This window comes from Theropithecus gelada, chromosome 8 (assembly GCF_003255815.1).
Source record: "Theropithecus gelada isolate Dixy chromosome 8, Tgel_1.0, whole genome shotgun sequence".
Taxonomy (NCBI): Eukaryota; Metazoa; Chordata; class Mammalia; order Primates; family Cercopithecidae; genus Theropithecus; species Theropithecus gelada.
In genome coordinates, this window is record NC_037676.1 from 97,594,784 (window position 1) to 97,666,872 (window position 72,089).

General features: G+C 39.9%; 1 protein-coding gene and 1 non-coding gene across 3 annotated transcripts; both read right to left on the reverse strand.

Moving 5' to 3' along the window:
- Positions 1-845: 845 nt before the first annotated feature.
- On the reverse strand, positions 846-24,347 carry C8H8orf37 (chromosome 8 C8orf37 homolog). Of its 2 annotated transcripts, XM_025394486.1 has the most exons (6): positions 24,155-24,347; positions 19,224-19,311; positions 15,998-16,062; positions 15,371-15,436; positions 8,408-8,503; positions 846-3,694 (listed from the first exon to the last, which is right to left on the reverse strand). In XM_025394486.1, exons 1-6 carry the CDS (start codon positions 24,307-24,309, stop codon positions 3,541-3,543), a joined length of 624 nt encoding a protein of 207 aa, XP_025250271.1. In that variant the 5' UTR covers positions 24,310-24,347; the 3' UTR covers positions 846-3,540. The 2 variants fall into 2 exon arrangements, with proteins under 2 accessions (XP_025250271.1, XP_025250272.1); XM_025394487.1 differs by lacking the exon at positions 8,408-8,503 and having other exon boundaries at positions 2,909-3,694; positions 24,155-24,325.
- A 430-nt stretch (positions 24,348-24,777) lies between these two features.
- TRNAS-AGA lies at positions 24,778-24,859 on the reverse strand. The gene has a single exon. It is a non-coding gene; the product is annotated as a tRNA-Ser (tRNA).
- Between the last annotated feature and the right edge of the window lie 47,230 nt (positions 24,860-72,089).

The window sequence follows — 72,089 nt, forward strand, 5'->3', positions numbered from 1 at the left end:
GTACTTGTATATATACATAACTAATGAAATATTTTTTCTTTTTTAGTTTTTCTAGTGTAATCTTAAAATAGGGGACAAAATGATGTCACAAACCCAATGAAATACAATAAGATGCAAAATCTCTAAAGAGATTGCCTATTTTAAATTTTTTCTTTGCTGCAGGAACTATTTTATACAAGAGATATTGCTGATTACTGGGAGCAGTAGGTTGGCTGATAAGAGATTTTGTTAAAACAACAGTTGAGAAATATCAGCATTTGAAGTTTATGGCTAAGCTTCATCATAATGCTTTTGGATACAAAGACCTTTTTCTTTCATATTCTTAAATATCAGTAAGAAAAAGAGAGAAAGCAATTCAGACTCAGAGTCTGATGACACATACTCTGGCCCAAGAAAAAGTACTAAGTTTACTGACATCAACAAACAGGTTCTAGGTATATACTGCCAAGTCAACATGGTCTGTTCTTCCTAAACTTGGACCTGTTCCTGTGAATACCCATGTTATTTTACACATGCATGTACACACACATTCTCTTTATGCATGCATGTATACACACACACATACATCAGAGTTATGGCATACTTCTCCTCCCCAATGTAAACAAATTATCTGTTTAACTGGATGCTTGGAAACTTTTCTGTTGACACTAAAACAATTTTTTTTGACTGGGCATAGTGGTTCACACCTGTAATCCCAGCACTCTGGGAGGCTGAGGTGGGAGGATCACTTTAGCTCAGGAGTTCAAGGCTGCAGTGAGCTATGATTGCACCACTGCACTCTAGTCTGGGCAACAGAGAGACTCTGTCTCAAAAAAAAAATCATCAAAATGATTTCAAATTAACACCCATCCAAATGAATATTTTACTATAAAATAAAAGAAGTAAATAATACAGAGTAATTATTTATTACTCATTTCTAGGCAGGATGAGGGTCTGAGAGTAAAATACAGTTCAAATACAGAAGTTACCTGGCTTAACAATAGTTACTTGCTAAAGACAGAAAATTATTATAAATATTAAAAAACAAATAGGCAAAACATCTTGAAAGTTTTATAGGCTTTGCATTTTAAAATTATAGATGATTGGAAACTATACTTTTCTTCAACTAAAATAGTTTCATTTTCAGCTTAAATTACAACAGTTAATAATTTATCTGATTGTATATAAACATAATATTCTTTCTACATTTTAGTTTTAAATAGTACAATATTAAAAAGCTTATAAATTGCCAATAAAAATGGGAACTCACACATACATTTCTGACATTGGGCAATTATTATAATTATTATGTTATGGAATGCCAAACATAGGCAATGTATGTACGTTTTAGGATAGTTATAATGAAATAATAAAAGAAAAAAAAAACAGGACAACTTTGTCCCTTCAACGTAGAGGCAATATAGGTTACTTTGGGAGGCTGAGGTGGGCGGATCACGAGGTCAGGAGATGGAGACCATCCTGGCCAACATGGTGAAACCCTGTCTCTACTAAAAATACAAAAATTAGCTGGGCTTGGTGGCGTGCGCCTGTAATCCCAGCTACTCGGGAGGCTGAGGCAGGAGAATCACTCGAACCTGGGAGGCAGAGGTTGCAGTGAGCCGAGATCGCACCACTGCACTCCAAACTGGCAACAGAGTGAAACTCTGTCTCAAAAAAAATTTCTTTTTTCAAATTAGTGATTTAGTAAATTTGCTTACTGGAATAAAAAAGGATTGCACCATTATGAATAGTGTGTCAAATTCTATGAGGTTTTGAATGCGTGCATCTTGTTGCTCTGCTATTTTTTTCCAGCAGTTGACTTCAATCAACATCCCCCTAGGTTTCTGACTCAATTACATGTAGATAAAACTTTTGGGATATAATACATTTTTATTAAAAGATAAAATCTGTCATAATATCCTTTTTTTTTTTTTTTTTTTTTGAGACAGAGTCTCACTCTGTTGTCCAGGCTGGAGCGCAGTGGTGCAACCTTGGCTCACCACAACCTCCACCTTCCAGGTTCAAGAAATTTTCCTGCCTCAGCCTCCCGAGTAGTTGGGATTACAGGCATGCACCACTACGCCCAGCTAATTTTTGTATTTTTAGTAGAGATGGTGTTTTATCATGTTAGCCAGGCTGGTCTTGAACTCCTGACCTCAGCTGATCTGCCCTCCTCAGCCTCCCAAAGTGCTGGGATTACAGGCGTTAGCCACCATGCTTAGTCTGTCATGGTATCCTTAATACAGAAGTATTAGGATTGGCCATTATAAGATCTATTCTGTTGCAATGCTAGACTTACTACAGTAAATTTTACAAGTATGTAAATATGTCATGGCTAGGAAAAGGATTCTAATGATCAGATCTTCCTCCCTTCAGTAGGGTGGCTGGAATAAATTTAGCATAAGACTAAGAAGATTATAACTTTGTTTCAATTACTCCCTTTCAGTGTGCTCTGTATCACACATTTAAACTATATAGTACATATGTAGCAGAGGGTTTGTGGCAGATTAGAAAGCTCCCAAAATCTCTCAATGGGGTTGGGAACTAGAAATTTTGAGGGATCTGATTTCCTGAATGTGCTGCTATTGTAGGGCTCCTCAGATCTCAGTGATGTCAGGAAGAAGCCCAATAGGTTACCTGCTGGTTCAGTTATGCTTTGTCTTTTCACTTACTCACCTAATAAACGATATGTTAACCTGATCCTACCAGAAAAGTCCACAGGCTGCCTGAAAAATTATATTACTTGTTGTTTACTTCACTTGATGGAGTTTTAGGCATTAAAGGATAGAAAGTACTTGGTAAATCCAACAATAACCTGTATGTATTATGATTTTTATGATTTTGGATGCATCAAACTCTTTTTATATATTATTGGTTATTCAAAAGAGAAAATAACTTTTAATAGTTAAATGAACAAAAGAGGGAAAAGTAAGCTAAAACTAGTAACATATATTTAATATTGTGCATAACATTGCTTTGAGTTCATGAGGTAAGATCAGCCATGAGGCAGTGTTTTTGCAAAATACCTGTAACTACTCCTGAGTACCCTTCCGTTAGCCACTGATTACCTGGTTTCTGCCATGTCTAAATTATGATCTTTGGTAACAAGAGATCTGACTGGAGTGTTGTAGACACTCCTAAATGACCTCTTTGCCCTGGCTGACTTTATCCACTTTAACTGCTACAAGTGGGGGAATGTTTTGCTAAACGTATTAGCAATCAACATTGCAGCTGCTAATGAAAAACTAGATATTTGTATGGAACTCCATAATCAAACCTCTATTAAACAGAAGACAGATTAATAAAGAATGTAGATGCCTGTCACATTAGTAAAGAATGTAGAAAGTGAAACATCCATATATCAGGAATAATTCCAGAGTGTTATAATACATTATCTTCCTTAGTCCATTTGGTCTTCAAAAATGTATGTAGTTGTATCAATAAAATTCACTGCCTTTTCCCACAGGGAATGGTATTGTTAGGGACTATTGTCTAAATATGATGATGATTCATGGAGACCGCTCTCATGGATGCATCTGTCCGAATGTGCAGTCTGCATTCTTAATGTTTACCACAAACCCAGCGAAGCTGATGATCTGTCTGAAGGTCAGTCACTTCTTCAATAGTTCTCCAGCTACACTGGCAGGCATATGCCCGTGTTCCTTTCTTCTTTACCAACTTAGCTTTTAATTTGTGGAATTCTGGCATGTTGTTCCTATCAGTAAAACAGGAAAGTTTTAGCATAGTGCCTTTGTTCACTGCTTAATGATTAAAAAAAAAATTTTTTTTTTAAAAAGGTCATTGCTTTCTTTCTTTTTTTTTTTTTAGGACTCTCACTGTTACTCAGGCTGGAGTGCAGTGACACGATCATGGCTCACTGCAGCCTTGACCTCCCAGGCTTCTACCTCAGTCTTCCAAGTAGCCGGGACCACAGTCATGTGCCACTATGCCCGGCTTAAAAATTTTTTTTTTGTAGAGACGAGGTCTCAGTATGTTGTCCATGTTGATCTCAAACTCCTGGGCTCAAGTGATCCACCCACCTCAGCCTCCCAAAGCGCTGAGATTGCAGGCGTGAATCATGGTGCCCAGCCTATTTTCTTATTTTCCCAGTATCTGAACACTAAACAACCAAGATCCCCTCACACTAACATTAGATGATATGCTTCGGTGTTCTCTTTCTGATGGTATTTCTTTGATAATCTGTACTTTTTATGGCAATTCTCTAGGCCAGTTTATTGACTGTTGTGGAATACAGTAACCTAAAGGGCTGAAGAATTACGAACATCCTATCAGAGATTAAATAATATGAAAATAGGATGGAAAGGATGGTGGTTCATCTCCTACCGCAGATACTCACCTATGCTGTATTTTAAAAGCCTGCAATATGGCAAGTTGAGAGAACATCAGAGGCATAAAGATCATAGGTTTCTGATGAATTAACTATAGAAAATTTTCATTAGTTTCAATGATCTATTTACTCATACTATCAGCAACAAAAAGTCTATCCTGAAATAAATATTAATAATGTTGAAATAATTAAATCAACAAGTAGGGCCATCGTAAAAATGATAACCACTGGATTTGATACTACTATAAAAAAAGACTACAGAAGTTTAATTAATAAAAAAATCAATTATGATTTCATGATAATCCATGTAATGAGTTCATATAAACATTCCATGGCAAAGAAAAATGGAAAAAAATTTTAAAAATTATGAAAAAATACAAAGTGAAAGGATGAAATACAGTATGAATACTGGAAAAAGAGATACAGTACCTAACCACTACTTGCGGATATCACTACAACAGAAGGCAGGCTACAAAGTGCCCTCTGCTGGTCAATGGGCACCACATTCAGTATTACACTGTACAAAATTCAGGCACAATTTAGAAGGTTAGAACCTCACAAAACCTGAGAGATTTTCCAAGCCAACTGTCTGACTTCAGGAAACAGACTGACCAGCTAAACGACTTAGCTAAGGGAAGAAATGAATAATCTAAATTTTAACAGAAAGAATAAAACCCTGCCAAAACTAGGTTGTTGAGGAAAAATGTCCTTTATTTGATCTGCAAAATATTTTGAAAACTTAACATTTGATACTTGACTGAATCCTTAGAGATTTTAGGATTAGAAATCATGAATAGGCAGGGATCTAATTATGACATTTAAAATGCTTTTTAAAATGCACATATCTTAAAAGCTTAGGGAAAAATCATTCCATTCCTTAAAGAAAACACATGATTTAATAGAAAAATAAAAGCATTTTCTTCAGCTGTTGTGGCAAGGTGGTAAGTATAGCTTACACTTCTTTTAGAATGTTCTAAAACTTGTCCGGCTGTGGGGGGTCATGCCTGTAATCCCTGCACTTTGGGGGGCCAAGGTGGGTGGACCACTTGAGCTCAGGAGTTTGAGACCAGCATGGGCAACATGGTGAGACCTCATCTCTACAAAATTAGCTGGATGTGGTAGCGCACACCTGTATTCCTAGCTACTCAAGAGGCTGAGGCCGGAGGATCCTTTGAATCCAGGAAGTGGAGGCTGCAGTGAGCTGAAATTGCAGCACGCACTCTAGCCTGGGCAACCCGGCTTGCGAGACTGGCTCAAAAAAAAAAAAAAGGCCAGGTGCAGTGGCTCGCACCTGTAATCCCAGCACTTTGGGAGGCTGAGGCGGGCGGATCACAAGGTCAGGAGATCGAGACCATCCTGGCTAACACAGTGAAACCCCGTCTCTACTAAAAATACAAAAAATTAGCCGGGCGTAGTGGCGGGCACCTGTAGTCCCAGCTACTCGGGAGGCTGAGGCAGGAGAATGGCGTGAACCCGGGAGGTGGAGCTTGCAGTGAGCTGTGAGCTGAGTTTGCGCCACTGCACTCCAGCCTGGGCAACAGAGCAAGACTCCATCTCAAAAAAAAAAAAAAAGCTCTAAAATTTCTCAAAGTTAGGATACATTTACTTCTCTCATCTGTAAAATAGGACGATAAAACAACTGAACAGCATTCCACTGTGTAATATGTAAATTGTCTTTGGTCATTGTCCACTTCTGGTTTCCTCAGTGATTATTCCACATCCTCCTCCACTCTCTTATTTTCACCAGATCACATCTTCATTCTCAAAACCAGGTCGCTAGATATGAAAGCCTTCAATTTCCTGGTAAGCTCTCCCTGAACACATGAGTACCTTGCTGGCTTCCTCTCAGTCATAGAGGTCTTCCTTTTCCTATCCAAGGCTCACCTCCCATCAGTGCTCTTGGCCTTATTGTCTCTATTAACTTGCTGCTCACATGCTTGTCCCCGCCCATGTCTCCCTTCCCCTGGGTTCCTCTCATCTTATGAGCCCAGTATCTAAGAGTGTCATAGACTAGGTGCTGAATAATGTCTACTGGTAAACACCAATATACTGTACAAAATAAATATCATATCAATGATTTATATCTTGATGGTGGAGACAGCCTTATTCTTTAGCTGTTCCATTCTCTTATCTCCAAGAGATATTCCTAAGTGTCTTGAAAACTGAGACAGTATTTTCTACTGATTTAAATAATGACTACTTGTTTATTTTTAATAGTATAATAAATCCTCTAGCTGTCACTGTTTTTTCTAAAAATACATATATTTTAAAACCAGGCTGCCACAGATCTAGGGTAAACCAACTGGTATTCTTGATGACTCTGAGATGCTGCAAGTTCCTCAAGTACCAACTAAGTTATCCATAGTTTACTTTATGCCTGTGTTCACCACTGTCTTGATGTTACATGCATTTTATTATCCTATGATGGTTTTATAAAAATTCATGCTTCATCTTGGAGACATATGGAGATTATTAGCCACTTATTAGATTAACTAGTAGATAGTAAATAGCAGAGGGTTTAGAAAAGTCAGAAAAGGAAAAGTCAACCTGTAATTAAAAGCCAACTTTTCCACTTATAGGGTAAAAAGTGGGCTAAGCCTAAAAGTATGGGTTCCTGACCTCAGATTTTGGGAATACATTAGGCTTTATTTGGATTGGAAACTGTAAAATTTTTAAAGTTATAATTTTTCCATGTATTTTTATATTTGAATTGTGTGTATATGTATGAGGAGGATTCAAAGTTTTCATAAGATTTTCAAAGTGGTTCTTGATGTGAGAAAGTTTAACAACTATTAAATTAGGGTATACTCATAGATTTACCCAAGAATGGCTGCCAAAAGAGGTGTAGGGGAAAGTCTCTTACCCTTTTCTTTATGCTATTGAAAAGTGCTGCAATAATACACTGTATTAATTTTTAGCTTTAAATTTTTAATTGAAAATGTCAATGTAAAGTTCAAATATATTTTTATAACTTGTAACACCTTAAAGATATTAGGTATTCTGTAAGTGTATAAGAATGTGCAAATTATATAAATATGAGCAAGACATTATCTCAGCCACAAGGAGAAAGGTAGTCATACACCAACCTAAAAGCTTCAGTTTTATATTACAGTATATAATAGGTTCAAAGCACCGTGAATACACAGGAAGGGAAGAGTTTTCTTCCAGTTGAGAGAGTGGTGAAAGAATCATGGAAGACATGTGATGAACTTTACTCTGAAGGACAGGTAGGGTTTAGGTAGATAAAATGGTGGGAAGGCATCCTAGGAGGTAAAGAGGTTGTACCAAGTCAGAGGCAATGGGAGCCTTGAGTACTCTCATGTAAATAAAATCTTTCAAAGGTGAAATATACATTGTGGGAAGACAAAGCTGGATGATGGATGGATGGGAGCTGGATTATGGAGGGTCGTGAACGCCATGCTAAGGAATTTGGACATTATTCTGTAGGTGGAAGGGTGTTGAGCAGTAGGACAGTATACTCTGAGCTATGCTTTAATTCTGAACAAGGGAAGGATGGTCTGAAAGAAGAGACTGTAGGCAGAAAAACCAGTGAGGAGGTTACTTCTGTATTCTTGTCCAGAAGTAACATGTCCTTATCTAGGCTGACAGCAGGCAGATGGAGAGAAGGAGATGGATGACAGAAACACAGTCATGCATTGCTTATGCTTTGTTAGGCAATTCCATCATTGTGGGAATATCACAGATTGAGCTTATACAAACCTAGACGGTACAGCCTACCACACACCTAGGCTACATGGTATAGGCTACAAACCTCTACAGCATGTTACTGTTTATACCAGCATCACTGCAAACATGTGCAATGCATTGCAGTACAATATTACAATGGCGATGATGTCACTAGGTGATAGGAATTTTTCAACTCCATTATAATCTTATGGAACCACCATGTATATATGTACGCAGTCCATTGCTGACTGAAGCATCATAATGTAGCACATGACTATATTGAAGAGGTGAAGCCCACATGATCTGGCCGAATCCACCTGGACAGAATATATCAAAATAAGAAATATAAAGTACTTGGTACTTTTTTCAGAGTGAAGTTCTTTAGTAACATACCTGAAAAACAGATAATCACATGATTTGTCCCACATATAGTCATCATAGCTGACTACCAAGAAATCACAGGCTATACAACGCAGATGGTCACATGCTCTGTTCAGAAAAAAAAAATTGTATATGAAAGATTATTGGTATCTTTAAATGTGAAGACACGGTGATTTATTTATGGGATATACCACATATTACAGACTACTGAATAAACAACAGAAAAGTACAGATTAATCTGATTATAAATCTTTATACTAAAGCATTATTTGCAGTCTAAACCTTAAGGTTAAATTTTTGCACAAACCTATTTTACTACGATCTTGTACATTGAACATACACATATATTATATAGATACAAAAGAAAATAGATTTGTAGATCTTTTAATTCCATGGTTTTCAAATTAGGTCTGAGGGAGATCTTCACATAAGCTAACTTCTTTAAATGCTTCCCTTCCTACTGAAATTTTCAGGAATATGTCTACCAAAGAATATGTCACATGACATTGAAATGAATCTGTTTCTCAGATAAGCTGATTAAGCGCTGGGAAAAGATTGTATTTGTTTGCTGCCTCACAACTTGGCATAATGCATTCATTCACTCACTTAAAAAATATTTATTGAGAGTCTGGTATGTGCTAGTGAGATTCTGTATTCATAGAGCTTCGATTGTAGTGAGAGAAGAAATAAACAATGCTCATGATAACTAGGTTATATACTAACCTGGAGGGATATCTGAACCAAGGTGCACACTAACACGTATAGCATGATCCTATTTTTGTAAAAACGACCCCCCCAATAAATTCCTATATAGGTGGCTAGAAGTTTATAAGAACATGGAGCAAAATGTAGAAAGTTACATACTACACAGTAACACTGGTTGCATCAGGAGTGGTTGAATAAAGGGAAGGAAGGGAGATTATTATCTTTTTCTTTATACATGTTTCAATTTTGTTTTTATTCTTCCAGTAAGCACATAATACTTCTGTAATGAAAAAATAAAACAAACTCATCATTAGATTTTTTTCATTTATTTCCCTTCAAAGTTCAGATACGCTAATTTCAAAACTGCAAATACCTTTGGCCTGAAAGTTTCTTTGAGAATAAATGCTTTGTATTTCTAAAAATACTATTAACTATAATAATAATGAAACATTTAAAACCTATACAAGTTTCATAGGCAAGTCCATATTTTCTTTCAAACTGTTAGCAATTTATTGAAGTTGCATTTCTACATTTGGAAATTCAACAACTACATTTGTACACATTTGAACTCAGACTTTGAATGTACAAGTCAGGAAATGCAAAATGATAGTTCCCAAAGTTACTATGACCTGCTTTCTTATGCATACATAGTTTATTACATGATTGCACAGAGTGTTAACTTTAATGCCTTAATACACATGTGCAATTTGGCTGAATTATTGCTGTTGTGGGAACTATAATTTAGAATTTCCTGACATTTTGTATGTGTAAAATCTCAACCATAATGTTAAATACAGCTTTTTAATTTAATTTAAAATTTAGTAGTTTATTCAAATCTATTCACACCACCACATTTTCCTACAAACACTGTCCTTTGAGAAACATAAAACTAACTTGCAGCTAAGAAATCATTCCACTGCTACGATTTACTCTATTAGATCATAATTAGTACCAGTCTATGGAATAATCCAGTCTTGCAAGTAGTTTAAAAAATAATTGAGAGTAAAATTCGATTGGTTTGAAAATGCCTTCATTTTATCTGTAGTACTTATTACTGCCACCATGCTTCCTACTACTATTCTCTCCCCTTTCCATCAACAAATGAAAGACAAATCTTTTTCTAAAATCTAAAGTCATTCAGCATTACCTCAAACCAGAGCTGTAACTAGAAATCAAACAAACACCACAAATAGGCAGGATAGATTCAATTTCCTTTATGCCCTGGCCATGTAAATCAGTACTTCTTTTCAGGGCTGAAATGTATTTCTCTTTCATAACTATGTAAATAAAAGCATATCTAATATAAAGTCATGACTCCAGTGAAAGACAAACTGTCAGGTCTTTCCCTCTAAAATGTAGAGGAAATCACACATGTCACCAAGAGCTTTGTTCTTTTGTCCAGCTAATAAGTAGAATTCACTATTTTAAAGATGTTTATGACAAGAATGCCCCAAATCTAACCCAATATAATCTTCTGCCCAGACACTGTGGTTCTCTGTTAAATCCTATCAGATCTATACAATGGGACTAGAGAAACTTGATATTTGGACAGTTTGAAGATAACAGCAGTTCCAACAGCAACATCAGCTAAGATTCTTCCCATACATTACATGGCTTTCTGCTACGTGGTATAATAGAAACCATAATGGATTAGGTATCAAGTAACCAACTTGAATCATTGCTTTGTAATAATTGATATGACCTTGAGCAAGGCACATTATTTGGGAGTCATTCTTAACAACTTTCTCTCTTACCTTTCTTAGTCAATCACTGAATTCTGTCAATTCTATATTCTAAATACTTCAAATTTGAGCTTTTCCCTAAGTCATTGCTACCACGCAGGTCACAACTCCCATCTTCTCTTTCCTGTCTTGCCCCTCCAACTCTCAAGCCATTTTCTGCACAGCAGCTGACATGACTTTTTTAAGAAACACAAATCTGGCCCATTGCACACAGGACATACTTTTCCCAAACTCCTCTAAAGGATTACAGGACCCTAAGTCAAATGTCCCTCCACTCTCTCTCCAGTCCCCTCTGCGGCCATTCTTTCCCTACCCATTATGCTCCAGCACGGCCAGATGCTCTCTGTTCCTCCCACCAGAGGAACACCCCCAGCTCCTCCCCTTCTCAGGGATCTTCTAAACATGTGTGCGCTCTGGTTCCAATAGTCACCTCTCTTTGCCTAACTCCTACTTATTTTTCATATTGTGGTTTATCTTCTCAGAGAATTATTCCTTAATCCTTCATATTAGTTAGAGTGCCCATTATTTATGCTTATAGTATGCCACACTTTCCCTTTATGTCACATATCAAATGGAAATTAAATACTTATTTGTGGGATATCTATTTAAAGCCTATCTCCTTATCTAGACTGAAAGCTTATGGAGGACAGGAAGTGTCCATTTATTTGTTCACCATAATTTGTTCATTTAATCCTTAGGACCTACCAGGTGATTAATATATGTTTGATGAATTTAACACAAGTACCTCCATCTCTTCATTTATAAAATGGAGGTAAAAATTCTTGATCGGCATCTTGGGTTTTTCTCCTGTGGAGTAGGTAAGTCAATATGCATATATAAAAAGTGCTCTGGACAGTATAAAGTACTTCACACATAAAATGTTGCATATGCAGACGAACATGTGTTTATCTTTCTATGGGTGCAAATTGTGTGTCATGAAAGGGGCAACTAATAAAAAGTCTGTGAATACAAATATTTACCTGCACATATATATGCAACTGGTATCTCTTCTTACAGCTGTGCAGGAGGCAGAAATGGGGTATAATTGATTTTGGCATCCCACTTGGACTAACAGTATGTGATAGGAGCCTTGAGCTATGAAAACAGGCTGTTCTTTGGTTTACTGAAATTCCATCTAGCATAGATTTTGTCTGTGCTAGAACTAAATCAAAGTACACACAAAATATTTCATACATAAGAAAATCTTAACGAAATGTTTACTTTTTAGAAGTAAACCAGAATGTATTTTTTAAAAGATCATTCATGAAAACAGAAGGCACCTATAAGTATATGTATTTCCTGAGATTAAATGGAAAACTAGTAGTAGAATAAATATTCTAGTCCCTGAGATATAACAAGAAAGCAGGACTAATGGATGAGAAAGACACTTTAATTAGAACCCAGTGTGCCTGCAGTACCTAGCTGTCTTTTCCACCATAAGCATAGTTTTCATGTATTATTTCATTTAATCCTCAGAGTATCTTCATGAAATATGTTTAGTTTTTAAGAGTGAGGAAATAGGTTTTAGAAGATAACATCCCTTCTTAAGGCTTCAGAGCTTGTAAGTGGCAGAGTGAGGCTTTGAACTCAGGCATTCTGTCATCAGAGCCCTTCCGTTTCATGCCACAGGAGTAATCATGTGCTGCTTTGTTCCTCACTGGCCAATGTTTTGCCTTTCATTGATAACCTAACACAGAGTTTACGACATGGGCATTCAATGGATTTAAAAAATGGAAAAAATTCAAATGGAAAAATCAATCTACAGTATGTGAATTAAACAGATAAGGCAGCAGGAGACATGCATTAGAAGGGAGTGTTGTTTCGGACAGGGAATAAATGTAAATATACTGAGACGCAGAAAAACACAAGTGGAAAGTACAGAATGACAAGCGTCCCAGTGGAAGTGGAATATCTGACCCAGGCTTTAATTGGAGCTGAAGGAACTAAAGAGAGAAGAGGAACAACAAGGATAACAATTTGGTAAAGCAAATAGTACGTTTAGAGTTAATGTGAGACAAATGGCAACTCTTACTTCCCTTCTGAATAGAGGAGAGGCACTCAAAATAATATTTTAGGGATATTATCTTGAATGCTATATGTGGGTGATACTAGAAAAGATGGAAGTGGATGCTAACTGGGAAACTGCTGCTGTGGTTCATGGGTGACTTGATAGATCCCTGGAATAGAGGCGGCATGGCTTGAAAATGACGGAGACAAGTCCCAACTGAGTTGAGACAGGTAATTGAGGATTGATAGCAACAACACTAAATTCACCTCTACAGGCAGTTTGTAGCTCTAATTTTTTTGTACAGAGAGTCCTCGATACATGATGATTCAATTACTATTAATTATTCTTTATAGCTCTAATAGCAGGTAACATTCCAGTGGATTTATATTAGCCTTTGGCTGCCTGGTGTTCCCATATAAGGCTTCTCCAGACTCCTAATTTCACCTTTGTCCTATAGCCCTACCTTCTGGACATTGTCCTTGGATGTAGGCTGGCACCACCACAACCCTCCAACAATGTTTTTTTAACTCCCACTTCTATTATTCAATACAGTTAATTTGCCACAGTGATGTTTTGGTCAATGATGGACCATATATACAACAGTGGTCCTACAGAATTATAACAGAGCTGAAAAATTCCTATTCCTAGTTACATCATAGCTGTCCTATATAGCACAATGCTTACTCATGTGTTTGCCGTGATACTGATGTAAACAAACCTACTGAGCTGCCAGTTGTATAAAAGTAGTGCATACAATTATGTATAGTACATAACACTTGATAATGATAATAAACTATGTTACTAGTTCATGATTTTACTATACTATACTTTGTATCATTATTTGAGAATGTACTCTTTCTACTTATTAAAAAAACTTAACTGTAAAACAGCCTCGGGCAGGTCCTTCAGGAGGTATTTCAGAAGAAGGCACTGTTTTTATGAGATGACAGCCCCATGCATGTTGTAGCCCCCTCAATGAAGACCTTCCAGCGGGGCAAGATGTGGAGGTGCAGGACAGTGACATGGATGATCCAGACCCTGCATAGGCCTAGGCTAATGTGTGTGTTGTGTCTTCATTTTTAACAAAAAAGTTGAAAAAGTAAAAAACAATGAAACAATTGAAAAAAGCTTATGAATAAGGATACAAAGAAAGAAAATATTTTAGTATAGCTGTACAGTGTTTGTGTTTTAAATTACTATTAAAAAAGAATCAAAAGTTAAAAGTTTATAAAAGTTTCAGTAAGCTTAGGTTAGTATTATTAAAGACTTTTTAAAGTAAACTTAGTGTAGCCTAAGTTACAGTGTTTATAAAGTCTACACCAGCGTAATGTCCTAGGCTTTCACAGTCACTCACCACTCACTCACTCACTCACCCAGAGCAACTTCCAGTCCTGTAAGCTCGGTTCATGCTAAGTGCCCTATACAGCTGTACCATTTGAAAAATCTTTTAGAATGTATTTCTGCTGTACCTTTTTAATATTTAGATACACAAATATGTACCATTGTGTTACCACTGCCTACAGTATTCAGTGTAGTTACATGCTACACAGGTTTGTAGCCTAGTAGTGTGTAGTAGGCTAGAACACCACCTAGCCTAGGTGTGTAGTAGGCTATATCATCTAGGTTTGTGTAAGTACACTCTATGATGTTTGTACATGAGGAAGTCACCTAATGACATATTTCTCAGAATGTATCCTTGCTGGTGACGCTTGACTATATAACAGTTATCCCTCCAGAAATGTGGTCAACATGCAATCATATAACTTAGGCCGTTCTTTCTTAAAAAATTAACAGAAAGTAAGTGTTTTAGAAATAACTAGATAAAAATATTTTAATAAAGTAAGCTAGGTAAGTAGGCCTCTGCCAAAAATAGAACCAAAAGCAGCAGGAGAGTAGCGTTTGCTTAATGCCAAACTGTTTGCCCATATTATGAAAGTGCCAATGGAATGTGCTAGGACTATGGGGCTAACATGGGGTTGGGGTAGGTGGCATCATGACTATAAGACTGCCCAGAAAGAGGTACTGAGTGAGAAAACAGAGGTAGGAAGGGCAGGGAAGAGACAAAGAATGTAGGGTTTCTGCTTTTGAAATATGTAAACGTGAAATCAAGCAACTATGCTTGAGAATGTTTTGGGTAATGCAGACCTGTAGCTTTGCATGCTAACTGGCCAAGGCCGTGTGGGTAAGGCATCATGTATCTGCATGGCCACTTTGCTTCCACTGCCTGGAAAGAAGTTCACTCTCCTGTGTCCTGTGGAAACAAAGCTGGGACTGGAGTGATCCAGGCATTTCAAGTGGGGCTTAGAAAAGAGCATAAAATGAATAACACGTACGTAATATCACCGCTTTCAATAGCTATCTCCCAAGAATAAAAAACAAAGAATTCTTAGATTAGCTAATAAAAATACCTCTCCTTATAAAACAGATTGATGCGAAGATGTTAAGAACTACATTTTAACAACGGGGCATCCATTTGGAAAAAACCTAGTAAGAAAGTATAATACATTTCTGACAACCTACCTCCATGAAATATTTGTTCCAATCCCACATGGAATAGAGCTTCCACCAAGGTACACCGGACTGCAACTAGATGTGTTCAACAGATGCAAAAATATGAAGTTATAACAAAAAATAGGAGAAGTTAATTGGCCATGTTAAAAAATTTTTGGTTTTATTGACTTTATGTTCTTGTAATCAAATTGTCTATTTTCCCTAGCAAGCCAACCATTTCAAAGAAGAGCTATTTATTGTAGGATCACTGCTTTATTGGATATAACCTGTACATTCAGGAACACTCAAGGAGTTAAAATGAGTAAAAGAAAAATGTGTTTGCCAAATAATGTAAGGGACAAAGTAAATACTGAAGAATATAACAGAACATTAATTTTGAGAAACTGTTCACACATTTTTTTAAATGGCAGAAAATTATTTACAATAGCAATAATCCCCCATTTAATTTCCTTTACATGAAGGGGGTCATAGACCATAAGAACACTGAAGATATTGCTATTGGTCTTTCTCCTGAAGGCCAACCAATGCTTTGTTGTTCAATGTCACTGCTGTTTAAATGGTAACAAAATCTACTAGATTATGCTCATAGTGTTTGCTCAATAGTGTGTATAAGTCACCAAAGCAATCTCAACTTACCTTTTACCAAGGCCTTGAATGGAAGCTCTGACAGATGTGTTACCTGAAGATTTAGATTTTAATTTCTGTTAAAAAAGCAAAACAATAAAAGGCCACGAGTAACTTAGAAAACTGTAACATGAAAACTAATATTCCTTATAACAAGAATATTTTCTAAATGACTGAAATACACATTTTGATGGCATCATTTTTAAGTTTCTGAAATAAAAACAATGATCAAAACCTTTTAAAGGCAAAAGGGAAGCAGAACTCCCTAAGGAATGTGCAAATTACTCTACTAACTTTTAGGCTAGGAAATTGATATATTGCCATTATTAGCATGCTAAGATTTAGAGTCACTTTATAACTCTTCAGTTAATATTACAGTTCAATGATTTAATATGAAGGACCTGCTATTTAAAACTTCATTCTAGAAAAATTCAATTGAGGAGGAAAAAAACCTCAGACTCATTTTTAAAGGCTGTGAATGTGCGTCATATGAACTAAAATTAAACTAACCAAGCTCCTGTGTAACTTCAGGAATATTAATTTTGATCAAATGGAATGGTATCAACCAATAAATGTTCTACAATAAAAATGTAGAGCTACCTAGTCACAACCATACAGTAGTTCCTATATGGTTACATAATATCATCATCATTAGCAAGCATTTATTAAGTGTTAACTGGTATATGGTACCAAACAACATAAACTAACCACACACTAGGACCACCGCCAAGGAGAGGAAGTGAGATGGAGAAAAGGCAATTTAAACTATGCAGAGTCGTGCCTTCATGCCTTCATTTTACATAGTGGATGAGGAAATTTAATAGAGGCGAAAATATTGTTTTACTATGTCGCTCAACTCTTATTTGATGTTAAGCAGAAATGGAAAAAATTTTGGTACAGGTCTGAAAAATAACAATATGCACGAATCTTTCTGTTTGGGGAGCATGTTTGATGTGCCATCCAGACTCATGCTTATGACTCTAAGCTGGCACACTCTGAGGTTCGTTGTTGGTTCCTGGGCTTTCTTGTGTGGGTCTGGGAACAGTTCAGAAATGCGACAGAATGGGAGAGCTGGGGGTGCGGTGGGGCAGTAGTATTTTTAGGGCATAATATAGCCTCTAATGACAACACTGGCATAGACCATCTGTTTATCAATGTTTCTTTTCTTAAATGTTTTTTTCCCAATGAATGTTTTACTTAGACCTGCTGTCTCCTTTGAAGGCTGGAAAACTGGACATAATACATAACTAAGAAAGGAAAAGATCATGCTTAAAAATTTATTTCTTCATGACTGTAAGAGCTACTTTTATTTCAAATTAGTATATCTTAAAGCCAAGCCAGAGAAGTACTTATCTTCTTCTGAAACACCTTAACTGAAAAGATAGCGCCTCATAAACAGATATGCACCCTATAGTACTTAATAAATAATGAATTGTTCAGACGATTAATGAAGAGCAACAAAATGATGTACTTTTTTTCTACCATTAATTAGTACTACAAATTGACATTACTATTCAGTGCTTACACACTTACTTGGTACTTAGGAAGTATTCTGTTTGCAGGGTACAGGTGACCCTTGAACAACATGGGTTTCAACTGCACAAGTCCACTTATATGTGGAATTTTCCCAACCAAACAAGGATCAAAAATACAGTATCTGTGGCATGCAAAGCCCCATATACAGAGGGCTAACTTTTCATATAGGTGGGTTCTGTAAGGCTGACTGTGGAACTTGAGTATGTATGGATTTTGGTATATATGGGGGGTTCCTGGAATATACCAAGGAATGACTATATTTAATATTGCTATTGTGTTTACATATTATTCAACTTGGCATCAGTGTATTAATTTACTTCAGGTGAATTGAAAAGTTTAATTTTGAAAAATTCAGATCTTAAAATCTATACTAGTCATTTGATTTTTAGTCTGGGTGACAAAAATATAAGTGGTCTCTATCCATATCCTTACCACAACCATTACCTAGATGTTTTCAGTCCACTGTTTTGCTTTTATCTTCCCTATCCTTTAAAAAACAAAACCCTGGTACTATAGTTATTTCTTAATTTTTTTTGTGATCTTTGTAAATTAGACTTCTATTTTTGTATCTTTCTTTTAAATCTAACAGATATGCTTGACACACACCATACTGATAAAAATTAAAATACATAAATTCTGATATACTGCCCAGTATGAAAAACGTTAAGTGATAAAGTCACTTTGGAAAACAATTTGGCAATGGATAGAGTTGAAGATAAGCACACCTTATGACCTAGGAATTCCTCTTCTAGCTTTATACATCCTAGAGAAACTTCTGTATATGGGTAAAAGAAGCCATGTAAAGATATCTAATGAAGGAGTAATCACTGGTTTTCCCTGTGTACATGTTAAAATTTGTATGCCTTTTCTCCAATTAAAAAAAAAATATCTGATGAAGCATTATTTGTAATAGCAAACAACTGAGCACAATGTAAATGTCCATCATCAGGGAAGTGGATAAACTGTGGCAGTTATATAATGGACTGCTGTACACAGTTACAATTGTTTATGGTTATATACATATGTAATAAAAGTATAAATGTATGGATGGAAAGGATAAATGGTTATCTTTGGGAAGGAAGGCAATAGAGTAGGATTTAGAGAGGTCTTAAATTATATCTTTAATTTGCACTTCTTTTTTTAAAAAAAGGTCCAGTGAAGCAAATATGGCAAAACATTAATATATGTTTAATATGGGTGGCTGTCATGGTATGTTCAGTGTATAGGTTGCTGTTATATTATTTTGTAAACTTTTTGTGCAGCTAAAATAGACACATAAACATTTAAAAAATTGAAATATTAACAATTTAGTCATTGCTTCATGGGATAAGAGCAATGGCATTGCATGTGAGGTGCTAAGCACATTCCTATAATGAAAGCTGTTTGTTTTTGGCCTTTTAGAAAAGTGTTCTTAGAAACTACAAATAAATACAAGTGACCAGCTTGATGTGTGAGTTGACTTCTATGCTAACAGCTTTTCTAATATGTTATTCTTACTGAGAAATGCACAGGGAAACACATACTGAGAGTTTCTAATATTTTACTGCTTCTACAGCTCTTTAAGTGTAATAATTTCTTTAAGTAATTGTATTTCTCGGAATTCAAAAGATAATGGGTAGCTACTTGCGTCTTCTTTAAGACTATTCTAAACATGTCTTGAAATAATGACAGAATTACTACATATTTATAACACTTGACTTACAGAGTGCTTTTTGTCCAAGTTGGGCTCTTCAAATATTTCATTAATAAGACTGTCAAGATCATCTTCTTTTTCAAATGTTTCTGTTGATCTGAAAAGAAAATATATGCAGAGAAAACTTGCCTGAGGTTTATGAGCAGATAAAGTTAGTATCGGAAGAGTTTTGCTTAAAGTCCATTATTAGAGTTGATGGTAGAAAGATAAAAGTGATTTTAATTTTTTTCACTGTGGATATAGTCTAAGTTCGTTGAGACAAAGATATATTTTATCAGGTACAAATTCACATATGTTCTATACTATTACATACTTGATATTACATACTTGAGACATTTAAAACTATATACATTATATTTGAGAGGAAGCTGGGTATGTACTTATCTAAATTACATAAAGCATATATTTTATGCAAAATATGTACAATGATAAGCAGAACCTGATATTATAAACAAAGATAATTTTAAGAGTCTTCCTGACTTTTCCCCAAAGGTTGCATTGTAAGTCAACCATATCTCTTTATGAGAGGAGCCAAAGGTCATGTAATCAAATGACCACCCTCCCCCCACCCCCCAAAAAAGGTGCTATTTGTTAGAATATCTCAACTACTCAACTACCTCTACCTTCTGCAGGCAAAGTCATCACTGGATTATTAATACAAACCACTACTGCACAGAACTTCTATTTAATAGCTGATGCTAAATAGCTAATAGCTAAATAGTATTTACTGAATACTTACTATAACCCAGGCATTGTCCTTAGTCTTTATATGAGTGTATCTTTATTTAACCCCATTTTATAGATGAAGAAAAGGCACTGAGAGATTCAGATATCTGTTCAAGGTCATATAAACAGTGGGAGAAAAGGCTTGGAATTGAATCTAGGGCAGTCCCTGCACTTCATACTATGCAACATTAACTTTCTTTAGCGTTTATATGAAGTAGATGCTGTACACCAACTTTATAACTTCATTAAATTATTTGTTTTAGAAGACAAGTTTTTTAGTCAAACTCTCTAATTTCAGAAATGTATTTATTCTGACAATTTTTAACATAGGTCTTCTTCGTTACATCTTGGAGTAAAAAAATTTAACCTGAAATAAGAAAAGCAAGAGACTGCTGCCTACTACCTCATGGTTGATTCTGTCTCCAGGCTTAGCCTCTTCAGTTGTACTGTAACTTTTACCCTTAATGTCTTTCACTGTATACTGGTTTCTTCCTTTGACTTAGAAGTATGCTCAAGGCTTTCTTCTTCAAAGAGACACTTCGAAAAACCCCTCTCTTAAAGCTGCCACCCTTTCTTACTCACTACTGAAGAATAGTCTATATCCATGATTTCTACTTCCTTACAAGTAGACTAGATTTAGAATCAGCTGAGTGTTAATCCTAGACAGGGGTTTCTCAACCTTGGAACGACAGACATTTTGGGTCAGATAATTCTCTGGGGTGTGTATGTGGGGGCAGGAGACTGTTGTATATTGCAGGACGTTTTACAGCATCTACCCACTAGATGCTATTAAATAATAGCACACCCTTCCCCAGGTGTGACAATAAAAAAAAGTCTCCAGACATTGCCAAATGCCCCTTGGGTGGCAAAATCATCACCAGTCTAGAGGTACTGACCTAGTTTAAATTATTTAATCTCTCTGAAACTCAAATATTTTATCTATAAAAATGATATATAGATGACTAAAATTTCTTTCAGGTATAATATTCTACTTCTGGCCTCTAATCCCTCAACTACATTGAAACTCTTCTCTCAAAGGTTTCCACTGCCCAAATCACTACAATATAATGGTGGTTCTCAGTTCCAATCCTCTTTAATCTTTCAGAAGCATCTGACACTGTTGGGTACCAATTCCTTATATTTCTTTTTTGATAAGAGGTTGCTAAGATGGCCTCTTAAAATTCTCTCCTTTGGCTTTCAGGACATACTCACTGGGGTATCCTCCCTCATGCAATTTCACAATTTCAAGAATCAGATGCATCCAAACTCCACCAACCTAATCAGTACTGTTACAGATCCAAATTACCAGCTTACATAAGATTCTGGTCTGTTCTTAGATCACGCAATTTCACAATGCCTACACTTGCCTATGCTTTGCTATAGTAATAACAATAAAGTCAACATTTCATTGAGAACTCATAATTTTAAAGGACTGTATAAGACATTTTTTGGTCTTCTGATGTGATAATAATCTCAATCAAATGTTAATAAGCTTTTACTGGTTCCCTCTCTGACTCTGTTTCTGACATTCTAATCTTTTAAAGATATAGTTTCTGCTGAAAATAAAAGGTATATTCAAAATAAAATATAAACACTTAAACCTATAATTAAATGTGAGAGGTATATATACAAACCTTAAATCTAGATGTACTATGTCCTTGTGATTTAGCAATATGACTGTAGGCAAGTAACTAAGCATTGATTTGGTCAGTGAAATGGGGTAACAGTATTCACCTCATGGGGTTGTGAAGATTAAATGAAATAATATATATAAAGCACTCAGCATACAGAAAGAGCTCAATAAATGTTGGCTGTTATAGCTATCATCTAGAAAGCTATATTATCTTTAAATATTCCCATCTGTATCATCCTGAACCACTTTATTCCTATTGCAGTTCTTCTCAACCCACATCAGTCTTTTCTTTTTTTTACTAATCACGTATTTCTTTTTATCATTTTGAACACTTCAACAAATTGCATGTTTTGACCCCTTACATTAGCAGTTGTTCCTGGTATCCAGATGTAGCATGGTCATTTATAGTATTATTTGCAAAGCTATCATTTTAGGAGGTAATATCAGTATTTTAACTCTTATGAGAGAGACAGGTTACACTGCTATACAATTAGTAGGTAATCTCCTGTTAATAAATTCAAACATAAATTGCTTCCTAGCTTTTAAGTATCAATTTTGGCTCAAGGAAAAATTTTAATATATAACATTATAAACCAGGTTGGGACTATATTTGGTGTAAGGTTTAGGCCCTTTGTTGCTGTTTTTTGTACAATTTACAACTACATTGCCAGATGAAAAGTTTTAATATAAATGACAACAGTACTGGTTCACTACGGCTTTTATGTTATTTAGTACTAAAAAATCTAATGTATTAAGGTGGGCTGAGGTACTAGAAACATTATGGATGAATTTTAGTAGAGCAAGCATGACACAACCCATGGTTGGAGAAGATCCACATAAATAGTCCCTTCCATTTTGAGCAGCTTGCTTCAATACATCCTGCCCCACCGCCTGCTAGTTCTCCTAAGATGAACAGCTCTGAAAAGCTCCTTGATAGATTGGCTCTATCCCCTAGCAGGACAAATGAAAAGTACTAAAGCAACAACTGTTGTGGGATACGGATGGTAGATGTACTAATAGGCACATAAAGAATTCCAATATACAAGATAATAAAACTTAATGAGAGTGATATTTACAACATCCAGCCAAATGAGTGTTAGCCCATTCATAGTAATTATAGTTGTCTCTAATTTTTGTTTTAAAATGTTGCTCAGAACTCGACTAACTTTTAGAAATTTTGTTTATGTGCTCCTTTAGAATTTTTTCGATGCTTTTATCTTCGCAGAGTGAATTTTTATAAATAAATGTCACTGGAGATAAGCCAGGTGAACTGGTTAGTAACAGAGCTGGATAATACTTTGGGAAATCACACATACACACACCAAAAAAACAAAACCAAATCAAAGATGCAGCCAAAAAATTAACGGAGATGACGCTCTTAGATTGATCCAAGGTTGCCTCCATGTAATTTCACAAGCGTTTCCAAAATATTCTAGGCAAGAGGCAATTTCCAAAAGATTCTAGCAAGAGTTGCTGAAGGACAATACTCTGATGCAAACATTGTTTTTTTCAGGGATTGTGGGGTAAATGGGGAAGTGAAGGAAGTCCTATTAATAATTATATGGAGGAAAAACGACTGGTAAATTTGAAAGGTAGTTTTTTTAGATCAAAAACCAAAATACTTAAGAAATGTCCCTAAATTTCCATATGTATGCCTGGGACCCTTAACTAGGGGGCCATGGAGAGAAGGAAGGTAGACGATTTAATGTTCACAATAATTAACCCTTTTGTCATGAATCTAATCTCATCTTAACTCCCTGAGTTTAAAACAAACAAACTGAGGTGCGATGGCTCACAACTGTAATCCTAGCACTTAGGGGAGGCAGAGGCGGGAGTACAGCTTGAGCTCAGGAGTTCAAGACCAGCCTGGCCAACACAGCGAGACTCTGTCTCTACGAAAAATACAAATTAGCCGGGCGTGGTAGCTCGTGCCTGCAATCCCAGCTAGGGTAGGCCGAGGTGGGAGGATCGTTTGAACCGGGGAGTTGGAGGCTGCAGTGAGCTACGATCGTGCCACTGCACTCCAGCCTGGGCAACAGGACACAGCGAGACTCCATCTCAAAAAACAAAACAAAACTGAGCTAAAGACAGAATTAGGATTGGCCTGGGGAGCGGGGTCTGAGTCTATGGGATGAAGTTGTCTAACAGGCCCCTCACAGGGAGATGAGAACCGCTTGGCCACACAGAGGCAAAATCTGGCCGAGGTCAGCACAGCTTTCTCGGCGTTAAGAACGGGGCGCCTGAGGGGCATCCCGGTCCCCGACTAGAACCTCCTAGGCTCTGGCAGGCAGAAACAGGGTGAAGAAGACAGGCACAGGCCGCGGGCTCTGTGGGAGGGCGGGACCAGCTCTCTGCGGCCGGCCGAGGGGCGGAGTCTGCGCTGAGTGAAGAAATGCCAGAATCCGCATAGAGGGTCGAGGGGTGCGCTGCCGCTGAGGATAGGGCGCTGAGGGGCTGAACTGTGATGTAAGGAGGGGCTGGAGTTCGCGGACACGTTTCTTTTGGGTTGGGCGGCGGAGGGGCAGGTTTAGGGCCTGGAGCAGGGCTTTACCAGCATGTCCACCCCTCCCGCCCCGTTAACCTGAGATTCTCTTTCGCCTCGGCTTGGTTCCGGTCGCTACTGGGTGTGCCGCCGTCGCAGCCTTTGGGCTGGTCGACCACGCCCCGTCTTAGAAGGTCAGGTGTGCAAAACTTGGACTCGACTTCATCCAAGAGCTCGTCCAGGTCCTCCGCCATCTTGAATCGCCTGGCGTTTTCCCCTCGAATCGCCAGGCTCCGGTGGTTTCCAGGGGTAACGCGGGGACCCGGCTGGCTCACGTTCCATTAGGCGTCCCTGCGCATGCGCACCGCTTCCCGTGGCAACCCGGCGCCCACGAGGGCTCGCGGCAGAGAATGCGGTGGGTTTGTGAGGGGCTGGCGCATGCGGGGACGGAGTTCGGAGCTGTCTCTGCCCTGTGTCTGTGTGACTCGCGATGCTTTGCGTTTCTTCCTTTCAGCTCGTCTGGCGTGGTTTGTCCCGTCTGCCTCTCCCGGGCCCACGTTGTAACCACAACCACACTTTCTGGCCCTTTCATTCTCTCCTGTCCCGTTTGGGTCCCTGTTGTGTTTCAACGGTTAGAAAATTCCTGAAATCTGTGGAAGTTCGAGCAGAACGCTCTAAAACACAAAAAGTGTTTGATGGCAAGAAAAAAAAGCAGATGTTCCCGTAGTCGGCAGGATTCGAACCTGCGCGGGGAGACCCCAATGGATTTCTAGTCCATCGCCTTAACCACTCGGCCACGACTACTGGCGGTGTAAGTGTTTGTGGTGAGAATGCATGTAGAGTCTGCACAAGCGTCTGCTGCAATAACAGGCACGTTTTGATTTGGAGGAAACCATTACTGAGCTGTTAGGAGCATATTTGAATGTTATGGCGCTTATCATTTTACTGTTTGTAAAACTCTTAGAAGGTATCCGGTCCAACTCTTTGTTGGAAAAAAGGGAAATTCTAATTAAATCTGAGAGAGGGAGAGATGTGTGCTCAAAACTATTGTACACCCACCTGCTTGCACAATGTTGGAGCCATTTCCAGGAGAGAACCAGGAACCGGGTGGGGGCCAACCAGTCTCCCAGCTTCCTTGATGGGACTGTCAGTTCCACTCCTTCGCCTTTCTCTTTGACAAACGGCTCCCAGGACTTTCTTTTCACCCATTATACATTAAGAAGCTATTTACCCAGCGATTTAAATTCACTCCGCAGGGTCAGACAGTCCCACCGTGCCATAAAAGTACTACTTTGAAAAGTGTAAAGCGTGATACAAGAGTAAGGTGTTGTTAATGGCATTCTTAACAAATACCGTCCACAGTTGAACCTGTGTTTTGGGTATTTCTAAAGTGGGATAGCAAAGAGTTTGGCATCCTTGGGACTCTGGAGATAGTTTGATCCAGATGATTTGTTCAAAGTATCTTTTAACGTCCCTGAAGAGCAACATGTAGTGGTGTGCTGGAGCGAATGGGACCTGCTCACTCCTACCCACCGATAAATTTTCAAGGATTTTGGGAGCTAATTGTTAAATGCAACTATTATTAAATATTAAATTATGCAAACTTGCAATTACATTATATTAAAAGCAAATGCGATACTCAAAATTCACATTCTAGTGATTCCACTACATTTTACTAATATTTATAAATATAATTGAGATTATTTACATCTGAAAGACTTTCTCTCTTTAACTTTCCATTCAGTGATGTCACTTGGGAAGCTTGAAATGAGCCATGGCGGGTGTTATTTACATGAGGGAAATTGCAAATGTGCCAGAGCAGGGCTTTTTATCCTTAGGAGATGGTTGTCATTTAGTGGCACACTGCATGTTACCATCAGACCAACTTTGAATATTCCCAGCAAGGCAACACTCCCCTTTTCTGCACGGCCGCTCTAGTTATTGTCTCTGAATCTTTGTTTTAGCTATTAGAATCCTGGCATATACCCCCCCCCCCCACATATATGCATATAAACATATATATATATATATTTACACACGCAGGAAATCAGCATTTTATGCAAAATACTTAACAACATTGAGCACTGACCACTCAGATCAGACACTGCCAGGATGCTTAAGTAGTATCCTAGAGGCCCCCAGACATAGTGTTGGTTACCCTTGTAGTCAGAGTAGAGAACTCCAGAGGGTGGGGAGACAATATTTGGGCAAGGAGGGGACTTGGACACTAGTTATTTGTCTAGAATCCTGACTTATTCTATGATTTCCCACTCATTAATTTTTTAAAGTTTTTTTCCAAGTTGCCTTGCTGGGCTATTTTACCGAGAACCAGCCTCCAGCAGAAAGACAAGGAAAAGCTGCTTGAAAAAGTGGTTCTTGCAACATGGTTCCAGGGGAAGTCATGCATAGTTGCCATCCAGTTTAACAGGCTTACATTAATGATTTGCTTTTGCTCTTGAGAAGATGAAATCTGAGGGGATCTGTAGCAATGTTGAAAGTATCTATAAGCGTATAGAAGATTTGCAATGAGAGATGGTGAAAAAATAAAAGAGAAAATGTTTCTGGATTTCTGTTTTGTTTTTGTAACTATTAGACAAAAATCAGTGTGTTCCCTCCTTCCCTCACTTCTACTCCCATTTTTCTGGTCTTTTGATTGGATGATTTATTCCGTTTATATTTTAAAATTTCATTTTATTGATTTTATTTACTTTCAGTAGCTTTTGGGGTACAAGCAGTTTTTGGTTACATGGATGAATTGTATAGCGGTGAAGTCTGAAATTTTAGTGCACCCGTCACCCGAGTAGTGTACATTGTACCCAATAGGTAGTGTTCTTTTTTATTTTTTTTTCGAGATGGAGTTTCACTCTTGTTGCCCAGGCTGGAGTGTGCAATGGTGCGATTTCTGCTTACCACAGCCTGTGCTTCCTGGGTTCAAGTGATACTCCTGCCTCAGCCTGCCGAGTAGCTGGGATTACAGGCATGTGCCACCATGCCAGGCTAATTTTGTATTTTTAGTAGAGACGGGGTTTCTCCATGTTGTTCAGGCTGGTTTTGAACTCCTGACCTTAAGTGATCCGCCTGCCTCGGCCTCCCAAAGTGCTGGGATTACAGGCGTGAGCCATCATGCCCAGCCTCCAATAGGTAGTGTTCTTATCCTTTACCCCCCACCCGTCCTCCTCTCTTCTGAGTCTCCAGTGTCCATTATACCACTCTATATGCCTTTGCGTACCCACAAATTAACTCCTACTTACAAGTGAGAACACATGATAATTTGGTTTTCCAGCCCTGCCCACTCCCGTTTTAATAAAATGGATGTATGGATCATCTAGAGTTTGGTATTTTGAGAATTTCATTTATGACTCATTCAACTCTGGTGGGTCTCCTGACTTGAGTCATGTTCTCTTTCTGGTTTGCCCCTGAGAGTAAAACGTCGAGTTCAGAGTCTACAAGGAGAAATGCCACATGCCACATAAGAGTAACATATGTGTGTGGCTGTGTGATAAAGTATAAAATTACAGTGCACTAGTAAAATCTCCAGATGTGAGTAAGAAAGTTACACAGTTATAAAATTCAGTGGGCTCTAAACAATGGATGTGGATGTATAAGATGAAGGTAGTGTGGCTTTAGAAGATTCTACATTCATGGAAATTCTATTAGATCATTTTTTTTTAAACCCTGCTATAAATTCGTTTGGTATAACTTTCTGTTTTCTGAACAATCTTCTTTCTTTCTCTGTAATTGTTAATGTGTGTAGACAATGTCGTGAATCCTTGTCCCCTGTCTTTCCTAGTCATGGAAAGCATGCTGAGTGTCAGGTATTTCATAAAGAATAGGCAAGTGCCTCCAGGTGATACAATTATTAACATGGTAAAGGGGACTGGGTGTGGTGGCTCATGCCTGTAATCCCAGCACTTTGGGAGGCCAAGGTGGGCGAATCACTTGAGCCCAGCGGATCACTTGAGCCCAGGAGTTTGAGACTAGCCCAGGTGACATGGCAAAACCCTGTCTCTAACAAAAAAATTACAAAAATTGGCCAGGCATGGCGGCGCTGCACCTGTGGTCCCAGGTACGTAGTAGACTGAGGTGGGAGGATGGCTTGAGCTCAGGAGGTGGAGGCTGCAGTGAGCTGAGATAGTGCCACTGAACTTTAGCCTGGGCAAGAGAATGAGACTCTGTCTTAAAAACAAAACAAAAAACATGGTAAAGGGGCATGCCATGTATTATTACATTGATTTAGTATTCAAGGAAGTATTTTAGGTAAAAGGTGTCCAAATTAGGAAATCAAAGCACTGTTGTCTTTCCCAAGTATCTGAAGAACTCTCTGAGCCTGGTTTCTTGCTAGTACCATTGTAAATAAGTTAGAAGTGGTGAGGCAGCTGGTTCTGCTGTCCCACACAGTCCCAGGCCAACTGCTTCAGTTACAAGGTGTCCTGTAATCTCCCTGGCTACTCACATAATGAATTGCAAGGCTTCTTCCAATTCCCAGGTACTTAGGTTTAATTTTCCCTTCCCTGCATCTCTCCCCTGCATACTACAGGTCTTTTAGACAAATACCCACTGCTGGGTGGTGACATTGGCATGAGGGAAGGCATCCTCCTGGGCCAGTTGCAAGCCTCCTAGCAGCTGATGTCATGGAAGAATGGAGTCACACCGAAGCAGCTCCAGTTCTTTTAAGTGGTCCCTGAATTAGGCCTCGATGTCATGTAGGTAAATTCAGCCCAGAACATGCAGAATCTTTATTGGAATTTGTACATTCATCTCTCACAGCTGTGGAGAGTTTAGACTAATCACAACTCTCACTGGGATACTATTATCTTGGTAATTTGAAAAAGGATCAGGAGCCTGCAGGCTTGGAACATCTTGAGAAAACTCTGGCTCTGAAATACATCATCACATGTGGGGGACACCACTTGCGGCATCATCGCAGAGAGCTGAAGAATGCTGAAATCAAGTATTTCTCTGGCGTGATTTCAAATGGCTTGAGAAACCTGAGAAGTTTTTTTTTTTTTTTTTTTAACTGCAAAACAGATTCTTTCCTCTTCCATCAACCCCATTGCTGTCAATATGTCCAGTGTTAGGTGCCAGAAATGAGCATAGCCTCTTAATGATAACAATGCCAAGGTTAACACAGCCGCCAGGGGCTCTCTCAAGAATCTGTTAGGGTGTATTTTGATCTACAGACACGTTCTGAAGGCGTGCACCTCCTTAGCTTTTCTAGTCTCAGTACATTTCTCTTCAGCAGCCTGGATAAAACCTGTCACTTTTTGCCAGAACTTCTCATGCTTTGGGGCCCCTCAGACACCATTTTTCATTGATCCCATGAGTCCATATGGTAGGGCGAGGTTCAAAGTTGGTATTTGGGAATCAGCTTCTGACAGCACAGAGGCCTGGTATACTGCGGTCATTTGTTCAAAACGCCAGGATTTGCAGATGTGCTGTAAGAGTGTAATATAATTTTTGACTCCATCCAAATGGATATTTTATCACCATCCACATAGCAACCAACAAACAGATCAGTCTGAGGAGGCAGGTGCTAATGTATGTGGCTCAAACCAGTCGACCCTCTGAGGAGTCAGTAGTTCAGCCTCTTTTTGAGGCTTTAACATCACAATGTTCCTTTCAATTCTACAGTTATGTGAGTACAGCTCCTTCCTTCCCCCCTTTTTCATACTGTTTTTTGCTTTATAATTTTTAAGCTTTAGAAAGTTAAGCCTGATTCAAAAAAAATTGGGGAAAAAGGGGAGGGGAATAGGAATTTCAGTCAGGCATTGAAATGAAGGCAAAGTGAAACCAAATTGATGGAGGTGATGGGACATGTCCAACAGGCCTGGGCTTAGGTTTGGTGTCCATCAGTCTTCCATTTCCCCTGATTGTCCATATGGACTCTTGGGAAGCAACCCAAGATTTTATGCAGGCCAGTTTGCTCTATTTCCTCAGTTACGGATTCACAAGTCAACCAGTCTTTATGGCCTTACAAAAGGTGCCTGTTGGTATCAACCTTGCCATGAACTGCCCACGGAATATTTGGGGGCTGGAAAGGACTTTAGTGATAATGTATGAAACTCTTTCAGCTGAGGTTGCAGTGAGCCGAGATCATGCCACCGTACTCCACTCTAGCCTGGGCAACATAGTGTGTCTCAAAAAACAAAAAAACAAAAAGCAAAAAAAACCCACCTCTTTCATTTTATAGATAAAGCAATCAAAATCAAGGCCAGAGAGGTACAATAATTTAGAAATTCTTTGATTATTCAGAGATTTTCTTATAACCATTCATTGCATTTTTTTTTTCTTTTTATTATACTTTCAGTTCTAGGGTACATGTACACAACATGCAGGTTTGTTACATATGTATACATGTGCCATGTTGGTGTGCTGCACCCATTAACTCCTCATTTACATTAGGTATGTCTCCTAATGCTATTCCTCCCGCCTCCCCCCACTCCACAACAGGTCCCAGTGTGTGACATTCCCCTTCCTGTGTCCAAGTGTTCTCATTGTTCAATTCCCATCTGTGAGTGAGAACATGCAGTGTTTGATTTTCTGTTTTGTGCTAGTTTGCTGAGAATGATGGTTTCCAACTGCATCCATGTCCCTGCAAAGGACACGAACTCATCCTTTTTTATGGCTGCATAGTATTCCATGGTGTATATGTGCCACATTTTCTTAATCCAGTCTGTCATTGATGGACATTTGGGTTGGTTCCAAGTCTTTGCTATTGTGAATAGTGCCGCAATAAACATATGTGTGCATGTGTCTTTATAGCAGCATGATTTATAATCCTTTGGGTATATCCCCAGTAATGGGATGGCTGGGTCAAATTTCTAGTTCTAGATCCTTGAGGAATTGCCACACTGTCTTCCACAATGGTTGAACTAGTTTACAGTACCACCAACAGTGTAAAAGTGTTCCTATTTCTCCACATCCTCTCCAGCATCTGTTGTTCCCTGACTTTTTAATGATCACCATTCTAACTGGTGTGAGATGGTATCTCATTGTGGTTTTGATTTGCATTTCTCTGATGGCTAGTGATGATGAGCATTTTTTCATGTGTTGGCTGCATAAATGTCTTCTTTTGAGTAGTGTCTGTTCATATCCTTTGCCCACTTTTTGATAGGGTTCTTTTTTTCTGGTAAATTTGTTTGAGTTCTTTGTAGCTTCTGGATATTAGCCCTTTGTCAGATGAGTAGATTGCACAAATTTTCTCCCATTCTGTAGGTTGCCTGTTCACTCTGATGGTAGTTTCTTTTGCTGTGTAGCAGCTCTTTAGTTTAATTAGACCCCATTTGTCAATTTTGGCTTTTGTTGCCATTGCTTTTGGTGTTTTAGACATGAAGTCCTTGCCCATGCCTATGTCCTGAATGGTATTGCCTCGGTTTTCTTCTAGGGTTTTTATAGTTTTAGGTCTATCATTTAAGTCTCTAATTCATCTTGAATTAATTTTTATATAAGGTGCAAGGAAGAGATCCAGTTTCAGCTTTCTACTTACGCCTAGCCAGTTTTCCCAGCACCATTTATTAAATAGGGAATCCTTTCCCCATTTCTTGTTTTTGTCAGGTTTGTCAAAGATCAGATGGTTGTAGATGTGTGGTATTATTTCTGAGGGCTCTGTTCTGTTCCATTGGTCTATATCTCTGTTTTGGTACCAGTACCATGCTGTTTTGGTTACTGTAGCCTTGTAGTATAGTTTGAAGTCAGGTAGTGTGATGCCTCTGGCTTTGTTCTTTTGGCTTAGGACTGTCTTGGCAATGCGGGCTCTTTTTTGGTTACATATGAACTTTAAAGTAGTTTTTTCCAATTCTGTGAAGAAAGTCATTGGTAGTTTCATGAGGATGGCATTGAATCTGTAAATTACCTTGGGCAGTATGGCCATTTTCATGATATTGATTATTCCTATCCATGAGCATGGAATGTTCTTCCATTTGTTTGTGTCCTCTTTCATTTCATTCAGCAGTGGTTTGTAGTTCTCCTTGAAGAGGTCCTTCCATCCCTTGTAAGTTGGATTCCTAGGTATTTTTTCTCTTTGTAGCAATTGTGAATGGGAGTTCACTCATGATTTGACTCTCTGTTTGTCTGTTATTGGTGTATAAGAATGTTAGTGACTTTTGCACATTGATTTTGTATCCTGAGACTTTGCTGAAGTTGCTTATCAGCTTAAGGAGATTTTGGGCTGAGACAATGGGGTTTTCTAAATATACAATCATGTCATCTGCAAACAGGGACCATTTGACTTCCTCTTTTCCTAATTGAATACCCTTTATGTCTTTCTCTTGCCTGATTGCCCTGGCCAGAACTTCTAACACTATGTTGAATAGGAGTGGTGAGAGAGGGCATCCCTGTCTTGTGCCAGTTTTCAAGGGGAATGCTTCCAGTTTTTTGCCCATTCAGTATGATATTGGCTGTGGGTTTGTCATAAATAACTCTTTATTATTTTGAGATATGTTCCATCAATACCGAATTTATTGAGAGTTTTTATCATGAAGGGCTGTTGAAGTTTGTCAAAGGCCTTTTCTGCATCTATTGAGATAATCATGTGGTTTTTGTCTTTGGTTCTATTTATATTCTGGATTATGTTTATTGATTTGCATATGTTGAACCAGCCTTGCATCCCAGGGATGAAGCCCACTTGATCATGGTGGATAAGCTTTTTAATGTGCTGCTGGATTCAGTTTGCCAGTATTTTATTGAGGATTTTTGCATCGATGTTCATCAGGGATATTGGCCTAAAATTCTCTTTTTTTTTGTTGTGTCTCTGCCAGGCTTTGATATCAGGATGATGTTGGCCTCATAAAATGAGTTAGGGAGGATTCCCTCTTTTTCTATTGATTGGAATAGTTTCAGAAGGAATGGTACCAGCTCCTCCTTGTATCTCTGGTAGAATTCGACTGTGAATCCATCTGGTCCTGGACTTTTTTTGGTTGGTAGGCTATTAATTATTACCTCAATTTCAGAGCCTGTTATTGGTCTATGCAGGGATTCAACTTCTTCCTGGTTTAGTCTTGGGAGAGTGAATTTATCCATTTCTTCTAGATTTTCTAGTTTTTTTGCATAGAGGTGTTTATAGTATTCTCTCATGGTAGTTTGTATTTCTGTGGGGTCGGTGGTGATATCCCCTTTATTATTTTTTATTGCGTCTATTTGATTCTTCTCTCTTTTCTTCTTTATTAGTCTTGCTAGCGGTCTATCAATTTTGTTGATCTTTTCGAAAAACCCAGCTCCTGGATTCATTGATTTTTTGAAGGGTTTTTTGTGTCTCTGTTTCCTTCAGTTCTGCTCCGATGTTAGTTATTTCTTGCCTTCTGCTAGCTTTTGAATGTGTTTGCTCTTGCTTCTCTAGTTCTTTTAATTGTGATGTTAGGGTGTCAATTTTAGATGTTTCCTGCTTTCTCTTGTGGGCATTTAGTGCTATAAATTTCCCTCTACACACTGCTTTAAATGTGTCCCGGAGATTCTGGTACGTTGTGTCTTTGTTCTCATTGGTTTCAAAGAACATCTTTATTTCTGCCTTCATTTCGTTATGTACCCAGTAGTCATTCAGGAGCCGGTTGTTCAGTTTCCATGTAGTTGAGTGGTTTTCAGTGAGTTTCTTAATCCTGAGTTCTAGTTTGATTGCACTGTGGTCTGAGAGAGAGTTTGTTATAATTTCTGTTCTTTTACATTTGCTGAGGAGTGCTTTACTTCCAGCTATGTGGTCAATTTTGGAATAAGTGCTATGTGGTGCTGAGAAGAATGTATATTCTGTTGATTTGGGGTGGAGAGTTCTGTAGATGTCTATTAGGTCCACTTGGTGCAGAGTTGAGTACAATTCCTGGATATCCCTGTTGACTTTCTGTCTCGTTGATCTGTCTAATGTTGACAGTGGGGTGTTAAAGTCTCCCATTATTCTTGTGTGGGAGTCTAAGTCTCTTTGTAAGTCTCTAAGGACTTGTTTTATGAATCTGGGTGCTCCTGTATTGGGTGCATATGTATTTGGGATAGTTAGCTCTTCTTGTTGAATTGATCCCTTTACCATTATGTAATGGCCTTCTTTATCTCTTTTGATCTTTGTTGGTTTAAAGTCTGTTTTATTACAGACTAGGATGGCAACCCCTGCCTTTTTTCATTTTCCATTTGCTTGGTAGATCTTCCTCCATCCCTTTATTTTGAGCCTATGTGTGTCTCTGCACGTGAGATGGGTCTCCTGGATACAGCAAATTGATGGGTCTTGACTCTTTTTCCAGTTTGCCAGTCTGTGCCTTTTAATTGGAGCATTTAGTCCATTTACTTTTAAGGTTAATACTGTTATGTGTGAACTTGATCCTGTTATTATGATGTTAACTGGTTATTTTGCTCATTAGTTGATGCAGTTTCTTCGTAGCATTGATGGGCTTTACATTTTGGCGTGTTTTTGCAGTGGCTGGTAGCGGTTGTTCCTTTCCATGTTTAGTGCTTCCTTCAGGAGCTCTTGTAGGGCAAGCCTGGTGGTGACAGAATCTCTCAGCATTTGCTTGTCATTTGCTTGTAAAGGATTTTATTTCTCCTTCACTTATGAAACTTAGTTTGGCTGGATATGAAATTCTGGGTTGAAAATTCTTTTCTTTGAGAATGTTGAATATTGGCCCCCACTCTCTTCTGGCTTGTAGAGTTTTCTCCCAAGAGATCCGCTGTTAGTCTTGTGGGCTTCCGTTTGTGAGTAACCCGACCTTTCTCCCTGGCTGCCTTTCATTTTTTCCTTCATTTCAACTTTGGTGAATCTGACAATTATGTGTCTTGGAGTTGCTCTTCTTGAGGAGTATCTTTGTGGCGTTCTCTGTATTTCCTGAATTTGAATGTTGGCCTGCCTTGCTACGTTGGGGAAATTCTCCTGGATGATATCCTGTAGAGTGTTTTCCAACTTGGTACCATTCTCCTCGTCACTTTCAGTACACCAATCAGACATAGATTTGGTCTTTTCACATAGTCCCATATTTCTTGGAGGCTTTGCTCATTTCTTTTTACTCTTTTTTCTCTAAACTTCTCTTCTCGCTTCATTTCATTCATTTGATCTTCAATCACTGATACCCTTTCTTCCAGTTGATCGAGTCGGTTACTGAAGCTTGTGCATTTGTCACGTAGTTCTTGTGTCATGGTTTTCATCTCTATCAGGTCGTAAGGACCTCTCTGCATTGGTTATTCTAGCTAGTCGTTCGTCAAATATTTTTCCAAGGTTTTTAGTTTCTTTGTGCTGGGTTCGTAATTCCTCCTTTAGCTCAGAGAAGTTTGATTGTCTGAAGTCTTCTTCTCTCAACTCATCAAAGTCATTCTCCGTCCAGCTTTGTTCTATTGCTGGCAAGGCGCTGCGTTCCTTTGCAGGGGAGAGGCGCTCTGATTTTTGGAATTTCTAGCTTTTCTGTACTGCTTTTTCTCCATCTTTGTGGTTTTATCTACCTTTGGTCTCTGATGATGGTGACGTACAGATGGGGTTTTGGTGTGGATGTCCTTTCTGTTTGTTATTTTTCCTTCTAACAGTCAGGACCCTCAGCTGCAGGTCTGTTGGAGTTTGCTCGAGGTCCACTCCAGACTCTGTTTGCCTGGGTATCAGCAGTGGAGGCTGCGGAAGAGTGAATATTGCTGAACAGCAAGTGTTGCTGTCTGATCGTTCCTCTGGAAGCTTTGTCTCAGAGGTGTATCTGGCCATGTGAGGTGTGAGGTGTCAGTCTTCCCCAAGTGGGGGATGTCTCCCAGTTAGGCTACTCAGGGGTCAGGGACCCACTTGAGCAGACAGTCTGTCCGTTCTCAGATCTCAAACTCTGTGCTGGGAAAACCACTACTCTCTTCAAAGCTGTCAGACAGGGAGATTTACATCTGCAGAGGTTTCTGCTGCCTTTTGTTTGGCTATGCCCTGTCCCCAGAGGTGGAGTCTACAGAGGCAGGCAGGCCTTCTTGAGCTGCTGTGGGCTCCACCCAGTTTGAGCTTCCTGGCCGCTTTGTTTACCTACCTAAGCCTCAGCAATGGCGGGCGCCCCTCCCCAGCCTTGCTGGCACCCTGCAGTTAGATCTCAGACTGCTGTGCTAGCAATGATGGAGGCTCTGTGGGTGTGAGACCCCCCTGAGCCAGGCGTAGGATATAATCTCCTGGTGTGCCATTTGCTAAGACCCTTGGTAAAGCACAGTATTAGGGTGGGAGTGACCTGATTTTCCACGTGTTGTGTGTCATGGTTTCCCTTGGCTAGGAAAGGGAATTCCCTTCCCCCTTGTGCTTCCTGGATGAGGCGATGCCTTGCCCTGCTTTGGCTCTCGCTCGTTGGGCTGCACCCACTGTCCTGCACCCACTGTCCGACATGCCCCAGTGAGGTGAATCAGGTACTTCAGTTGGAAATGCAGAAATCACCCGTCTTCTGTGTCTCTCATGCTAGGAGCTGGAGGCTGGAGCTGTTCCTATTTGGCCATCTTGGCACGGATCTCGGCCATCTTGGTGCAGATCACATTCTTTTATTTCAACATCACGATGGTCATTCTGGATAACACTCCTTTCTCTCTCCCTCCCTCCCCTCCCTCTCTCTCTCTCTTCCTTTCTCTCTTCCTTCCCTTCTGCTTTCTTTTTCTTTCCTCCCTTTCTTTCTCTTTCTTTTTTTGAGACACGGTCTCACTCCATTGTCCAGGCTGGGATACAGTGGCGTGATCATGACTCACTGCAACTTCCACCTCCTGGGCTCAAGCCATCCTCCCACTTCAGCCCTCAGTAGTGTGGACTACAGGCACACACCACCATACTCGGCTAATGTTTTTATTTTTTATAGAGATGGGGTTTTGCCATGTTGCCCAGGTTATGTCTAGTGGCCATAAAATTGATGCTATGAATTTAATATCAGATTGCCATATTTTAGAATCCTTTCATTCCTGCCATTGACATATTAATACAAATATCTCTCATGCTCTGTTCTCAACTTCTTCAACTCTGATGGCTTGTGCCACTCTACTGTACTCACATCTCTGTAGATTAGTGACTGTGTTTAGACCTCATATTATGTGTGAGGACACAAACTTCTGAAGGACAGAGACTATAACTGATGCACATTTATTTCTCCTATAGGGAGGGAGAAGTGTAGTTTTTGAGAACATCTAAATTGACAGCCTATTATGATACCATTTTTTTGTTGTTGTTGTTGTGGGGGAAGTAGGATATCCTTGTTGTATTCTAACAATGAGGCTGAGTCTCAGACATGAGTCTGAACCCTGTAGGGATAGTAAATTCTTCCTTTTCCCAGTTCTCCTTTCTTACTAATATAGGTGCAGAATGGTCTGTTCAAGTCACGGAAGCTCTTGGCTGAAGAAGGAGTCTCCCTGAGCACACAGGAAGGTCTTAGTTCCAGAGAGGATATGGGGGCTACAGAGAGGGCCAGAGCAGATGGCACACTCCGTACTCCAGAGCTAAGGCTAGCATGTGCCTGGTCTATGAAAGAAAGGAACTAGTGTTTCCAGGTCCTTGGACAGATTCCTTCCAGAGCAAGAGTAGCGTATTTTCTGACCCTTTGTGTTTTTTCTTTTGAAACTGACATTATCTCTAATTATATGTGGTCAAGTTCTAGAAGACATTTATCATCTATTGCCAAAACATCACCCCCTGCTTTGCCAGTTCCTGTTTACCCAGCTTGGCTGTGGCTGCTGAAATATCCCATCTGCAAGGTGAACCCAGTTCCTAGCCAACCCAAGACTTGCTCCTCCCCATCATGGTTAGATCTGGAATTGGTCTGGATGGCCTATATCTGGTATGCATTGAGCAAAATGCCACACTGCTGTCTTCTCTGTGAACCCCTGTGGATGGGCTTCTACTCTACTTCTAGATTGAATTCCATTTCTATTTTTGGGCTGAAATTTTGTCCAAACCCCAAAGCCTTGTCCAGGGCTGTAGCAGTCTTCTAGGGCTGCCGTGACAAATCACCACTTAAAACAGTAGAAGTTTATTCTCTGAGTTCTGGAGGCCAGAAGTCTGAGATCAAGGTATGGGCAGTACCACACTCCCTCTGAAGGCTCTAAGGGAGAATCTGCTCCATGCTCCTTCCAGCTTCTGGTGGCTATTGGGATTCCTTGGCATTCCGTGACTTGTAGCCACATCACTATAATCTCTGCCTTTGTCTTCACATTGCCTTCTCCTCTGTGTTTATTCTATAAGGATACAGGTGATTGCATTTAGGGCCTACCTAGATTATTCAGGATAAGTCCCTCTTTTTCAGATCCTTAACTTAATCACATCTGCAAAGACTTTTTCCAAATAAGGTCACATTTATAGGTTCCAGGGATTTGATGTGATTTGATCTCATTTTGGGGCCATTTTCCAGCCTAGCACAAGGGCCCTGACAAACTCCTGGCTTGTGCTGATCCCTCTTTTTGGGGGATCAGCCCCTTATCTCTTTTGGCCTGGCCAAGGGTATGTTTTAACATGAGCGAGTCTGTCTGGAATCAAATTGTTAACCACTTGACTATGACTGTCTCCACAGTCACACCTTTCTAGGCCTCCATTTCTACACCCTTGGGTATAAGTGCCAGCCTGGATCAGAGTAAGCTTGCCTTTAAATACTGTGATTTAGTCTGATGGACTCCTTCTCCACAAATAAGCCCAAGCTCTGGTCAGTTATTTTAGCTTGAGCCATACTGGAATGGCTTCCATCTCCTTGTCATCCTGGTATTGAGGTTTCTGCATGCCTCTTGGCAACGATGTGTTGGCTATAGTATCATCATGTGTATAACATATTTTTTTGCATGCCTACCTTATTCTGAGCTCTTGATAGAACTTATTTTACTTAATCACTGTAGATCAAGAAATAGGGACAGAGAAAGGCGTAGTGGCTCATGCCTGTAATCCCAGCACTTTGGGTGGCTGAGGCTGGCTGATCACTTGAGCTCAGGAGTTGGAGACCAGTCCGAGCAACATGGTGAAACTCTGTCTCTACTAAAAAATTACAAAAATTGCTGGGTGTGGTGGCATGCCCCTGTGGTCCCAGCTACTAAGAAGGCTGAGGTGAGAGGATCTCTTGAATCCAGGAGGTTGAGGCTGCAGTGAGCCAAGATTGCACCACTATACTCCAGCCTGAGTGACAGAGCAAGACCCTATCTTAAAAAAAAAAAAAAAAAAAAAAAAAAAAAAAGAAATAGGGACAGAGAGGTAAAGTTATTAGTCCAAGATCATATAATCTGGATCAAACTGTAAAATTCATGTTCATTTTACCATGCTGTACTATATTTTACATGCTTTATTGTCTATCTTATTGTTATCATCTCTCCTTCTCCTCATTAAAACAAAACAAAACTGAGACTAGGATAGGAATAAGCTTTATTTGATTTTCTAATGACTTGTGAGGACTTGGCAGACAAATTTTCTCAACCAGACAACTTAATTCTTAAATTTTTGTCTGGGGGATCTTTCCAGTTCAAGGTCTGTTATCGCATATAAGTTTGTAATCCTCTTGCCAGTTTCATTATTCTACATTTATTGCCATTGTTTTGTGTAACATCTGTCTGTATACTCTTAACATTTTCCAGTAACCATCCTACATACACAGAGAAGAGACGTGAGTGTAAAGGAAAAGGCCAACAAGTTCAGTCAGCCAGGAAAAGTTTAAAAGTCCATATTTCAAGGAAGGAGTCATGTGCTGAATTTGCACACTGGCCTGTGACTGAAGTCCAGATCAATATCCGTGCTCTAAGTACAGTTAGATGAAAACTCTTAGAATCCAAAGCTATTTAAGTCCCTTGGTCTTTCTAGCATAAGTTAGGAAATGTTTCCTCCTCTTCAATATTTTGGAAAAGTTTCAGCACAATTGGTATTAGTTTGCCTTTAAATGTTTGGTAGAACTCACAAGTGAAGCCCTCAAGTGCAGGGCTTTTCTTTGTCAGGAGATTTTTGATTACTGATTCAATCTCCTTACTAGTTATAGGTCTGTTTGGATTTTCCATATCTTCATGGGCTTGTCTTGATAGGTTTTGTATTTCTAGGAATTTTTCCATTTCGTCTAAGCTATTCAGTTTGTTGGCATATAATTGTTCATAGTGCTCTCTTATAATCATTTTTATTTCTGTAGAATCAGTAGTAATGTCCCCACTTTTATTTCTAATTTTAGTAATTTGAATCTTTTCTTTTCTTTCTTGTTCTGTCTAGCTACAGGTTTGTCAATTTTGTCTATCTTTAAAAAGCTAACTTCACATTTTATTGATTTTCTCTTGATTTTCTCTTCTCTATTTCACTTATTTTTGATCCAATCTTTATTATTTCCTTACTTTTGCAACTTTTGGGTTTAGTTTTCTCTTCTCTTTCTAGTTCATTAAGTTGTAAACTTAGGTTGTAAATTTGAGATCTTTCTTGTTTTTTACTGCAGGTGTTTACAACCATAAATGTCTCCCCTAGCACTTCTTTCACTGTGTTACATGTTTTGGTATGTTGTTTTCATTTTCATTAGTCTCTAAGTATTTTCTAATTTCCCTTATGATTTCTTTTTTTGATCCATTGGTTGGTTAACAGTGTGTTGTTTGATTTCCAAAAATCTGTGAAATTTTCAGTAACTTCTCTATTGATTTCTAACTTTATTTCATTATGGTTGAAGAAGATACTTTGAATAATATCTATCTTTTAAAATCTACTGAGACTTAATTTGTAGCCTAACATATGGCCAATCCTAGAAAATGTCCTAAATGTACTTGAGAAGAATGTGGATGCTGTCAATGGGTAGAGTGTTCTGTATATGTCTATGAAATCTAGTTGGTTTATTGTGTTTTTTAAGTCTTATATTTCCTTACTTATATTTTGTCTAGTTGTTTGATCCATAATTAAAGTGGGGTATTGAAGTGCCCAACTATTCTTGTAGTGCTATCTGTTTCTCCCTTCAGTTCTGTTGGTTTTTGCTTCATATATTTTGATGGTCTTTTATTAGGTGTGTAAATGTTTATATTGTTATCTGTTCTTACAGTTTTTAACTTTTATTAACATGTAATATCATTCTTTGTCTCTTGTAAAGTTTTTTGATTTAAAGTCTGTTTCATATATTAGTATATCCATCCCTGCTCTCTTTTGGTTACTGTTTGTGTAGAATATCTTTTTACATCCTTTCACTTCTAACTTATTTGTGTCCTTGGATCTAAAATCAGTTTCTGTGAACAGCATATAATGAGATCATGTGTTTTTACCCATTCTGCTAATTTTTTTTCTTTTGGGTGGGAGTATGGATGTGATGATGGTCGGTCATGTAGATGTATTTAGTTGGGGCATTTCACTGTAGAGAGGGGTTGCTTCTCTTGGTCTTTAACTTAAAAGGTTAATGCTGGGGCAGCTGTACAGTGGGTCTGTAGAGATATTTTGTAGAGATTTATTGGGTGGAGGTGTGTTGGAAGCATAGAGTAGGGTGTGGTGAGTCTATAGAGTAAATACGGGCCCTGTTTCAAAAATTTTTAGTGGAATTCTACGACGATGGGTAGATCGTTTAATTCATTTACATTTAAAGCAATTACTGATAAAGAAGGACTTACTTTTGTTACTTTATCATTTGTTTTCTATATGCCTTATTTCTTTTTTGTCTCTCATTTCCTGTATTACTGTCTTCTTTTGTGTTTAGTAGATTTTTTTTATAGTGAAATGTTTAAATTACTTTCTCATTTGTGTGTGTGTGTGTGTGTATTCTATAGTGATTTTCTTTGTACTTACTGTGGGGATTACATTTACCATCCTAAAGTTATAACACTCTAATTTGAACTTATAGCAATTTTATTTCTTTTCTTTACTGTTTTTTAAAGACAGGGTCTGGCTCTGTTACCCAGGCTGGAGTGCCATGGTGCAATCTCGGCTCACTGCAACCTCTGCATCCTGGGCTCAAATGATCCTCCTGCCTCAGCCTTCTGAGTAGCTGAGTAGCTGGAACGATAGGCATATGCCACTGTGCCTGGCTAATTTTTGTATTTTTAGTAGAGATAGGGTTTTGCCATGTTGCCCAGGCTTGTCTCAAACTTCTGAGCTCCAGCAATTCACCTGCCTCAGCCTCCCAAAGTGCTAGGATTACACGTGTGAGCCGCTGTGTCTGGCCAGTTTAATGTCAATAACACACAAAACCTCTGATCCTTTTCAGTTCCATGTCCATGCCTTTTGGCTGTTGATGTCACTAGATTATATCTTTATGCATTGTGTGCCCCTAAATAAACTAATAACTCTATTAAGTGCATTGGTTTCTTAAATTATGTAGAAAACAAACTATAGAGTTAAAACCAAAGTTAAAATAATTCTAACTTTTATAGTTTACCATGTATTTACCTTTACTGAAATCTTTGTCAGCAGATATCTTTAAGTTATTGTCTAGTGTCCTTTTATTTACCTTGCAGGACTCCCTTGAGCATTTCACAGGACAGGTCTAGTGGTAACAAATTCTCTCAGGTTTTGTTGATCTGGGAATGTCTTAACTTTCCCCTCACTTACAAAGGACCATTTTGCTGGATAAAGGATTTTTGGCTGACAGTTTTCTTCTTTTAGTACTTTGAATATATTCGCCCATGGCCTTCTGACTTCCTAATTTTCTGATGAGAAATCTGCTGATAATATTTTTTGAGGATTTCTTGTACATGATATGTCACTTCTCTCTTGCTGCTTTCTAGATCCTTTGTCTTTTCAAAGTTTGATTATATGTGTCTCAATGTGGGACTCTTTGAGTTCATCTTACTTGGAGTTTATTGAGCTTCTTGGATGTTTCCTTCATGTCTCTTATCAAATTTGGGAAATTTTCAAACATTTTCTCTTCAGTATTCTCTCTTCCCCCTTCTCTCTCTCTTCTCCTTCTGAAACATTCACAATGCATATGTTGGTACACTTGATGGTATCCTGCATGTCCCTTTGGCTCTGTTCATTTTTCTTCAATCTTTTTTTCTTTCTGTCTCTCAGACGAATAATTTCCATTGTTCTGTTTTCAAGTTCACTGATTCTTTCTTCTGCCTGCTCAAATTTGCCTGCCTTTGAATCCCTCTAGTGGTATTTATTATTTCGGTATTTGTACTTTTAAGCTCCAGAAGTTTTTTTTATTTTATTTTCAGGTTTTGTATCTCTTTATTGATGTTTCCATTTTGTTCACACATCATTTTCTCGACTTTCTCCATAGCTTCATTTAGTTCTTCGATCATCTTTAAGAGTTATTTTAAAATATTTGTTTAGTAGTTCTTCTAAAAGGTCTTTTCCAGGAAGAGTTTCTGTTATTGTTTTCTATTGAATATGTCATTCTTTCCTATTTCTTTGTATGCCTTGTGATTTTTCTTTTGTGGAAAGCTAGGCATTTGAATTTAATAATGTGGTAACTCTAGAACTCAGATTCTCTTCCTTCCCTAGAGTTTGCTGTTTTTTAAAAATTGTTTTTGTTTGCTATTTTTTGTTTTGTTGATTGTTGTAGGCTGCCTCTGTGCCAAGGATCATCCTGAGTTGCAAACTTAGTCTTCTTAGGTCTTTTCTGAGCCTTCACTTTCCCCCTGTGCGTGCACAGTCACTTTCTAATTTTCTCTCTCTCTGTGTGTGTGTGTGTGTGTGTGTGTGTGTATATATATATATATGTTTGCTTTTGAATGTCCTAGTCTTCAGTGCCTGGCCCCCAAAATGGGAAAAAGAAAAATGAACAGAGGAAAAACAAAGTGAGTGTCTGCTCTTTAAATCTGCTGGTAATCACCTATGTCAGAGGAGGTAGGGCTTGCAATAATCGTGGGGAGATGCAACAACAATGGTCACCTACCTCTTTGCACCTTTGTGACCAGAGGCAGTAATCACCATTCAGAGCACAGATCCCCAGTATTTGGAGGACAGGGTCAGAGGACCTTGCTCATCCTGGCCCCAGCAAGCTATGTGCAGGTTACCGCAGGAACACTTGCAGAGCTGCCTGCCATAGAGCTAAGGGTAGAGGATGGGTAGCTGCTGCTGTGTGAAGAGGTGAAATTGAGCAAAATCAACCCCACTTTACCATTCAGGCCTTCCCCTGGAAGTTTCCAGCTTTCAACAGATGCTAGAGTTCCAAAATAGTTACATCAGACAGTTTCTGCCAGGGCAATTGTTGTCTAGGTGGGGAGAAAGATTTCTGGTGCTTCTACTCTGCCATCTTCCTGGAATCCTCTTCTCATATATTTCAGATTTTACTAGAAGTAAAATAAGTAAAAATACCACTTCCCTGGTGGATCTGAACCTTTCACATACACGCAGACTTCTCATGTAAGTGACCAGCTTGTGGCTGGTTTTCTTTAAATGATATCAATGGTGTTAACAATTATCATTCCTTAGAACTCTCGTTTGTGTATGCATATGTGTGTGTGTGCATGTGTATGTGTGCATGTACTCTAACTCTTGTATATAAATGGCAAGGGAAATGAATTAGCAAACAACAGAATGATATAGTTATAGAGTGAATCCTGGTTTAAGAATACAGGATGGCCGGGCGCAGTGACTCATGCCTGTAATCTCAGCACTTTGGGAGGCCAAGGCACGTGGATCACGAGGTCAGGAGATCGAGACCATCCTGGCTAACACGGTGAAACCCTGTCTCTACTAAAAATACAAAAAATTAGCTGGGCGTGGTGGCAGGCACCTGTAGTCCCAGCTACTTGGGAGGCTGAGGCAGGAGAATGGCATGAACCTGGGAGGTGGAGCTTGCAGTGAGCAGAGACTACATGCCACTGCACTCCAGCCTGGGTGACAGAGCAAGACTCCATCACAAAAAAAACAAAACAAAACAAAACAAAAAACCACAAAAACAGAATGGTGGTTATGGGTCAGACTTTGGACCTAGACTTCCTGAGTTTAAAAGTCAACTTATTTACTGACTAGTTGTACTATTTAATATATTTATTTATTTATTTCCTCATATGTAAAAATGGGGGCTAATAATAATACATGCATCATTAGGACTATTATGAGGATTAAATGAGTTGATACATGTAAAGCACTTAAATGGTTGGTATCTACCGTTGGAACACTATACATACTATATGACCAACTTTACCACACCTAGGTATACACCCAATAGATATGAATACATATGTTTCCCAAAAGACAAGTACTGGAATGTTCATTGTAGAAGTATTTGTGATATCCCCAAAGTGGAAGCTACCGAAATGCCCACCAACAATAGAATGGATAATTGTCGTACATTTATATAATAGAATATTATACTGCTATGAAAGTGACCAAACTGCATGTACATGCAACAACAGGTAGGAAACTCGCAAATATAATGTAAAATAAAAGAAGCCAGACACGAAAGAGCAAATACTGTATGATTTTATTTATCTAAAGCTTAAAACCAGGCAAAACTAGACAATAGGATAATGACTACCCTAGTTGGGAGAATGAATACAAAGTACCATAAGATGGGTTTCTAGGAGTTGTTGGAAATGTGTGTTTCTTGTTGTGTGTACTGATTACATGGACTAACTCCTTACTCAGGACTAGTTCTGTACACCAAGAGCTATGGTAATGGGGCCACCTTTGTCAGAACACAAACAAAAATCCCCTAATAACTTTCCCTCAGGGGTAAGAGTTATCTACTGGCCTTACATTTTTACAACTATAGGATGCACTCCTGTGATTTTTTTTCCTGTTACAATGAAAATCTACTCTAAGTCTGCTGCTGAATATTAAGGACCCCAGTTTGTGAAAATTCAGCAAGTTGTATACTTGGGATCTGTGTATTTTTCTGCACATAAGTTGTTTTAAAACGTTTTTTAAAAGTAGCTGGTGAATAAAAAATGTATAATAAATGATACATATATTTAATTGTTTTTAGAAAGACTAGGTTTTGAATCCTGGCTTTGTGGTCATGGAGACTAGGAAGTCTCTTAAACTCTTCATTTCTATAATGGTAAGCAGAGGTAGTGATACTTGGCTTAAAGATACCTTAGATATTATTGAGAACCAGTGAGATGAAATGTAAAAATATGGTAACTGCCTCTTCAATATTGAGCAGCAGACTTGAAGAAGATTTTCATTATAATAGGAAAAAAAATCACATGAGTGCATCCCATAGTTGTAAAAATGTCAGGCCCGTAGATACCTCCTCCTCCTGGGGAAATGTTATTAGGGGATTTTTGTTTGTGGTCTGACAAAGGTGTCCCCCTTACCATAGCCCTTGGTGTATAAAACTAGTCCTGAGTAAGGAATTGGACAATTTTGCCTAGAGGGCAAGGAGTCCCTGGAAGGAAAGGGATAAAGTCCTTGGCTCTTCTCTTTTGAGGGTTAATGTCATTAGACACTGATGTATTGAGATGAACTGGACTGAAGTTTGTTGGAAAGAACACTAAGGAGGCTAGATTGGAATTCACCATGGGCATGTCTGGTTTGGTGATCTGGATTCAGTATTGGTACTTGGTCAGCATCTCATGGGGAAGGATAGTTCCTTCTAGTAGTTGGCTGAGGGATGAACCTCCACACCCAGCCAGCTGGGCACAGTTTCACTGAGGAATGAAAACTGAGCAAGTGCAATGACCTAAAAATACAAGTGAAGGCACAACTGTGACCTGTGAGCAACAAGGACATTTCCAAAACAAGGATGATTGGCCGCTGGGGTAGCGGGACCAGTATTTAGTATGCCTATAAGGTAACTACCAAAGCGATGGTGCTGGTGGATTTATAGAACTTTCTAGTTATTTCTCCCACCTGGCATTTGGAAGTGTAATTGATCCTTTAGAAGTGAGAAAGGCCCCAGAATGTTGGATCATCTGGAGATGGAGTATTGGGAAAGGCCCCAAGAAAGGAAAACCAGATTTTCTGTTGGTAAGGTCCTTAGGCCTCAGCAAGTCGCTAGAAAAATAAATGAAACACTGTTTGTACTCTAAGTTGGTGAAGCATACATCCTGGTTAATAATAATAGCTATCATTTATTAGGCACTGTGTGTCTGGCATGGAAACTGTTCTTTGTTTACCAAAATTGTTCTCTCTTTCTTTCTAGGCCTGTAATGAGACTTCATTTCACAGCCTACTTTGCATTAGATGTGTTCCTGTGATGACATTCAGAGCAGGTACGCCGTGTGCCATTTCTGGGTGTGGGCCTCAGGGCAATAAAAGGATCTTCTCCATGCTCTCCTCCACTGCTACTGGTTGGAACCCCACAGTAATCCAGCTTTGACCAGGCAGATGTCCTGGAGGATGATGAGCAGCACAAAGGAAGGAACTTTGGTACCTGAAAGACCATGTGAGCAGGGCTTCCCTGTTACCCTGAACTGCTACCCTGGAACTGTTATGTAAGAAAAAATAAGATTCTTGCATTTCTCCAACTTTAATGGGCACAAGAGTCACCTGGGATTTGTGAAAATTCAAATCCTGATTGAGTGGGGCTTGAGATTCTATATTTCTTAAAAGTTCCTAGGTGGTGTTCATGCTGTCGGTCCAGTATCTACAGTTTAAGTTCCTCTCCAAGAAATTCCGATTTAACTGGTTGGAGTGGGGTTCAGGGACATGATACTAAAAGAAAGCCCCAAATACCAAAAACCTCTCCAGGTGATTCCAATCTACGCCAGGGTTGAGACCCCACTGGAGAAGAGAAACATTTTTTGAGGATGGAAGAATCCAGTTCCTTTCCCGGTGCCCTATGGAGGAGGCAAGTCCTTTGAGCTCTTCCAAACAGCCTTGCCATCCTACCATCTCATTAACCACTTACAGATAATGCGTTTGATTGCTTGTCTGCCTCTGCTGAGAGTACTTGTCATCTTCTTGAAACTTCATTTCAGCCAGAAACTTCTTTTTTGACATATTGATTTGGAATGTTGAGCTTTGTTTTTGAGTAAAATAATTCAATATGGTGATGTATAGAGAAGCTGATTATTGGCTGTTCCCAAGATCTGCCTTTGGGGACCATATTTGAGCATTTAGTCTTAAACACTATAGCAGCAGCCTAACTTGAGGTTTCAGCCTTAAGACAGACAGACACTCATCATTACTAACCGGGATGATGTAATAATTAAACTATTATTTTGTGCAATCAGTTTCACCTGAAGGTTGCAAAGCCTTAAGAACATCTGGTGGCAATTTGTTAGTTATCACATTATTCTGCATTTATTAAGTGTTGATAATGCACTAGGTGTTGTACAGAATGCAATCCCTGCTTAGGAGCCAAGAGAGATGGCAAGTATGTCCCAAACAAACAGAAGGTGAGGCTTAAAACAGTTAAGGATTTTTCCTAAAAAATACCTTCTACCTAGGTTAGTTGAAATTTTATGATTTTGAAAAAAAGCTGTCATTTGTATAAGTTGTCTCTAGTTTACAAAATACTTTTAGATAATCTAATTTATTTATTTATTTATTTTGAGAAAAAAAAAATAACTCTCTTGCCCAGGCTGGAGTTCAGTGGCACAATATAGTTCACTGTGGCCTTGATCTCATGGGCTCAAGGGATCCTCCCCCCTCAGCCTCCTGAGTAGCTGGGATTACAGTTGCACACCACCATGTCTGGCTAATGTTTTCTTTTCTTTTATTTTTATTTATTATACTTTAAGTTCTGAGATACCTGTGCAGAATGTGCAGGTTTGTTACATAAGTACGCATGTGCCATGGTGGTTTGCTGCACCCATCAACCCGTCATCTACATTAGATATTTCTCCTAATGCTCTCCCTCCCCTAGCCCTCCACCCACAACTGGCCCCAGTGTGTGATGTTCCCCTCCCTGTGTCCATGTTTTTTCATTGTTCAACTCCCACTTATGAGTGAGAACATATGGTGTTTGGTTTTCTGTTCCTGTGTTACTTTGCTGAGAATGATGGCTTCCAGCTTCATCCATGTCCCTACGAAGGACATGAACTCATCCTTTTTTATGGCTGCATAGTATTCCATGGTGTATATGTGCCACATTTTCTTTATCCAGTCTATCATTGATGGGCATTATGGGTTGGTTCCAGTCTTTGCTATTGTGAATAGTGCCTCCATAAACATATGTGTGCCTGTGTCTTTATAGTAGAATGATTTATAATCCTTTGGGTATATACCCAGTAATGGGATTGCTGGGTCAAATGGTATTTCTGTTTCTAGATCCTTGAGGAATCGCCACCCACACTGTCTTCCACAAATGGTTGAACTGATTTACACTCCCACCAACAGTGTAAAATTGTTCCTATTTCTCCACATCCTCTGCAGGATCTGTTGTTTCCTGACTTTTTAATGATCACCATTCTAACTGGTGTGAGATGGTATCTCATTGTGGTTTTGATTTCCTTTTCTCTAATGACCAGTGATGATGAGCTTTTTTTCATATGTTTGTTGGCTGCATAAATATCTTCTTTTGAGAAGTGTCTGTTCATATCCTTTGTCCACTTTTTTGATGGGGTTGTTTGTTTTTTTGTTGTAAATTTGTTTAAGTTCTTTGTAGATTCTGGACATTAGCCCTTTGTCAGATGGATAGATTGCAAAAAGTTTCTCCCATTCTGTAGGTTGCCTGTTCACTCTGATGATATTTTCTTTTGCTGTGTGGAAGCTCTTTAGTTTAATTGAATCCCATTTGTCAATTTTGACTTTTGTTGCCATTGCTTTTGGTGTTTTAGTCATGAAGTCTTTGCCCATGCTTCTGTCCTGAATAGTATTGCCTAGGTTTTCTTCTAGGGTTTTTATGGTTTTAGGTGTTACGTTTAAGTCTTTAATCTATCTTGAGTTAATTTTTGTATAACATGTAAGGAAGGGGTCCAGTTTCAGTTTTCTGCATATGGCTTGACTGGCTAATTTTTAAATTTTTTGTGGAGGCAGGATTTCACCATCTTCCCCAGTCTGGTCTCTAATTCCTGGCCTCAAGTGATCCACCTGCCTCAGCTTCCCAAAATGCTGGGATTATAGGCGGGAGCTACCATGTCCAACTCCAGATTATCTAATTTAATCTTCACTTCAGCCTTGCTGCCTTGTGATTTAGTCAGCAGCAAGCAATAGAAAACCTGACTCAATAAGGAAAGCAATACAACAAGGAAAGTTATAGACACTTCTAAATCCAGAGGTGTAGTGATCTCAGGGTTTTTCCTTTTTTATAACACTTTCTTTCCTCCTCCCCTATTTTTATTTGAGCCTCTCTTGTCAGTGGTTTGAAACTTTTTTGAGTCATTATATAATGACCCAGTACACACAAACACTACACACACCCACATACAGCCCCTCTGAATTAAAAGTTTCACTAAACAATACTTATCCTTAGTAGAGTGTAATTCACTCTTCTAGTATAATCTATTGTATATCTTATCCTATCCTGTCCTATCTTACTCTATTTTTAAAATTCTGGAGAAATATTGGCTACCTTGATTTCATGACCCTTCCATGGATCTCAACCCTTAGCAAAGCTTCCAGGCTCAACCCTCAGCTGGCTGTTTGAGCCTTGGACTTGGCTAGTCTGCATTCCCTCAACCTCCCCATCCACTACCTGCAATGCAGTAAAGTTTCCAAGTCTTACACTTCATCTCCTGGTGATTCTGGCTCCTGCTTTCCCCTGTGACAGTTAGTCAGACACACTGACATTTAGCTCACCACTATGCTAACAATCTTTGTTCTGCCCAGTCCTCTCTGGCCTAAGCCACTGTGAAATAGACTGGTTAGATCATGTTGGGTCCTCACAGGGCCTTTTGTCACATTTGAGTCTCTCTTGAGTTCTGACACCAATAAGTCATGAATGAAACAGAGAGAAATGATTATTTTCTAGAACAAAGATAAAAAAAAACTAGAGCATTACAAAAAGTTAGCCACTTCTTTACTTAGATTTCTGTACATTCAGATGCTCTTTCCTTTTTTATTTCCTTATCTCTTTGTTACTCAGAATGAGGTGCTCAATTAAGTGTTTGTCCCATTTAAATAGAGAACCTTATCACCACGCGTGTTCAATGCTGGCTCTGCCTGTAGAAGTGTAGATTTGTCCAGAATTTCTGCAGAAATACTGGATACATGCAGGTTCACCAGCAACTCTCACCCCCTGAAATCAAGTCCAGTCTAGCTCTCCATAAGTACATAAATCATTTTAGGGAAGGTGAAAGTTCATCTGGCCCAATATTTCTCCTCTGTTTTGGTTTATCTTAATCCTGTTGTCCTATTTTTTCACCACACCCTCAATCTTCGCTGTCTCTAAAAGAAGCATAGCTGCCTCTTCTTAACTTTTATAAACTTTGTTAGAAGCACTTTCTTCAATAACTTGTTCCATATGTTGCATACATGAGCTCCATTAAGATCCCCCTTCCCCCTACTGCTTCCTCAATTTTGTATGGCATCCATCAGTATTTGAATCATTACAAGTAAAGGGGGAAAATACCCTCCAATCCCATCCCAATGGGACCTTTCTCTTTGGCATGTTCAGCATGTCCCATCATGTAGAAGGCTCTGTGTGGTTTTCTGGAAGTTTTTCTAACCCAGTGAGAAACAGCTGGTCTACCTTCACCGTCCTCTCCTTCTTTCCTTTGAAAGCTCCATATGGCTTGGGTGATGCCGCCTTGCCCTACTCAGGACAGCTTCCTGGGATAAAGGACAGCAAACACCTCTATCTTCCTTAGAAGGGTCCAACAAGAACTCTGAGTAGACCGAGGACATCTCTCTGGGTTTCCAGTCAATTTCCTCTGTAAACTCACTCTCAGATTTTGGCCATTCTCAACTGTAGCTGATGATTTAAAAATGTATATTTTTTTCAGTTTCTAAATAACTCCACTTATCTCCATTCTAGTTCTTTTTGTCCTCTTTGCCCTTATTTGACTGTTTCATGAGACACATACTTAAAAGCCAGGTCTCTGCTCCTAGACTAATTATTTCATTTCTCACTAATAATGATAATTACTTTTACTTTTCAGGTGGCTATATCTTTTCCTTGTGAGGAGAGTTTTCTTTTCTGTGCTAACAGGCATTACCATCCTTCACCTCCTTCTACATCTCTCTGAAACAGGAAAGGTAGCCGTTCCCTTCTCTCCTCATTTGCTTTGGGGCCTGAGTGCCACAGGTGCTAGGAGCTCTCAAATGGTTTATAGGGCCTGGCAAGGCTGCAGCAACGGGGAGTTGCACTTCATTATTGCTGTTTTGTAAGTCCACCCTTTCTTAAATGGCTGCCAGGACACTGTTTTAGGGTGTTTTCCATGCCTCCCAGGCATGGAACCCTCATGGATGTGGCCAGCCTATAGAAGTTGTGCCAAGGCTCATAAGAAAAAAACTGATACCGGCTCAATATTTTGTTACAGCACTAATTTCTTCCTTTTTTTCCCTCTTCCCAATCTTATAAAGATGTCACTGGAGAAATGTCTATTCAAGTTCTTAGCCCAGTTTTTAATCAGGTTACTTTTTTTTTTTTTTAAATATTCAGTTGTAGAGGTTTCTTATGTATTCTAGAGATTAGCCCTGTATCAGATGTATTGTTTGCAAGTATTCTTTCTCATTCCATAGGTTGCCTTTTCACTCTGTTACTTATCTCCTTTGCTGTTCAGAAGCTTTTTAGTTTGATGTAATTGATTTATTTTTGTTTCCATTGCCTGTGCATGAAATCATTGTCAAGACCGACGTCGTGAAACTTCTTCCCTATGTTTTCTTCTAGGAATTTTTATAATTTCAGGTCATAAATTTAAGTTTCTGATGCATTTTGAGTTGATTTTTGTGTATGATATAGGATAACAGTCTAATCTCTAAAGGAGACACACAAATGGCCAAGTATATTAAAAATGCTGAATGTTACTAATCATCGGGAAATGCAAACCAAAACCACAATGAAATATTATCTCATACCTGTCAGAGTAGCTGTTATCAAAAAACAAAACAAAAGACATCATCATCTGTTGGTGAGGATTTGGACAAATTGGAAATCTTGTACACTGTAGGTGGGAATGCAAAATGGCGTAGCTGCTAAGAGAAAGTGTGGAAGTTCCTCAAAAACTGAAAATTAGAACTACCATATGATCCAGCAATCCCACTTCTGGGTATTTATCCAAAATAGTTGAAATGAGAATCTTGAAGAGATAGTAGCACTCCAGTGTTTATTGCAGCAAAAAATGTCCATTGAGAGATGAATGAAGAAAATGTATATACATACAGTGGGATACTACTCAGCATTAATAAAGAAGGAAATTCTGCACTACATGACAATATAGATGAACCTTGAGGACATAGTGCTAAGTGCAATAATGAGCCAGTCAGAGAAGATTCCACTTGTATGAGGTATCTAAAATAGTCAAATTCAAAGAATCGAAGAGTAGTATGGTAATTACTAGGGACTGGGGGAAGAGGGAAATAAGGAGTTACTAATCATTGGGCGTAAAAGTTTAGTTAACAAGACAAATGAGTTCTAACATCTGCTGGACAACGTTGTACCTATAGTCAACAATAACGTACACTTAATTCATTTTAAGACAATAAAATAAATTAAAAAAAGAGATGTCATTGGGTTTGCTCCACGGTCCCAGTGCCTGCCTCTTTGCAAACACTGGCCCCACGCTCTTAGATGTACCTCCACTGTTGCTGGAAGTTCGTCTAAGCTGATGGGGACTCAATGGATTCATTTGGCCCCATGTTTGGCATTGTTTAAGGGAGGGTCTTCAGTTTGGCCTCATAGTGTAGTACTGAACTAAATAAACCCTGATGCCATACTGCCTGGATAAAATATCCCAACTCTGCCACTTATTCACTATGGATCTTGGGTAGGTTGCTTAATCTTTTTGCATCTCAGTTTCTCTCATCTGTGACATGGAACTGATAACACTGCTCTCCTGAGAATTAGATAAATTAATGCACAGGAGCGCTTAGAAGCATGCCTGCCTCATTGTAAGCACCCAACAAATATTGGCTGTTATTTGGTACTTTTGTGTTCCAGCTCCATTCTCCAACCCCCCTCCCCACATTCTAAGAACATTTCCAAGAATGGACAGTTAGGATGATTCTATTAGGTCTTGGTCTTCTATTAGTGGTTCTATTGATCCTTGAGATTGCGTCATTTTAAAAAAATGTCTGGTTTTATTTTGCCGACTTCTGAAATCTATGCAAAGTATGGATGTAGAATTTTTGCGTTTGGAACTCCTCCAGGGGCCCAGGGACTCATGGTAGGGAAAATAAAAGAAGTCTTCAGAGATGTCTGTGTCTCTCCAGAGAAACAGCAGTATTACTTCACCAGTTGGCTTAATGGAATCAGTCAGAATCAGCCCCATGCAGTTTTCCCTGCCTAATTTCCCCATCACCTGTTCAAATACAGCCATTGCTTTGGTATTTATTAATTGTGTTGTGATCAGTTTTTAAGGTATGTCTTTTTCTTTTTCTTTTTTTTTTTTTTCGACTTAGCCAGAATCACATTTTAGGGCAACCAGATTTTAATGATATTGACAGGTACTATAGCTTGACTTTCTAAGCTCTTTCCATACAAAGTTAATTTTTGGTTTTGGCAATTTCGTGAAATGCATAGCCAGTTTCTAACTCTTGTATGTTTCCCTGGGTGAACTGTCATTTAAATTTTTTGTCAGGTGAGCTACAGGTAAAGCTTGTGATTGCTGGGCTTGGTGGCTCACGCCTGTAATCCCAGCACTTTGGGAGGCTGAGGCGGGCGGATCATGAGGTCAGGAGATTGAGACCATTCTGGCTAACATGGTGAAACCCCGTCTCTACTAAAAATACAAAAAAATTAGCCAGGCGTGGTGGCGGGCACCTGTAGTCCCAGCTACTCGGGAGGCTGAGGCAGGAGAATGGCGTAAACCCGGGAGGGGGAGCTTGCAGTGAGCTGAGATGGTGCCACTGCACTCCAGTCTGGGCGACAGAGTGAGACTCTGTTTCAAAACAAACAAACAAACAAAAAGCTTGTGATTATAGCAAAACATGTTTAATACTTTTGATGGAATTGAACACAAAGTTAACTTAATCTTTCACTAAACTGGCGAGTTAATTGAATGAAATGATTAGTTTCTTAGTTTCTTTGGTCAACTTTGCTTGAATAATTGGTTGATCTGTTATCATAGAGCCTAGAACAGTTTCACTTCTCTTAGTCCCATGCGAAGTATTCATTGATTGTGGTTCTTTCTCAGGCAGTACTTGTTTCAAAAACACTACTACCTGAGGTATTTTCAGAGACCTTTACATGGACTGTTTTTGCAACTCTTATTCCATGGGTGAGTCAGTGCAGCAACAGGTCTGTGTGGACTCCTGGCAGGCTGTTTCTCTGACTGGAATCACTTGCCAGATGATTTTAATGTTGAAGGGCAAAACTTAGCGTTGGTTTGTGGCCCTTTTTAAAAAATCACCAAGCAGAATAAATACCAATTCTATAGGGACTTGAGGGCAAGAGAAGTCTCAGAAGCTGGCTTATTTCTCTGTTTGGGTCTGCTAGTGAGGCAGGGCTTAAGGTTAACTCAGTCCTTATAGGTACAGGACTGTCTCTTAGTTTTACAGTCTTCAACATTTTATTAATTTCCAGGCAGTCTTAATAACTACTATATAACCCTTACTGCAGGTAGGCACTACTTGAAGTACTTAAGATGTATTACTCAATTTAATGTTCTCAACAGCCCTGTGAGGTAGGCTCTGTTAATTATCGCACTTTACAGATGAGGAAACAAAGTGCCTCAGAGAAATGAGGTTTTTGCCTGAGGTCCCATAGCAAGTAAGTGGCGGTATCTAAGGTTTCAGAGCAAGTGTGGACAAAGCCAGGATTTAAACCTAGGCAGCCTGACTCTAGAGTCATAACTACTCTACAGTACTGAGGGGCTGCCTTAAATCATGCTGAAACCAGAGGGGAAATGGATTTCTTTACAATGACAGGTATAATAACTATGATAATAAATATTGGTTATTTTCTCTGATCACTCTCTCCCAATGAATGAATCTACTGGAAAGTCCAAATCATTGATTAATTGTTGCTAGGTAAGAATACAACCTGAACAAAGACAGTAACAGATATTCATTGGATTGGAGGGGTAAGGAAACAGGGGACATCATTACTTTTTCTGGGCTCCAGGTCACATGGCCTGATGTTTCAGAGGCACATCAGAACTTGGAGCTGAGGAGTGAGGACCAAGTCTTGCCCCGTGAAGTCTCAGGTCAGCGCCAAGAGTCTGGGGCACCATTACCAGTCCCACGCGGGGTAACAAGCCACGAGGGAACCAAGGTGGGAAGCCACGAGAATCAAGAAGCATGTGTGATGAGGGGGCTTCAAGCTGGCCCTGGGGAGGCATTCTGGAGGAATTTCCTGAGCCGGAGTCCAGAGTTTGCCATAGGTTTTTACGTGTGCCTCTGGTGTGGGATCCTTGGGATAGTTAAAGGGGCTGTGTAGGAGGAGACTTGTTTCTAGGACGCTGAGGAAGCTGGATGGGTTACCCTGTCTCCTTCCAGGGCTGTGTCTAGAATGTTGACAGTGGTCCCAAAATTAGACAGCTTCTGTCCTGGGTGGATCATAGTCTCGATTATAACATTCCTTACTCTCAAATTCCTTAAAAAAACTTTTTATTTTGAAATAGCCATAGATTCACAGGGGGCTGCCAGAATGGTTCAGAGAGGTACTATACACCCTTAATTCAGTTTCTGCCAGTGGACACATCTTGCCTAGCTAGAGTACAATATCAAGCCAGGAAGTCGACATTGGTGCAATCCACAGATCTTTGGCAGATTTCACCAGTTTTACATGCACTTATTTGGGTGTGTGTGAATAGTTCTATGCAATTTTATCATGTGTGGATTTGTATATTCACCATCACAATCAGGATACAGAACTCTTCCATCATCACAAAGATCCTTGAATTCCTTTTAAAAAGGAAACATCCACTTCTGAAAGCACTATTACCTCATGCTGCTAAGATGTAATTGAGGTTACAGTCTCCTTTATATCTTTTGCATTTCATTAATATTTTTATGTGACTACATCCTGCTTATCTCACAGACATGACAACATTTGGGTCCTTTTGACTGGATTACGAGGTTATGTTGCTTTCATTTTTAGCTCACCCTTAGGCAAGCCATGTAGGGAGGTGGAGGATAGGTCTCTCTTGTTTACCACTCTATACCCTGCATCTAGAACAGGGATTAGCACACAGCAGATGCCCAATAAGCATTTCTGAAAGGATTTAACCCATTATATCTTGATTCTTAGTACTTAACATTCTCAGTATGTGTGTGTGTCCCCCGACCCTGCACAGTTCGGTCCCAGCTACTGATGTTGATTTTGAGTCAGATTCAATCCTAGAACTTTCACTGCATTGTTTTTTTTTAAATGGATTATTGCCCATAATGGACTACTTTGTGCTTTTAACAAAATTGAAGCTAAAAATTGTTTAGCCTAGAAGAAATATCTTTGACAAATAACCATGGGTACAGCTCATGCCTTCCCCCCTCCCCATCTGCCTGCTAGCCTCTTTCTTCTTACGTATCTTCATTTTATCAGGTTAAAACACCTACCAATTCAATGACATTCACACACCACCCCCACTCTCCCAAAATTTAAGTTCTCATGAAAATCTCATTAGCAGAGAGAGGTGGAGCAAATTGAGCCTCATCTGTTTGAGTTTCATTGTACCTGTTGCACATCGAGCAGCTGGCCACATGGGTCAGAGCTTCTTCTCATGACTGCACCAGGGTTACTGCGTGTTTACTGAGAGGCCCCGTGACAGCGACTGCTAGTTGCAAAGGGAAACCTGCAGGGAAAAGGTGGAAGGAGTAAGGGAGTAGTGATTTGTGTATGTGCCAATAAGGCTCAGGCATCAGATGTTCAAATGGGCACTGATTAAACTGGCATTCAAACTAAATTTCCATTCTAGTATTTCCAGTTTGGACAGAGCCATTCCCTTTTTTATTTTGTATTCTGAGGTTTGACCTTGGATTTGTTACCTTGAAATTCTCTAATGTGTTAATTCTCGTGGATTCTTCCTTTGACACAGCCTTATTAATCTAATGCCTGGACTCTTGAGACAACCTTCTTTCAGAAACTACCCTCCCTGCCCACATCCTCATCCATACTGCACATTGTTTCCAATTTAACCATTAAAATACCTGGCTTTAATCAAAAGCCTAAGATTTCCCCTTGGATCAAATCAAGTCCAAACTCTTGCAATCTCCAGCTCTCCTCTTGAAGCTGACTGCTTACCATCAGCCCAGCACTCGTCCCTTCAGGCTAGTCCAGGCTTCTTATGAAGGACCCTGAGTGTAGTCACTTATATTTCTGTCTTCATGCCTTTTAGCATGTGTCCTTGGGGCCTGTATGTGCCTTTGGCTGCCTCCTTCACACAACATCTGACTCCTACTAATATGTCCATCAAGGAGGCACTCAACAGGCAGTCGTTAAACATGTAGTAGTAGCTTCCTGTGGTTTTTGTCATGAATGACCATAAACTTGGTGGCTTGTAACAACAGGAATTTATTCTCTCACAATTCTGGAGGTCAGAAGTCTGAAATCAAGGTGTATTGTCCGTTTTCATGCTGCTGATAAAGATATCCCTGAGACTGGGTAATTTATAAAGAAAAAGGTTTAATGGACTCACAGTTCCACATGGCTGAGGAGGCCTCACAATCATGGCAGAAAGAGGAAGGTGAAAGGCATGTCTTATATGGTGGCAGACAAGAGGGAATGACAGCCAAGTGAAAGGGGTTTTCCCTTATAAAACCATCAGATCTCTTGAACTTATTCACTGCCATGAAAACAGTATGGGGAAACTACCCTCATGATTCAATTATCTCCCACTGGGTCCCTCCCACAACACATAGGAATTATGGGAGCTACAATTCAGGATGAGATTTGGGTGGGGACACAGCCAAACGATATCACAAGGTGTCGGCGGGACGGAGTTCCCTCGGAAGGCCCTAGGGCAGAATCCTGCCTTGCTTCTTTCAGCTCTGGTGGCTCCAGCCATTCCTTGGCTTGTGGCTGTGTAGCTCCAATCTCTGCCTTTCTGTGTCCCCCCTAGGTGTCTCTTGGGACACTTGTCATTGGATTTAGGACCCATACAGGTAATCCAGAATGATCTTATCTTGAGATTCTTCAATTAATTATGTCTGCAAAGGCCCTATTCCAAATAGGGTCACATTCACAAGTCCCAGGGGTGAGGACATGGACCTGACATTTTGGGGGTCACCATTCAAACCACTACAGTAATTAAACAGTCAAACCCAAAGAGGATCAATTCTGAGGTACCAACCAATGCTATTAAAATATAAGTGGCCAGGCGCGGTGGCTTACACCTGTAATCCCAGCACTGTGGGAGACTGAGGTGGGCAGATTGCTTGAGCCCAGGAGTTCGCGACCAGCTTGGGGAACACGGTGAAACTCTGTCTCTACTAAAATACAAAAAATTAGCCAGTTGTGGTGGTGTACGCCTGTAGTCCCAGCTACTCAGGAGGCTGAGGCAGGAGAATCGCTTGAACCCGGGAGGCGGAGGTTGCAGTGAGCCGAGATCGCGCCACTGCACTCCAGCCTGGGTGACAGAGTAAGACACTGTCTCAGAAAAAGAAAAAAAAAATGTGTGTGTATATATATATATATATAGATATGCAACAATTTGGACTAAAACATAAAACGTGCCTATTGAATTTGTGGTTAAGATGAAGCTGGGTTAGATAGATACACACTTAGAAAGAAAAAAATTTAAAAGTTATAAGAATGATCCCAAATTAGCAAGATGGACTTTTACTTTGTGCTTATCTCTATGACATGACATCTCACATGGTTTTGCTCTCCCATTTGGCAGGGAGTTTCTTGTCTGTGTGTTGTGTGCTTAGCGTATTTGTTGTGTAAATGAATAAAGGAAGGACTGTGAAGCCTCAACTTTGGTTAAAATAATTAACAGATAACAAATAATTAACAGACCAGGCAGAAATTCAGTCTTTTGGGAATTCACAAGGAGAATTATTCAGTAGCTTTCAAGCTCAAAACACTTCAAGAATGTGACATAGCTGCTAGAAAATGTCGTACAATATTAGGGTGCATTATTTAGAGTCCAGCTCAAAGTGGGAATAAGCCTTTGTAATTTGCACAGGCTTGAAGACTGTATAGGCTCTATAGTCTTGTATAGTCTTCAGATCCACAAAAGATGAGGACATTCTATTGCTTATATGACCAGTTCTTCTTATGTTTTAAATCAGCTGATGGATTCTTTTAGAAAAAGAGGAAATTCTTGTTGCTTACTTATTATGGTCATCTATGAGCACCTAGGGAAAGGGAAATCAGTGATGAAAACTGAAGGAAGTGGAAGTAATCACTTGTCACTAGCTGACTCAATATTTTAATCAATGCTTAGGTAAAGACATATTGATCTTTTTTTTTTTTTTTTTTTTTTTTTTGAGACAGGGTCTCACTCTGTCACCCAGGCTGGAGTGCAGTGGCGCGATCTTGACTCACTGTAGCCTCCACCTCCTGGGTTCAAGCGATTCTTCTGGCTCAGCCTTCCGAGTAGCTGAGACTACAGGCATGCACCACCATGCTCAGCTAAGTTTTGTATTTTTAGTAGAGATGGAGTTTCACCATGTCGCCCGGAGTGGTCTCAAACTCCTGACCTCAAGTGATCCACCCACCTTGGCCTCTCAAAGTGCTGGGATTACACGCGTGAGCCACCACCCCTGCCTGATCTATTTACTTTGGTGGTTCATAAAAGAGAAGGTACCCAACCATGGGCTCTATTACTAAATCAAGCAACCTCAGTGGTTGTGATGATCAGTTTTGTGTGTTGGCTAAGCTACAGTTCTTAGTTATTCATTCAAACTATGAAGGTATTTTGTAAATGTGACTGAAGTTCATAGCAGTTGACTTTAAGTAAGGGATATTATCCTGGATAATCCAAGCTGACTCAATCAATTGAAGGGATTAAAAGCAGGCTGAGGTATCCCTGAGAGTGGAAGAAATTCTGCCTGGGGACAGTACCTTCAACCTTTGCCTGAGAGCTGCACCTTGTCCTGACTGATGGCCTGCCCTTTGGATTTAAGACTTGCTTAGCCAGTCCCACAATCTGGTAAGCTAATTCCTTGGAATACATCTCTTACTAAGATCTCCTACTGGTTCTGTTTCTCTGGTAGAACCCCACCTGATACAGCAATTGCCTGGGATCTCTGTTAAAGGGCTGAACAGCTGGGGAGGAACTGTGAGGCAGTAGAGTGTTTATCAGCGTTCCTTAAACTTTAATGAGATATCAGTCACCTGGGGGTGAGGCAGGAGAACAGGGAATTGGGGTAACCAAGGGTTAAGGGATAAGGAAAGAACAGCAGGTGCAGCAAGTTCCAGGCAAGATTAGGCAGCATACAGGCCACATCCTTGTTCCTCTGATAACAAGACAGAAGTTTCCACTTCAGCCTCTGATTGGTCACAGGCCAATCCTTCATAGGGTGTAATCAATTGGAGGCCTCTAAAGTGCATCTAGGAGAGTTACTAAACTTTTGTAACTTAGTAAGAAGCCTAATTGTTGTTGTTGGCGGGGGGTGCTCTTGTGCCGCATCACTTGCTGGAGTCTGCTCCCACTCTGAATTGTAGCTTTGCTTCAATAAATCTGTGCTTTCGTTACTTTTTTTTGTTGTTGTTTGTCTTTTGTTGCTTCATTCTTTTATTGCTTTGTTTGTGCATTTTATTTCATTCTGTGTTCAACTTGCCAAGAACCTGGACAACTCAGTCAAGACCTTCCATCCGGTAATAGGGTCTGAGTAGACTCAGGTGACGTTGATGCTGCCCGTATGCTTTGATTGGCAAGACTATATCTAGTAGTTCTTAAATCAGGCTGCACATTTGAATTATCTGGAGAGCTTTTAAAAAACACTGGTGCCTAGGCCACACCTCTAATGATTATGATTTCGTTGGCCTGTTTCAAAGTGTAGTCAGAAGCACAGAAGAGCGTAGGTGAGTGGTTCTCAAAGTGTGGTCCCTAGATCAATAACATCAGCGTCACCTGGGAGCTTGTTAGGAATGCAAATAATCAGATCTTATACCTACTGACTCAAACTCTGGGATTGAACCCCAGCCATCTGATTCCCTCCAGGTGATTCTGATGCCCACTGAAATTTGGGAACTGGTGTAGGAAGATTTTGAGTCTGTAGTCAGCCTCCTTTCTTAGGCAAGCAGCCTAAGCTCTCTGTGGCAGACGTTAGCATCTGTAAAATGGGGATAACAATAGAACTCATGTTATGGGGTGTCTGAGCTTGATCAGGGAGCTGACACCAACTATGGGGAAAAGCTGAGGTTCCAATGCCAGGAGAACATGGGTACGTCTTTAATCTGGAGGGGCTGAAGACAGAAACAGAAGCACGATTTATAGGAAGCAAGACAAGAGTGAGAGGGATTGGTTTGGGACCAACTGGGGAGATGGGGTGCCCTGAGAACTTGCCTTGGTGGGCCATGGGGGCTTGACTCAGCACCTTTATCAGTGCAGCCTAGGTAAGGACAGGTGGGGCTATGAGGATGAAATTCTAAAGGACCAAAGTTTGGAGGGTAACGTCTTCCTCTGAGGTAGTGGAAGAACCTGCCGATGGAGGGACCACAGAAGGATCTATGGGAGAACAACGGGAACTGCAGGAGAGGTAAGAAGACCTTCAAATATCAGTGGGCAGGAGTTGGGCTCTTAGAGGATGGGGCCAGGGTTCAGACCTCTGAGGCTGAGGGAAACAATCAGGATCTGATGGGGGAGAAGAGGTGGGGGGTGGGATGGGGAGCTGTGCTGGAGGCCTAGGTGTTGTGCTGAACCCCTGTTAACCTCAATAGAAAAGGCACCAAGTTCAAGAGGTCAAAGAAGAGACCCAGAGCTAGCAAATACGACTTGGGGATTTTATTGGGACTGACTTACAGGGGAGAGAGTCCAGTGGTGGTGAGCTGGACAGGAGAACCACCTTACCTATAGAAACAATCCAGTGGTGGTGGGCTGGACAACATAACCACCGTACACATGGTCCAGTGGCAGCGGGCTGGGCAGGAAAACCACAAATGCTTGCAAATGGCATGCAGTTTATACCGCATTTTCATTTAACACCCTCTCCTTAATGATCTCCACCTGGCAGCTTTCATGTACCGCACTCCTCAACCCCAAACTCAGGGCCTCCATGCCCCATAGAGCCAGTGTTCCACGGGGCAGCCTGAGGGCTCAGATGTTCCTTATAGACAAGGAATGAATCTCTGGGTTGGCGACTCGGATTCACTATCGGAATACACTCAGGTGCATCTGCCATACGAGGTCATTCTCAGAGTATGCTTGCTGTTGCTCTCAGATGTGCTTACCATGCACTAGGAAGTCAGCTAGTTCGGGGTTTGCTGTTGGGGGCCGACAGGAGGAAAATGCCTGGGCCCAGGTTTGAGGACTCCTATGAAGCAGAGAAACCCACCATCCCAAACTCTAGCCCTTCTTAGGCTTACCTCAGGCCAGAGCTATTCCTAGGTGCCAGGCCAAGCCAGGACCGGAACCCTTGTCTGCTTATCTAAGGCTAGTGGTGGGAGGGTGGGGATGGAGGCAACCGCGTGAATCCTACACCCCCACTTCCTAGGCCTCCCACCCTACCCAGCATTTTTAAAGTTCCAAACATGTTTCTGCGTTCTCTATCCTGGTCCCCAAGGGACCTTGGCCTTAAACGCTTTGTAAGTCTTTAGTGCTCTGCTCAGAACTCTAAAGGTTGGTGTAACTAAGATAGAAATGCTGTGTCTACAGCCGTTGCCTTGAAATGGCAATGGGAAGGGCTGCCAGGAAGTGTAGTCTCTCTCGGAACGTGTGAGGTGCAAAGAGAAAAGCTGCTGTTCTGTCTCTGGGACCTTGACTCTCCAGGAGGAGGGGGAGAGTTAAACTTACTTTACGTTTTTTCACTTTTCTATATTACTGCCCTGGACTGTTTCCACTTTTCTTCTGCTTCTATCTTCCTGTCTTTCCTTTTGATGAAAGAGAAGGGGGAACTGGGCAATAATCTGATTTAATGAATCTGCCATGCTATTTGAGAAAAACTGAAAGCTTTATTTTAGACCAAATGAAATGAAAAATTGTATATAATGTAAAATTAGTAAAACAGACATGTTAGGGGAGCACATGCTGGGATTTGTTAGAAGGAAAGTACCCTGTCTCAGCTTTGAGGAACCACCACAGCCTACTGTGGGCTATGGGTCATGGACAAAGGCGGCACACAGGACGTCACATATGCCTGTGCAGAGACATTATCGAGAGACTGGATGGGCAGGATTAGAGGCCCAGAGCTTGACAAGGTAAAAGGGATCTTCTAGTTCTCTGTAGATGGTTGAAGCTGACCACTTCTCAAGGAAAAATGTGTTTTAGGGTATTCAAGAAAGCGTAAGAAAATGAATATTTTTAGGCTAATTTTAAAGGGGTATTTATTGGCTGGTGGGTTAGGCATCTAATAGTTAACTAGTAGGTTACATTTATGAATTAGTATCTAGGAAAGAAGACATGAGATAGATTCTTTGTGTCTTAGTTTATTCAGGCTACTATGACAAACTACTATAGACTGCGTGGCTTAGAAACAACAGAAATTTCTCAGGAAACTGAGAAGGCCAAGATCAATGCAATGGCAGATTTGGTGTCTGGCGGGGGCCCATTTCCTCGTTCATAGGTGGATGGTCTTACTGTAACTCCACGTGACAGGAGGGACAAGGGATCTCACTTGGGACTCTTTTATAAAGGCAATAATCCCATTATAAGGGACCTAATCACCTTTCAATACCATCACCTTGGGGTTGAGGATTTCAATACACGAATTTTGGTGGGGGGAGGGGTGGCCATAAACACTTTTTATCCATTGAAATTTTCAGAAATTTCCCAGAAAAACTACAGACTGAGTTTTACATGTGGTTTTCAGAGTCAGTAGCCTGAAATCAAATAGGTTAGGTTCAAATTGCCTCTCTAGTGTGCTTGATCCTGGGGCAAATTAGTTCTCTGAACCTTGATTTTTCTCGTCTTTGAAATGGGGATTATTATGGGAATTAAATGTACTACTAACGTATGCATACATTAGTAGTTTGTAGAGTTGTTTGTAGAGTGCCGTTTAAAGATTAGTTGTTATGCTTCCAAAGTCCTATTTCCTAGAATAGAAGATGAAATTGAATGTCTCATGGGGTCTCAGGAGTCTCTTTTGTTTTTTGATCCACCTATAGGCATATACAACATGTATTCCAGCATCATTCCCAAGCTGCGGTGGTATTCTGGGATCTGAGCCTAGGTTTCTCTTTTTCTTTTAATGATAAATAAATGAATAATCACAGTGGTTGCACAAAGTTCGGGTGAAGCCAAGCTTTTCCTCTTCCTCAGCGCAGGCTCTCTGGGCTGAAGCCTGTGTGGAACTGGGGAAAGGCATGGCTGGGGCCTCTTTCTCTAACTTGTTCTACTTCTGCACCACTCACTCTGCTGCCCTGGATGGAGGTGGAGGTGAAAGGGAAGGTGAAGGGGCTGGGAAGGTCCTGCTTGGCATGACAGTAGTAACCTGGCATTGAGGCGGCTGGATGGGTTGGATGATGCAGTGTTAGTGCTTACTCTTGGTGGGCAGAGGGAGTTTGCAGTGAGTTTTCAGGGATTCTGGGCTTAGCAGTTTTCTACCTGCAATTCCCTTAATGTGGGCAGTTACTCCTGCAGTTGGACATCTGTGACTCTCCCCTCAGCCCTCGGCTCCTGGCAATCTGTCTCTCCGTTGGGGTCACCTTATCCCTCCAGGGGATCCATTTATGATAACCAGAGTCTGGTTCTCTTCCATGGGGTTTCCAGTTGCCCAGTGAGAACTCTCTGAACGTCTGTTTCCCACTCAACGCCGGAAAGGCTGGCTGTTCCCTTCATTCTGCCGCTTTACTACCAAGCAGCCATTCCAGCCAGCTTCTCATCTTCAACACTGGAGGGACAAGTCAGGTGTTAGTCCACAATCTCCAGGGAACAAACAGCAAACTCTCCAAGTTGTCCTCTTGAAGAGCCCTCTTGGCATTAGGAGGGGGAAGTACCACCTTCTCCTTGTCCATGGGGACTCCTGGACACCCATAACTCTCTTCAGAGAAAATCCCAACTACCTCCTAACTTCTGTCTTCCTGATGAATTCTAATATTTCTTTAATATTGTCAGGAGGTGTGTGATGGGCTCCCATTGGAAGAACAATGTTTTTGGTCACTCCCTTCCAAATCCTGAAGAGAAGGCCTTGACATCTGTTGTCTCGGCTTTGGGGCATGGCCAAAATGTTAAGATGGGAAGAGTCCCGTTTGAACATCCTGCCTCACCAAGATAAGGTTAAGTGTTCTCATGGCCAGGACTGCAGGTACTTCCTTCGGGATCCTTCTGCTTCCCCTGGATACCTGGAGGCCTTTGGGCCTCCCTTGTCCATGCCCCAAACTCCTTAATAAAAGTCTTAACTCTTTTAGTCCCATCTAACCACAAAGTTGTTTTATACTAGTTGTCAGACAAAACTAATCTGCTTCTAGGAAATCTCATTAAAACAAGTGCATAACCAAGGCAGTTAACTCTCCCATGATTATCTGCATGTTGAAAGAGACGGAAAATTCATGAGAGGAAAAAAAATCCAACAGAAGTTCAACATAGTTTCTGACAGATGAAACTCACACTGTGTAAAGTTGTGGCCACCCTGTCTAGGGCCAGGGGTGAGGCAGGGGAGTGCCTCGGAGATTCAAGGTTCTCTGCGTCCCTCCCTAGAGGGTCCTATTCTACTTTCTCTGGAGGTGGAAGTGCCTCTCCCTTCTGTTGACACCAGGTTGTCACCAACGTGACTCAGACATTCTCTGTGAGCTTGTAACCAGGATGGCATATGGACCAAAATGATACCCAATTTGAAAGGTATGTGGAAATAAACCAAAACCTTCCCATGTAAATTATTCCCACAGCACCGTGTAGAAAGCCAGGGCCCTTCTCCTCATTCCCTCCTAGCCGCTTCTTAAAATGACCAGTAGGGGGCACTGCAGGGTGAGTTTCCCAGCCCTCCTGCACGTCCCATTCATGAAAAGTTATTGGAACATGAAGTATGGAATATAATACACCTATTTTAGCTACAGTAATACTTGCTGAGGAATTGATTACTCATAAATGTAAGCTCTCAGTTGTTCTTGAGATGTGATCAGCTAAAGAAGGAAGTTTTAGCTTGAAGGATAGGGGATCCGTTCTAACTAGGTGTTTGTGAAGTACTGGACCCTCATGTCACTGGAAAAATGTCTCAGACATGACCGTTGTGTGACTATGATGTATTTGGACAGGGCACCGAAAGAAGGATCTGGCAGCCTTAGATTGGGGATGCGGGAGAGCCAGAGACATGAAAGCTGAGTGTTTTTAAATGTCAGGAAGAAGCTATCTTTTATGCTGACTTTATTGGATACTTGGAAGCTTTATTGCATGTCGGGCAGTTGAACTTAAAGCCAGCAGCAAGTTTATTATAAAATCAAATGAAGAAGGGACAAACAGTTCTTTTTGTCAAGGAAGGGAAATTGAGGTACCCAAGGAAAATAGAAAACAAATCTTAGATTTTTAAGAGTCACAGATACAGAAACAGAAACCCAAGGCAGGTTTTGAAATTGGGGCGTTTTAATTTAAAGCAAAGTTATTTTTCAATCAGGGAATACATTCATGTGATTCAAATCAGAAGATGCAAAGAAGTTTATAAGTCTCCCGTCCCTTTCTACCAGGCACTAATTTCCCCTCCCACAGCTTTCTGGAGATATTTTTTATGCCTTCTACAAATTACGCATCATCTTAGCTTTATGTTTGTAATACGACTATATCTTGGCGATAATTCTATTTTAGTACTACAGTGTTTTCTTATTCTTTTTTATTGCTGTAAAATATTCCATTGTCCATGGATATACATCTGGGCTATTTTTAGCTGTTCCCTGCTACAGAGGAGGATTTGTTGGACAACCTTATACAGGAAGCTAGAGCTCTGGGGAGTATACTAAGATTTCCCACAGCAGTCAGCTCAGTATTAGGCTGCTTCCTGGGGGTTGCCATGGAGAGGGTGCATTCAGAGGGACCCCAGAGGTCTTTACTCACCAACCCAAGATTGTAAAAGCCTATGAATCTTTGACCTCAGCTCCAATACAAAGCCGGTTATAATATTTATAAACATTTGCTTGTACCACAGTCTTGCTGTGTAGATGCTCAAGAACTTCCTGACTTTTCATCCTGTTTCTTTGTCTTCTCTGGGCCTCAGTTTCTTCATGTGTAAAACTGGAAAGCTGGAGTATAAGTTGTTTTCAGACATCTTCTTAAACCGATGTTGTTATTTTTTTAAAGTAGATGAAATTTAGGAGGAACTCTAATAAAAGCCCCAGATAAAAAATGAGGTATGATATAGAATGGTGTCTTAGTTTCTTCTTTATTTCTTTGCAGATAGTATTCTGTAAAATCTCTGAATTAACTCTGAGAAGCTGTAAGGATCTGTGGAAGATTATGTGAAAAGAAACACACCAGCTGGAAGGTTTTCTGTTCATGTCTGTGACAAGATTATAATAATGACTGGTTACCATGATTCACAGGGATCTAGGGTTCTATTGTGATCTACCGTCTACCAGCTTCTACATAAATTATGAAAATTAGATTGACTCTGCCAAGAAGGGAAAAGACCAGAGGATTAGAAGCATGAACAGTAGGTCTGGGTGAGGGGATGGGAGGAAAGGAAGGCCCCCCTCCCCTGAAAAAATGGTAAGAACTTGGGAAATGAAGGAGGGAAGACATTCACCTGACTTTCAGATTCATGGCTTGATCAGCAAATATCGTTGGTGAGTGGATTTTTTTTTTTTTTTTTTTGAGAGAGGAAGAAGTACATTTTAGAGAAAATACAACTTTTTCAAAAAATGTTTCTTTGTAACATGTTTTCCTGTTGTATAATCTCTTTTTAAACTTTTAAGTTCAGGGGTACAAGTGCGGGATGTGCAGGTTTGTTACGTAGGTAAACGTGTGTCATGGAGTTTGTTGTATAGATTATTTCATCACCCAGGTTTTAAGCCTAATTTTCCTGATCCTCTCCCTCCTCCCATGCTCTGCCATCCAGTAGACCCCGGTGTGTTGTGTTCCCTTCTATGCATCCATGTGTTCTCATCATTTAGCTCCCACTTATGTAAGTGAGAGAATGCGGTATTTGGTTTTCTGTTCCTGTATGAGCTGATTCTTGAATGTGAAAGGGTGTCCAAGGCAGAAAAGAGACCATTCGTAGGAAGAAGACAGACTAAAAGGTACTTAAAATTTGGTTGATTTTAAAAATATGAACGTATTTAGATATTGATTTTTTTCAGTAATAACTTCTCTGGGCTTCAGACAGGTTGAAAAGATTATAAACATGGTGTGGTTAAATAGCCTGCTGGAAGCATATTTCAATCTCCATCTTCCAGAGGAGGAACGTGTGCGCGCACGCACGCTGCGTGTTTGTTATGTTGTAGGTAGACTGAACCATCAACATTAGCCTGTGCTTTTGGTACCATTCACCTCTTAGGAACATTTTCTGTGAGTCTGCTGTGTCTGGAGGAGATTTGGCTGTGGCAGGAAGAGGAGTTTAGTAGAGATTTTGACTCCATAGTGAAGGCTGGGCACGGTGCTCACGCCTATAATCCCAGCACTTTGGGAGACTGAGGTGGGCGGATCACAAGGTCAAGAGATCGAGACCATCCTGGCCAACATTGTGAAACCCCGTCTCTACTAAAATTACAAAAATTAGCAGGGCATAGTGGCACACGCCTCTAGTCCCAGCTACTCAGGAGGCTGAGGCAGGAGAATCGCTTGAACTCAGGAGGTGGAGGTTGCAGTGAGCCGAGATCATGCCACTGCAGCCTGGTGACAGAGGGAGATTCCATCTCAAAAAAACAAAAACAAAAACAAAAACACACAACAAAAAACTCCCCATAGTGAATGCTTGTAGCCCTGGCCCATCAAAAGATAACAGAGGAATCAGAAAAGCTATTCTGATTTATGAGTCACATCTAAAAGCCCCTGAGTGGCCTCATTTCCCACCCCAGATCATAGCAAATTATTCCCTATATCGAAGTTAAGAAAGATTTCCAGCATTGATAAGCTAACTAACCTTTTCTCAAACTTATGAAATGTCAAAAAATATACTATATAATAATAAAATTGGTATATGGGCTCATGAGTCTTAATATTATACTAGCATTACCACCCCTTCCCCCATTCTTATGAGGTTTACTGTCTCAGAATTTCTATCTGAATTTTAATGTAAATCAGAAGAGAAAATGGGAAGGTACAGTGTTTGTGTGTAGCAGACAAAAGGAGTTATGCCCTAAACTTCAAGTTTTCCTGACTTTATAAAGACAGCAGTAGCAAAGCCTGATGGCCCAAATCTTTTGTATTACTCAACATTTAACGCTGTGTTGGATTATAAGAAATGATGAGATTCTCTTTTTTTCTGCAAATATCTGGAAAGTTTTGTGTATCTTCAAAAAAGAATTCAAATTCTGCTTTCTGTGCTGCCATCTGTGAGAAGCCATCCTGCCCAAGAAATGCTTCACCATAGTATGGGGAATCTCTGAAGACTCGATTGAAATGAGTTTGCACAGGAAAATAACATGTAACAGAATACAGAAGATGAACCTGCCCCAAAAGGTCCTAGATTGGCCAATCAGCCTCTGAACTGAAGAGTCGAGAACTGACAAGGCCAAGGGCAAGGGCCTGATTTCCTCAGAGGCTGTTGGCCGGTTTGCCAACCCCAGAAAGAGCTTGCTTCTGCTGATCGGGGGGTAGGCTCCCCATGAATCTCTTCACTCCCATTGTTACTACCGTGTAGTCAATAATATCTCTGTGTGACAAGAAGAAAATACTCTTGTTGAAGAGACATAGTCAGATGACTTATAAAATTAACTATCTCTCATTTGAGAAGTTTCTTACAATCTGGACCATTTTGAATAACTCCTCAATTATTTTTGACCAGATCTCTCTCTCATTATGCATCCTGACCATTGGCAAGTGTAGGATTGGTATCCAGCAGTGGCTGATATAGGACAAATTGTGTACCCCATTAAATCCCTGTGAACAGAGAGGCGAGTCACTGCCTTTTTTAGGATAGTGAAAAATTTCAAGTTAATTTTTAAAGGTGTTCCTTGAGATTTTAAACACCTTAAGAGTAGGGACCAGACCCTTTTCTTTTTATCTCGTCCTTGCCTCTCATTTTCTCCGGTGTGGTCTTTTAGGCAGAATGAACACTATTAATGTATTTGACAAAATGATGATCTATCTGTCACTATTTGAAACAAGTTCCCCTAAAGATCTGAAAGGAGGCTGTGGTGATGGAAGGTAGTGTTAAGAAGGGGATGTGGACTTTGGAAGCAAATAGAGAACTTTGAGAGTGCCTGTAGGAGATGCAAAAGCATCCTGGAAATGCTAGAAAAGATCCTGGACCAATTTCTTCATCCCTCAACTATATGATTGTAGGCAACTTGCTCACACTCTCAGTACCTTAGTTTCCTCATCTGTAAAACTGGAATAATACATCTACAACACAGGGTTTTTTCTGGGATTAAATGATCTAACATATTAGAACTTGGAACAATAACTGGCAATAGTAATCGCTCAACAAATATTAACTATTCTTACTACTATTATTAAAGGTCTTGGGAGAAAGGACAGATTAGCTTCTCCCCAACCCAAAAGGTAAAATATTTAATGAATATACTTTATAATGTTAACTTGAGAGAGAGATGTTTATGAACCTTGCAGTACAATAATTGATAGATATGGAGTCTATCATGCTTTCCCTCGACTTCAGCCTCTTCGGTCTTTCTCACTCCTTGGGTTGTGGGTCTTGGGTGAACTTTAGAAGATTTGCGAGGCAGTGTAGCTCAGTGTGGAAGGAGCCCTGAAGCTGGAGCAGACACCTGCTTCCAGTTCCGACTCTGCTGTTTATGGCCTCGTGAGCTGTGGGAGTCACTCAGATTCTTACGTGTCAAATGACATCTGGTGAAGTGGATGGTGAGAAACATTCTATAGGGGTTTAAGTGTAGAATTTTAATGAAATGAGACTGGTAATGTAACAAGTGTGACATTTTATGCGTGCAAAATAACCTTGTCTCATTAAAAAGTATCTTGAGAGGCAAATGCCATGCATAACATTCAAAATAATTTGGTACTCCTTTTAGAATTGTTTTCAGATTCATGGATGAAATCTGGTCTCATAACTTCTTCACACATTTTCACTTTTTAATTTTTAAAAACTTTAAAATTTTATGTCTGAAATTTTTCAAAATGGCTG

What these genes read in the sequence shown, in the direction of transcription:
- C8H8orf37 (XM_025394486.1), bottom strand. Translation starts at nt 24,309, where the DNA reads ATGGCGGAGGACCTGGACGAGCTCTTGGATGAAGTCGAGTCCAAGTTT. An exon ending in ATTCAAGGCCTTGGTAAAAG is followed by an intron (nt 15,437 to 15,997) that starts GTAAGTTGAGAT and finishes GAACACATCTAG; the next exon opens with TTGCAGTCCGGTGTACCTTG. An exon ending in GGAACAAATATTTCATGGAG is followed by an intron (nt 8,504 to 15,370) that starts GTAGGTTGTCAG and finishes TTTTCTGAACAG; the next exon opens with AGCATGTGACCATCTGCGTT.